Source organism: Lytechinus variegatus, chromosome 4, assembly GCF_018143015.1.
Source record: "Lytechinus variegatus isolate NC3 chromosome 4, Lvar_3.0, whole genome shotgun sequence".
NCBI classification, from domain to species: Eukaryota; Metazoa; Echinodermata; class Echinoidea; order Temnopleuroida; family Toxopneustidae; genus Lytechinus; species Lytechinus variegatus.
In genome coordinates, this window is record NC_054743.1 from 38,003,315 (window position 1) to 38,075,403 (window position 72,089).

The 72,089-nt window shown below is 36.5% G+C and overlaps 4 protein-coding genes and 1 pseudogene across 4 annotated transcripts; 3 read left to right on the forward strand and 2 right to left on the reverse strand.

Annotated features, from left to right (window-relative positions):
• The window catches only part of LOC121413997, a 7,133-nt pseudogene extending 5,518 nt beyond the window's left edge, over positions 1–1,615 (forward strand).
• A 10,625-nt stretch (positions 1,616–12,240) lies between these two features.
• LOC121413999 (creatinase-like) lies at positions 12,241–32,388 on the reverse strand. Its single transcript, XM_041607033.1, has 6 exons — positions 32,077–32,388; positions 18,393–18,608; positions 17,458–18,073; positions 16,695–16,809; positions 15,757–16,004; positions 12,241–13,060 (listed from the first exon to the last, which is right to left on the reverse strand). Exons 2-6 carry the CDS (start codon positions 18,606–18,608, stop codon positions 12,861–12,863), a joined length of 1,395 nt encoding a protein of 464 aa, XP_041462967.1. The 5' UTR covers positions 32,077–32,388; the 3' UTR covers positions 12,241–12,860.
• An 11,543-nt stretch (positions 32,389–43,931) lies between these two features.
• On the forward strand, positions 43,932–47,546 carry LOC121412967. The gene is made up of 3 exons (XM_041605729.1): positions 43,932–44,126; positions 45,416–46,670; positions 47,271–47,546. The coding sequence occupies exons 1-3, from the start codon at positions 43,932–43,934 to the stop codon at positions 47,504–47,506; spliced, it is 1,686 nt and encodes a 561-aa protein (XP_041461663.1). The 3' UTR covers positions 47,507–47,546.
• Positions 47,547–50,598: 3,052 nt separating this feature from the next.
• Positions 50,599–52,137, forward strand: LOC121412968 (phospholipase A and acyltransferase 2-like). The gene is made up of 2 exons (XM_041605730.1): positions 50,599–50,692; positions 51,427–52,137. The coding sequence occupies exon 2, from the start codon at positions 51,475–51,477 to the stop codon at positions 52,135–52,137; it is 663 nt and encodes a 220-aa protein (XP_041461664.1). The 5' UTR covers positions 50,599–50,692; positions 51,427–51,474.
• A 12,613-nt stretch (positions 52,138–64,750) lies between these two features.
• Positions 64,751–70,782, reverse strand: LOC121412969 (octopamine receptor beta-1R-like). Its single transcript, XM_041605732.1, has 5 exons — positions 70,685–70,782; positions 69,056–69,269; positions 67,775–68,281; positions 66,519–66,717; positions 64,751–65,008 (listed from the first exon to the last, which is right to left on the reverse strand). Exons 1-5 carry the CDS (start codon positions 70,780–70,782, stop codon positions 64,764–64,766), a joined length of 1,263 nt encoding a protein of 420 aa, XP_041461666.1. The 3' UTR covers positions 64,751–64,763.
• Between the last annotated feature and the right edge of the window lie 1,307 nt (positions 70,783–72,089).

Sequence of the window (72,089 nt, forward strand, 5' to 3'; positions counted from 1 at the left end):
CATGTGAATGAGTAAAATCTGATCTAAGTCAAAACACTTTCATTAGGCCTATCAGTTATTGCTGAAGTTTAAAATAATTTCTTGCATTAACCCATTAATCTCACACCACAGGTACCAAGTTGGTTCTACTGATTCATCATCTCTCCCCGAGTCAGATACCCCTTTCCAACAGTTCACCAACCTGAAAGCATTGAAAGAAACAACACTTAAGGTATTTACCATTAAAAGTTGCTCTATGAGAAGTTGGGAGGTCTTTAAAAAGAGTTTGATAAAAGTTTAGTAATAATTATACTTTTCATGCTTAGCTCAGAAAGGAATCAAAGATTTCATAATTGGGGGTACAGAAACATTTTCTTATTTGGCAAAAATAAGATTTTTTACAAAAAAGAAAGACCTAATTGCCATCAAGATAAGCAGACAAGCAAAAATAAAATATAATTCATTACTCCAAATTTTCCCCATGACAAATCTGACAAGCTAGACAAGGATATTCTTCACTCCAAAAGATAATTAATTTCCACACTCGACCTTGTCACATCAGGGTGTATGTACTAAATGTGTTTTCTAAATTAATGTACAAATTCCCTGTACAGGGAATGTATTGGCCCAAAGGTTGCACCCCCCCAAAAAAAAAAAAGATTAATAAATACAGGGAATAATATCGCTTTACAAATTTGAATAGTATTTTAGTCATAAGAGAAAAGCTCTCAACTAAGTAATGTACAGTCCTATGTAAAAATATGCTATACAAAAGACTTTATGCATAGCAGTCTTTCAAAAATGAGAAGCAAATTGCAATGCACTACCAGAAAAATTATTCCTTGAAATAAATAAATGAATAAATGTGTTTTTCATTTGATTGTGACAATATGCATAAAACCTGGAACTTTTTTCACTAACAACACGCCTCTTCATTGAACAGTTGCAGGTGCTGATGTGTGCCATGCATCAACGTATCCAGAACATTGAACAATCACTCGAGATCGAGGACACCAATCCTTCAGAGAACCCTCTTCAGTCCATGTCAGGAATTCTAGAAAACAACCCGGGGTTACTGTCTACAAAGTACCCTCACCAACCCAAAGAGGGGTTACAAAGTGGATCGGCCAAGAATCTTGCTTCTCGAAAGAATGAAGGAAGGAATCCAGCCTTGGTCCAGGATCGGAACGTGGCCAAGGACTTGGAAAGTATCTCGGGAAGGATGTGCAAAGGAATGGTGTCTTCGAAAAAGCAAATGGAAGCCAACAGACATTAACTGATAGTGATACCAGCAGAGCATCCATGGATGATTACAGTGGAAGCAAGAGAAGCAAGAGATCATCTTCAAAGACATCCAGAGCTGCTACCAAGGGTCAGGATAGCCGGGTTAGAGGAACCAAGCGTACCAAAGACTATAATGAGGTTTCTGGAAGTCAAGGGGACTTCCAGAATGAATTGGAGTTACTTTCACCAATCAGGAAAATTTCAGGTGGAAGATTAAACAAACCATTATGAAGCTTGAGATTTGAATTCCATAAATTTGCTTGAATGTTGATCTCATCTTTGATCACCGACAGCTTGGATCCCTGCATTTTGTATTTTCCTTGGAAAAGAGTAATATTGATTTCGGGGGGGGGGGGGGGGGGGCACTTCATAGACGAGTAGATACCATGCATGACCAAATAAACAAGTAAAAAAGATCTCTTTTTCAAGATAGGGCATGTTACATACGTAACGTAATAAGGGTGTCAAAAACGCTAAAATAATGAAAAAGGGTACATATTTTGATAGGAAAACTACATGTTTACGGTCCAATATGAGGAGGGTAAAAAAAGACTAGAATTTCTTTTTGCCCCAACACTATGTGTTTAGGATCCGATTTGAGCGAGTTGTGTAGGGTGGTACTAAACCCAACGAAAGTAAAGGTGAAACCGTGAAGCTGACGTCTGTGACTACACACCTACTTGTTTAGGGGGTCAAATCAAGGAATATGTGTTTGTTTCCAACAATTGTTAAGGGTAAGGTTTCACTGCCAATACTTGTTAAAGGGTGCATTTTCAGAACATGGAAAATACTTGTTTAGGGTGCTTTTCGAAAGCCCATTGTCACGCATGGTTACCACTCGTCAATGGAAGTGGCCCCCCATTGATTGATTTATAAGCTCATGCACATGTACTTGTGAGATTATACCTACATATGTCTTTGTTCCTTGTGAATATCAGTAATGCATTATTTGTGTTATTGCTGCTGTTTGGCATGTGTTTTTTTTTCTTCTAAATTCATATTAATGGGCTTCAATTATACCTTGAAAGAATTTGAATTTGATATAGCAGTGTACCAAAATTATTGTGTAGTCCGAGTATTCTCTTGTTCCTTCTTTCCATGGCCTATGTGAGTTGCAGACAGTAATTGAATACTAGGTCTATATTTGCAAAGAGATTAATGTAGCTGAAATTCAAATTGCTGTTTGGCATTTCTTTATTGTTTATTCCAACTCCCGACTTCAAAGGGGCACTATGGGCCCCAAAATAGATATCTTAATGAATTAAGAGAAAATTTCACAGAGCAAAATGCTAATAATTTTATTGATATCAAAGTGGATTTTGAAGTCTCCCAATATTTTGTGAAAACAGTTATGTGAATGGCGTCATAAATGTTATGACTTCTGTTAATCTCAGATGAATTCTGATTTCTCTGATAGAACTGATTAATCCCCTGACTGGCTCTTGACCAATGCCAATCCACGAGCAACATATTGTCAATAGATAATGGCAATGAGAGAGAGATGGAGAGAATGTTAAACATATTGTGATGTGTATCTCTGTTGCGAAGCATTGTGGCCCAGTGGATTAGTCTCCAGACTTTGAAACAGAGGGTTGTGGGTTCAAATCCCAGCCATGGAGTAGTTTCCTTCAGCAAGTAATTTATCCACATTGTGCTGCACTCAACCCAGGTGAGGTGGATGGGTACCTGGCAGGAATGTAATCCTTGAAATGCCGAGGGCGTAAAAGCTGCTTGAGCTACAGCCAGGGTAATAATATCCAAGTCCTTTGGAAGCACATAAAGACGTTATTCATAATGTGCTATGCGCTACTCAAGAACTGGCTATTATCATTATTGCATCTGTACTGGTATTCACTTTCAGCCACAGTGAGGAAAAACCTTAGTGCTGGAAACTACCTGTAGTATCTCCAAGGTATTGAAAATAAAGAAAATGAAAACCAGAATCATAAATCATTCGATTCTCAATCACAATTTGTATATTTTTTATGCTGTCATGTTATTAGATCTTTATCTCTAATTGAATTGTTTTGTGAGTTTGTGTCAGTGGCTGATGAACTTTGCTTCTGTCCACAAATGACTTCAGTCGCAATGCAATCTCCAAAGTATATGTTGAATTTTCAAATGAGATTCATAGAAAAGAATGAAGTAAGATGAATGGTGTAAAATCAAACATGTTATATTAAGCAGAAAATGAAATTAATGCCACTAGGAGAGGAATTGTTGCATAATCATTTTTTTTTGTGAATAAATAAAGGCAAAAATACTCCTCGGAGTTGAGATTTCTTTGTGAGAGAATCTATATCATGATAAGATAGCAGAAGAGTAGAGAGGTGCAACATGCAGGATTTGAAATCACCGTCATTGCCAGGGTGACCAGACGTCCCGTATTTCCCGGGATTGTCCCGTATTTTGCTCCTTTGTCCCGGCGTCCCGACAAACCCTCCCCGGGACGCCTAATTGTCCCGTATTTCAGAATATTGAACAAAAATACATTTAAAAGTGTCAAATTTTCATTAAATTATAAATAACCAACAGATGACGAAGCAGAGACAACAATTACATCGATAACTGTAAACCTTTGCAAGTTCTGCGGTGATTTTCTTGCTTCTGTAACCCTATACATTGCAAACGAACTGGCCTCCTGCCTATGTGTGTGTGGCAGGCGACTAGCTAGGCATGTATGATCGGAGCAAATTCTCAATGGTGCAAACAATCTCACATGATAAACAGTTTTTCCACCAAAATAGTCACAAAGTCGGCAGGTTATTCTTCCAATTATTCTCAGATTAGTGATTTGGAGATGTAATCGGTGCAAGAAGTTTTCAAGATTCAAGAGTTTATTTCATTTCCAAAACAAATATAAATCGAATGCAAATACAAATCAAAGTACGAATACAAAATAATTTTTAACTTAGCATAATTATATAACAAACGCTTGTATAAAAAAAAAGCGTATATGGAAATGAGGGGATCCACTAAAAAGCATTGCTTGTAGAGCGTGGATCCCCTATAGCTAGTTGAATAAATAATTTATATAAAGCAATTAAGACAAGACAAAGCAATAAAAATTAAGTAAATATGGAAATTCATTCGGCTGAACGAATATACAATATAAAAATGGGAAAGTAAAATGTGATAAATATAATAGGAAAAACTATTTTAGAGTAAGAAAGGAAATGATAGCAAAAAATGGAAATAAGGTGACAAAAATATGGGACAGGCATTATCAAAGACACACACACATACAGACACGCGAACAAAGAAAACAATATAGTGACTTATTAGAGGATGGAGGAGAGAGAGAGAAAAAAGAATTAGGCTGACCGATAGAGGGAGGGGGAGAGAGAGGGGAGAACAAAATTTGAACATGGATCAACGAGAGCGCTAGCATGAAAACACAGATTTGGGATTGATACCCGGTGATATGGAAAATTTAGTGTTAAATACAAGATGGATACAAGACAATCAATACCTACAAACAAATCAACTTCGTTTGTAGGATACTAACAAAAATACTTTTAATTTTCTCTTAAAGGAGTTAATGGAGGGGGCCTGTTGAATATCATTGTGGAGAGAGTTCCAAAATTTTGGGGCTGTAAAAATGAAAGTACTTTGAGCAAAAATAGTTATTGACTTTTCATAGATCTAGTTTTTTCAGCTTTCGTTTTGAGTCTTGGTGTGAAATTTTATTCATTTCTAGAACATTTTACTTTTAAAATACATTAAGAAAAACACCAAATAACATGATTCTTATTAGATGATTAATTTTTTTTGTTTACTTGAACTTTTTTCCTTTTTCTTTCTTTTCTACCCTATCCTTCCTGCATGCCCCTTTTCGTCCCATCCATCTTTATTTCCTATCTTTCTTTCCTGAACACCTTTTTCTCTCTCTTTCATTTTTCTTTCTTTACTTCTTTCTCTACTCTCTACTTTCCTTCTTATCAATCAAAGTTCCCTTTTCTATTTCCTTCATTCTTTCTTTCCTTAAATTTACCTTAACTTCTTCCTTCCTCTCCTGTTTCTTTTCGTTTCTTTCTTTCTCTCCTTCCCTTATTTTCCCTTTTTCATTCTCGCCTCCCTTCATTCTTCCCTCCCTCTCTTTCTTCCTTTCTTTATTTTATTTTTTTCTCGTATTTTTCCCATTTTTCTTTATTTCCCTTTGTTCCTTCCTTCCCTTCCCGTTTTCTTCTTTCTTTCAAAGAATGAAGGAAACATATTTCTTTCCTTCATTCTTTCTTCCCTCCTCATGTTTTTACCTTTTCCCTTCAATTCTCTCCTTTATTTTGTCTTTCACACGTTTATTCATCTTCACTTCCTTTCCTTTTCTTTTCTTTTCTTTTCTTTTCTTTCTTTCTTTCTATATTCATTTCAAAGAATGACAGAAACCCTTTTTTCTCTTATTCTTTCTTTCATCCTTCTGTTCTAACTTTCTGTTATTTTGTATTTTTCCTCAATTTTCTTTGCTTCTCAATTCATCTCTTTTCTTTCTCTCCATCATTCTTTCGTTCACCCTCCCTTTCAATTCTTTATATTTTTTCACAAGTCTAATACTGCGGGTGGGCTTCTTTGTTGATCTTTATCTGTCAATTTTTCCCGTATTTCATTTTGTAAAATCTGGTCACCCTGGTCATTGCTGTGTGGAATATAGTGTCAGAAAAAGAAGTAACAGAATGTGTGTAAAAAAAACGGGTGAAGTTATTTTAGTGTTGAGCTTAAGGTGGCGCTCTTCAAGCTTGGTAAAAATTGCATTAACTTTAAAACACGATTTGTGATATCGTGACATGTTTTGACAGAGCTATATCTATCTTGTAAATGCCGAATAGCAATGGGACCCCCCCCCCCCCCATACACACACGCACACTTCAAGACAAAAAAAGAACATTTTCCTTATCATATTTGGTGGATTTATGTTTAACATGTTTAATAAACGCCGTTAAAATGCATGAGTTAGCCCGTGCCCTCCCCCTTTGAAAACCAAAATTTGTGATGTAAATATACCGTTTTGACGCCAGTGTGCCTCCCCTTTGAAAGTGAGGAACTTTTTTTGCTTGTCAAACTTTCGCAGGCGAAATTACCTTCAAGTTTATGTGAAAGCCTTTTTTTTTTCCTTTTTTTTTGCTTGTCAAATTTACGTTTGGCTTTATTGCAAACATTATACGCACTGATCACAAGACAATTGCTATCACCGGTTATATGATTTCAAGTATGTTTACAACTGATCATAAACAAATGCATTGGCGTGAATGGCAGGGGCGGGAGAGGATCCTGTCTTGGTACCTTTAAATTAGGGAAGAGGGGGATAGTTTGTACAAATATTACACGTCTGCATCCATGCTCCAGAATGATTTTAAAGTATGACATTGATCAAATCAATGATGTCAATAAAATAGCAATATATTCCGTATCATATCGATTTCTTTCTTAATTCATTGGAGACTTAAAATAAATCCTTATTAACATATGTAAGGATTTGAAATATGGATGGGATTTTATTGAAAATTCTGAATTTTGCATTATCTTACACATTATTTGAAGTCTTTTTTTCCCCATTCATCAATGTGCTATTTACACGTTTTCGAAGTTAATACTTAGGTCTGTGGTGGAATACTATTCATTTTACAAAGCAACCTTTTTCCTAAAAATTATATGATCCAATTTTTCCCCATTCTGATCTCATTTCTAACTAGTGAGTAAACACATAGGCGGCGGAAGCGGGGGGGGGGACGTGTCCCCTCTAAATTTGAGGAGGGGGGACGGTTCCCCCCCCCCATTGGCGGCGGAAGCCAAAAATTTTAGGAGGGGACAATAAAAAAAAATTTACAAGCCAAAAAAAAAGGTTCTCACCCCCCCCCCCAAAAAAAAGGTCATCAACAACAAATTTAGGGGGGACCGTCCCCCCTCCTCAAATTTAGGGGGGATGACCTTTTTTTCTTTTTTTTTTGCTTGTCAATTTATTTTCCTACGTCCTCCCAAAAAAATTTTGGTTGAGAACTTTTTTTTTTTTGGTTGTCCCCTCCTAAAAATTTTGGCTTCCGCCGCCAATGAGTAAACAGGTTTCATTGGAAAAAAATCGACTGTTTAATCCCCCTTTGATATAACAACTTTCTATTTCTTTCGTGATTTTTTCTTCTAGATTTTATTTCGCTATTGATAATTAATAACCCTTAATTTCCTCTTTAAAAGTGTACACATTAAATGACTGAAGCATGCAACCTTTCAAATGCGCTTTCATACATCCTTTCGCAATATTAGAATCGATTTGAAGGCCTTCATTCAGTCTCTCACATACAACACTTGAAAACGTTACACTTGATATGGTGTTCATTGTAAATTTGTAATTTTTAGCTATAGCTATCCCTACCCTTCCCAGGCCTGTTCTGGCCGGATTTACGCCACTGTTATCCCCACCCTGATGATCTCTTTCTCTCTACCCAGGACCAAAATCCAGTTGAAACCAATTAGAGCAAAACCAATTGAAACCAGTTGGCCAACTGGTTTCAATAGGGAAATTGGAACAACTGGTTCCAATTGAAAACCAGTTGCCAACTGGTTCCAGTTAAAACCAATTGGGCAACTGAACCAGTTGGCTATTGGTTTCAATTGGTTCCAGTTGTTCCAATTTCCCTATTAAAACCAGTTGAATCCAATTGGAGGCAACTGGTTTCAATTGGTTCCAGTTGAAACCAATTGGAGGCAACTGGTTTTCAACTGGAACCAGTTGAAACCAATTGGTTTCCAACTGGATCCAATTGGAACTTCCAGTTGGAATGAACTTAATTAGTTACAAATTAATTAGCATTTGCACTAACTATTGCTCATGCCAACACAGAAGCAGTGTTATTTGTCTATTAATACCAATGTAAAGGGCATTGATAAAATACAGACTTTTCATAGGTACATATTCATATTGGAGTTCTTCAAATATATGTATTATTATTTGATGTAATTTGGTAACAGTTAGTGGTGTAGTAATTATCTTTGAATCTGTTTTAATTATAATCTATAATATTTATGAACATGGTTTTCACTGCTAAGTATTGGAAACACTTATCTGAAAAAAGTGTGGAACTTCAAATTGAAAAAAAATAAATAGATACATTGTAAATTGTGATGAATCTCATAAAACATTAATCTGTGCACACTGGCAGAAAATATGCAAATTAACTGGTTTCAATTGGATCCAGTTGGGTAACTGGAAAATTTCCAATTGGAAACCAATTGGAAATCATTTCCAGTTACCCAACTGGATCCAGTTAGGATTTCCAGTTACCCAACTGGTTCCAATTAGAATTCAGTTACCCATCTTTCCAGTTAGAAGTCATCTCCAGTTACCCAACTGGTTCCAGTTAGAAATCATTTCCAGTTGGAAGTCATTTCCAGTTACCCAACTGGTTCCAGTTAGGATTTCCAGTTGCCCAACTGGTTCCAGTTAGGATTTCCAGTTACCTAACTGGTTCCAGTTAGAAATCATTTCCAGTTACCCAACTGGTTCCAGTTAGGATTTCCAGTTGCCCAACTGGTTCCAGTTAGGATTTCCAGTTACCCAACTGGTTCCAGTTAGGATTTCCAGTTGCCCAACTGGTTCCAGTTAGGATTTCCAGTTGCCCAACTGGTTTCAATTGGTTTCAACTGGAAATTGTTAAATTCCAGTTAAAACCAATTGAAACCAGTTGAAACCAATTGAAACCAATTGAAACCAGTTGGAAATCCAACTGGTTTCAATTGGATTTTGGTCCTGGGTACCCCCACCCCCTCCTTCCTCCCCCCCCCTCCCCTCTCTCTCTCCCTCCCTCTTTCCCCTCCCTCTTTTCACTTCCTCCTATGTGTGTCTCATTCCACTGTTGCAATTTATTATTGACTCAATTAAGATTTTGTAGGCCTAACCTCCATGGTCTTAATCAAACTTTCAAATAAAAACTAAGAGAGAATGAGAAAAAGAATATATCATATCAACCCCTTTTCATAACACAAAGTAATTTCCATTAAGTGTACACAGAGCTCAGCAGCCAATCAAATTCAAGGTTATATAGCCCTGAAGGTTACTACAATGCAAAGCTACAATTAGTGGCCCGTATTCTGAACTCGGGTTAACCCTGGACTGGTTTAAAGTTGTGGTTTAACTATATGGAGAGCCATTTGGGGCACAAATCCCTAACAGTACACATCCAATTTATTAACTCATATTACACCCAAACTGTTCATACTTGTCTTGGAATGATAGCTGAACTATTTTTTCTCATTATGAAAGCAAAACGAAACAAAATAGTTAACAAAAAATATACAACATAAACAGAACTTTCGCATTTTTGGCTCCCCATACACTCTAAAAACAAATCAGAAACAAAAGACTACTTAATAATGTCAGCTGGGTGCAACTACACTCTAAAAAATGAAGTGCTAATTCAGCTCTTAAGGAGCGTGTATAGTGACTGCACTTCGGAGTGCTGATATTCCTCGTTCAAATTTGAACTAGACAAAACAGCACTCCGAAGTGCAGTCACTATACACGCTCTTTAAGAGCTCAATTAGCACTTCATTTTTTAGAGTGTATTATTCTGGTCATATTTGACTATTTTTGGTCGTATTTTACTAGAACAGAGTTATTTCTGACTGGATATAAATTATGTCAGAACTGTGTTTGTCATTAGTTAGAGACCGTGGTCTAAGTTAATTAAACCTGACTTCAGAATACGAGGCCAATGCGCGTTCAAGTCTGTGGGAAACGATTCCAGATCATGCAAATGAATACAGTACAAAACAATAAACCGTAAATACGTTTTTTTTTTTATATAGTTTCTTTGCTTTCTTTTCTATATGACATGATTTCCGATAGCAAAAATAAATGATTGATTGATTCCGCCTAAACGAAGAGCCTGGAAAACATATGTGAACAGTTACGACATTCAAAATAATCAGAATCGGATACAAATTACCAGATACATTATCGTTATTCATCATTTTTGCAGGGAACAAAAAATGGAACGTAATTCCAACAGCTTATCTGCATTTAATTCGAAGGGAAGGTGATACCAATCGTATACTTGCCCTTCTTAATATAATATTTTTTTTGCATTGATGGTGATCAATAATTTAGCTCTCATATAGGATAAATTATTGAAAGAGTTCATATTCATTGTCCTCACGAATTGCCATATTGTCTATGTGTATGCGATTCATTATTAATATTTCTTTTAAAAAATATTTAGTTTTATGTCGGTAAATTGCCAATTCGTCTACCGCCAACTCGTCCACTCGCCACATGGTCTACTTTCATTAAAGGGATGCTCCAGGCTGAAGATATTTATACCTTGATAAATAGAGTAGAATTCACAAAGCAGAATGTTGGATTTGCATTATCCCGGTGAAACAGTTCGAGGCATGTCTTCATGAATATTCATTAGGTGGGCTGATGATGTCATATCCCTATTTGTTCATTTGTATGAAATTAGGTTTATTCAATTTTTTCTACCAAGAACTAAAACAATTGGAATGTCGATTAAGTGCATTTTGCTGCAACTTATTTCATCACAATGGAGACACGTCATTTACACATGTATGAAAAAAGTGAAACAATTATGATTTCATGTAATAACATACGGGGTGACATCATCAGCCCACCTAATGAATATTCATGACACGTGCATATAACTGTTTTTCACAAAATATTGCCAACTTTCAAAATTCAATAAATTCGTTCTTTGTTATCGGATTTTGATTAAACTTTCAGCATTTTGATTTGTGAATTTTACTCTATTTATTTAGATATAAATATTTAGGCTTAGCCCGGAGCATCCCTCAAAGTCTAATGCCATTCCGTCCATCAACACTTTGTCTAACAACCAAGGTACAAAGCCATTTGGTCCAATCATCACTTCGTCTAATCACTATTTCGTAAATTACAATATCGTCTCATAACCAGTTGGTCTAATATCCAATTCATTTTCATTTATTTTGTACAATTAACGCTCAGTCCAATTAGACCAAATGGTGTATGGACTAAATGGCTTTTGGACCAACTGGTTATTAGACGAAATGATGAGTGGACGAATTGGAAATTAGACCTTGTGTACAGTGGAGGAACTGAGATATGGTAGACCAAATGATAATAGACGAATTGGAAATTAACCTTTATGCCGTATACTTTCTTTTCATATTTCTCAGCATTCAGAATTCATGACTGATATTTTCGTTCACGTCTTTTCTATACGTTCAACTTAATTAAGCAAACACAATTTTATCAATCATATTTCTCTATATTTCTCTACATGATTTTATACAGAATAATATTGCCATATAATTGCTGTTGAAATGTCATTAATAACTTCCCAGAAGCGGATATATTTGCACAAATAAGCTAGTTCATCTGAGGATATGCAGAATATGATAAATAGCCTATAATTCAATAGTTGTTATAGATCTCTACCAGCACTACCATGAATGCAATTATCATGATTATATGAACTTCCCGTCCGACGATCATGTACATCATTCGAAATAAATCCCCATTCTCTTCCCCTATATTTCAAATCAGTTATAGCTCCTCGACTGTCGTTATGCTTGTTTCGAAACATTATTAATGAACTCATTGATTTCTAAATGAAAGAGTGAAACTAAATGAGAGGGGAGATTTAAATAGAACATGTAGAATGGGGAATTTTAGCACCATATACCATCACCGTGTTTACCTCTTTAAATTACCAATCTTGGGCATGGCCGTACGCAACAGGTTCCAGGGGCAGAAGTTGCATGCAGCTGCCTACTCCCCCCCCCCCCCCCCCCGAAACTTTGAAAACATACATTTACTGAAAATTTTCGCAAAATCCTTCAATTTCATTAATGAAAATGTAAACAGTGCCCCAAATGACAAACTTGGCCACTTCGCTCCCTCGCTTTCGGGATTCTTCGAAAATTTTCACATGCCTATAGGCGTACGGCCTTGACCATGGGGCTACTTTGCCCCCACCCCCTCCTAAGTTGATCCAAAAGAGTACACTTAAAGCTTAATTGCATCCTAAATTTATATACAACAGGCCCCCTGAAATAAGTTTACAACCATGACAACAGTATAGGCCTACTCCCTGAATATATATATATTCACCCCTGATTGCCTCTAACTCGCTGAATATGTATATATGTTTTGCTGTAACGGTACACTTTCTCACCAAATCCCTTCATATATACTGGATACTGTAATCCACCTTGTTGCTAAATCATTATAATGCCAACACATATATCTCCATTCTATAGGTATATGTTTAAACATTCCCGACGGGTTCATAGACACAATGAAAACGTATAGGTTAATTGTTATACAACGCTGTTTACTTTATGAACATTACATACAGAAACTGTTTAAAATAACCATGCTTATTTCATTGAAGATTTATTAAAGATTAAACTTTAATTGTCTAAGATATCATTTTAACACAAGTTTAAATTTAACTGTTAAACAACTACTGTCAAGTTCAAATAGAAAGCAACGTTGTATAACATTTAAAACAGCGTTTTTACTGAGTCATATGGGACAGTCACGATCGTTCGAACTGCAAATAAAATAAGACATTACATTCATGATATTATTTTGTGCTGCATGATTGTCACTTTTTCACAACAAGGTGTTCGGGGCCGAACGGAAAATGAGTGATGTTTCGGGCACCATCTTGTGTGACTACCAGAATGTTGTGTTCCCTGTAACCTCCTGCGCCTGGCTGGCCTTCTGGTATGGTGACCATAGGCTCCATTGAGATCACCATGTTGGGTTCCAATACTGTCTTGATGTCTTCACGAATTTCAAGAGCTTTGGAATGGAAGTAACATAGGGAGTATTTATTAATCTTTTAATGAACGATTTTGAATCATGACATGGATTTGAAACAAATCTTGATCGGCTATTGTTAGGGTGTCCAGGGTGTCCCCCCCCCCCGTCGTTCCATAAATCTTTGCCATTATGATAACAACCACCACGGCATGGATCAGCAGTTGTGGCAAAGCTACCACGTTTAAAGGGTACTCCAGGTTGAAAATAATATGATTTGGACAGATGAAGGAAAAATCGGATAAACAACACACTGAAAATTGTATCAAAATCGGACAAGGAATAACGAAGTTATTGAATTATTCTGGTACGTGAAACAGTTCTAGGTATGTCTTCAAGAATATTCAATGAGCAAACTGATGATGTCATATCCCCACTTGTTTTTGTTGTTTCATTAAAAGAAATGAAGAAATTAGGTTTATTCATTTTTTTCCCTTCAAGAACCCAAATTATTGGAATAACAACTGATTAAATGCATTAGATATTAAAGGAGAATGAAACCATTGGAACAAGATAGCTTGTGTGAAGACAGAAAAATCAAAGAAACAGATCAACAAAAGTTTGAGAAAAATCGGACAAATAATGAGAAAGTTATGAGCATTTGAATATTGCGATCACTAATGCTATGGAGATAGCAAATTGGCAATGCGACAAAGATGTGTGATGTCACTTGTGAACAACTCTACCCATTACTTTAGTATATATTTCACTTGAATTGCCTCTTTTATCACATCTATCCATAGATCATGTGTTCTTTCTACATGAGGGCATGTAATACATATTTTTTAAGAATACATCAGAGAGTTTGTCTCATCATAAGAAAAAGCAAAAAGAGACATTTTGAGGGTATTTTATAGTCCACCAAAGGGAAAGTTGTTCATCAGTGACATCACACATCCTTGTCGCATTGCCAATGGGAGGATCTCCATAGCATTAGTGATTGCAATATTCAAATGCTCATAACTTTCTCGTTATTTGTCTGATTTTTCTCAAACTTTCTTTATTCTTATTCTTTGATTTTTCTGTTTCTACACAAGCCTATTTGTTCCAAAGGTTTCATTCCCCTTTAATTGCTGTAACTTATTCCATTGAGGGAGACATATCATTGACACGTGTATGAAAAATAAACCAATCATGATTTCATGAAGTAACATAAAAAATGGAAAGTGGGGGTGTGACATCAACCCACCTAATGAATATTCATGACTACGTGCATGCTTAATTTCACAATATATTGCTAAACTTTAAAATTCAATAACTTAACTATTTGTTATCAGATTTGACGAAATTTCCATCATTTTGCTTTGTGAATTTTACTCTATTTATTTAGATATAAATATTTTCAGCCCCGGAGCATCCCTTTAAGTCTTCATGAAACGGACCCCTAAAGAAATGTAGATTTAAATCCCATAGAAAGAATACTTCAGATCGCAAATAATAAATGACGAACAGATCTCATGGTTATCATTTTGATAAACTGTGAAGGAACAGTATCGATTGTATATAAATGGCGAAAGTTAAGAGCATATGAATATCACTCAAATGTACTTCAAAACAGTGGAGCTACTACACTGCGAGTGAAAAGGGGAAACCAGTGGGGTATACGCGCAGCACGATTTTTTTTTTTTACAATAATACGAAAAATTAGGTTTGGGACATATTTTGACAATATATTTAGAAAAATAATAATGTCTATTCCTATTTAAGCCTTAGTCCTTAAAATAGAGTATAGGGTTTCTTAGGATCATATTCTCCCCATTATCCCTTAAGCATACAATAGGGTTTCCTTAGGATTATATTCTCCTCATAATCCCTTAAAAATGCAGTAGGGTTTCCTTAAGATTATATTCTCCCCATTATCCCTTAGAAATACAGTAGGGTTTCCTTAGGAATATGTTTTGCCCACTAACCCTAAAAAAACAGAAGAGTTTCCTTATATAGGATTATGTTCTCATTATCCCTTAAAATACAGTAGGTCTTCCTTAGGATTATATTCTACCCATTACCCCTTTAAAATGCAATAGGGTTTCCTTAGGTTTATATTCTCCCCATTATCCCTTAAAATGCAGTAGGGTTTTCCTAGGATTATATTCTCCCCATTATTCCTTAACCCTAAATAGACTGGGCTATTTCGACGACTACGAAGAATTATGGTATCTTTCCAATCCAATGGTTACTTCCATAAGATCCTGGATTTTGATTGGCTGTTGATCAGCGTTACCATTGGATGCCAAAGTTACCACTTCAGTTTCGAAAACTGTTCTACCAGTGGGCCCTGCTATTACTATTACCCCGGCTTTAGCTGGGCTGCTTAGGCGCTCAAGCATTCAAGGAAATTCTTCCTACTGGGTACCCATTCACCTCTCCTGGGTTGAGTGCAGCACAATGTGGATGAGTTTCTTGCTGAAGGAAATTACGCCACGGCTGGGATTCGAACCCACGACCCTCTGTTTCAAAGTCAGAAGACTTATCCACTGGGCCACAACGCTCCACAATGGTATACCATATTTTACCATAATGGTAACTTTTGTGCGACGGGGCGACGGGGCCCGGGCCCTGATCAGTCACACCAACGAAAACCGACTCCAAGCCGACCGATGGTCTACCATTCGATATAACCTAATTGCTTTGGTCGGTCAGGAGTCGGTTTCGTTGGTGTGACGGTAGCATACCCTCACCTGCTTCTCTGCCATAATAATGACACAGCACGCCGAATGAATGACCGTACCCAAAGCTCCGGTACTTGAGGAGATCGTACTGCCGATAGACGTCATTGAGCTCGGCTGCGATGTCGCATACTCGAACACCTGGCTTGATGAGAGCCATACCGCGTCGGTGAATGTCGCAGTTCTTCTCCCATACCTCCATGTGTCGATCAGAGGGGACGTGGTCGCAGAACAGCGTTCGTTCTAAAGCAGTGTAATAGCTTTTGTAAAATATGGATATAACTAATGAGACGAGGATGTCAGTACCATAACAATGACGATAATCATATTTTCAAATCTTCTCTAGCTGTAAGCAAGTGAGATGCAAAAATCTTTCTATAGAGAAGTTAATTTGAAGATGATCTCTACCTTATTCGACAAAATTCTAGTCAAACGCAGACATGGAAGGGGGGGGGGTTATCGGGGGTAATGTGAAATATTTAGGGAAATATCCGAAGCAGCTGAGCAAGGGAGTGAATCTGACAAGGCCTACTCGATAATATTGTTTGGTTTGATTTGGCTTTTTGGCGGGGGATCAATTAATGGTGCACAATATATTTTGGGTGGAATTCATGGCAGTAAAATTGCAAAATAAATGTTGAATTCTAAAGCTATCTGGGTCAAGAGCTGATCGGCTGATCCCCCATCCCCGCTTCTTACAAAATGCAGAACATTATTAAATACTATTTATTTATTTATTTCATAAATTATTATTCGATAATGGAGAAAAATGTTCAGGGCTATAAAGTCTTGTTAGGAATTTCACCTATCTACCTCGAAATTAAGAAAATCACCATTTTAGTGATTTTTTTAACTTGCTAAGGAGATTTGCACCTTTTCACAGTTTTTTTAAGTTCATTCCTACCCTGCCTACGCTACAGATGTGTCAGTACCAAGAAATAATATCTTACCCAGCAATCATGGGGAATGTGTTCAGACTAAGAATATCACCTTTCTGAATTTTGCGCGATGTCACAGGATTATGTGCTCCATCCGTATTGATACCAGATTGAAACCAAATCCATGCTACAGAATGAACATGATGAAAAAGAACAGTATACTTTAGATAGGGCTAGTTAATGGCTGATACTACTATAATAATTCTAATAGCTCAATAAGCAACCAATTGTTTAAGACATTGAACTGATATAATGTGATGCATTGTCGTTTTTTAAATACAATATCGTTAAAAAGAAAATAAGAAATAAATTAATAAATAATAATAATAGTAATATATGATTTGTCTAGCGCACGTATCCACCTTGCTATAGGTGCTCAAGGCGCTCACGTAAATCTCAGGCTAATCCGATGCGCACAGCTTTTTGAGGGGTTACTTCCTGTCGGTACCCATGTACTTCCCTTGGGTTGAGTGCAGCACAATTTGGGTAAATTCCTTGCTGAAGGAAAACATGCCATGGCTTGGAATCGGACCCAGGTCCTTCAGATTGAAAGATGAGAGTCTTAACCACTAGACCACGACGCCTCCACAATAACTGCTGTGGATATACCACACCGACGCGTCGGTGTGGTATATCCAAGATTCGGTGGGATATTGACGGAGCAAAAGGGCTAAATATACAGGGAAATGAAATATACGTCCTCTTTGGCCTAACAACATGATTTGTGAAAACACCGACATGACTGATATCAGATGAAGTGATACTGGGAACTTACTATCTCTAAGTTCTGCATGAGGGAAGGACTTAGCTATCTCCATGACCATTGCTTCAGTTCCCCGGAGGGCCACCTCATGTTCACCAACACCCTCTGCGATGGCACGAACCACCGCATCTCCCCCGAGATCACATATCCTAGCCCCCTCGGTGATCAACGCAATCTCCTCATCGGACTTGATCAATCTCCGCATCATCATCGGCGTTCCGACGTCAACGATGTCCTTGCCAGAAACGGCTTTTTCCAGCTTCACCATGTTGTCCAGCGTCATGTGGTCGAATTCGCAACCGATCTTTCCCGAAGGCACATTGGCCAGTTCCTCCTGGACGGCGACCCAGAAGTTGTCCCGGTGCCAGTCGGTGTAGATGACGTTACCTCCAGTGCTTGTCCTTCTCCAGGGTTGTCCTGCGTCGATTCCTGCGGAGATGCTCGTTACCTTGTCCGCGGTGATGACCAAGCCGTAGGGACGACCGAAGGAACAGTAGAGAAAGTCTGAGAAGTAATTAACGTTATGCATTGAGGTGAAAAGGATTCCACTGAGGTGGTTTTCTTCCATGTATTTCCTTACCATCATTATACGGCTGTCCATCTCTTCTTTTGAAAAAGTCGGGGAGACCTTTCGAAAAATATAAGAATATAAGAAAAGAATATAAGTATAAGATAAACCAGGGGGGGAGTAAGTACGGAAATTTCCTCTTTCATGTTGAATCTTATTAATGAGGGTTAACATTACTTAAAAATAAAGATTTAAACTGCTTAACAATTTTGTTCAACCTTATTTTTATACATCTGATACACTATTGGCAGATCAATAAGGTTATTTATATCATAAACATTGCTGAATAGAGAGTCAATTGAAATATTGTTTCATGAATACATAAATAAACACATTCATAACTAGTTAATGCAGAGATTTGGTACGCCGGAAAAATTACCTTTTCTCCATTGTTCAAGGTATAAAGTCTTGGCATCTCCTGGTTCGCTGGGGATGTTGCTGCTTCAGACGAGAAGCGAACAAGGTTCCCATTGTAACAATTCGTTTCTTTCCGTCGATATCCACTCGATGCTATGGCCCTCCCTATTCGATTTTGTTGGGCTCTGGTTATGACATCGACTGCGGATGAAACTCGACGAATCAGGGAGCGATACATCTTGATAATGAAGACAAAATACAAACAAACATGAATAAATGCATGAATATTCTCATGTGGGCCAACAAAATATGTTGATTTAGGGGTGAATGGGCCACAGTGTCAGCTAATAAACATCAGTAGTTGTTATGTACCATGTCCTTTTGATTTTAGGAGAATTAAAATAATATTTTCTCGTCTTAAAGCTACCGAATCAAAACAAGTCTCGTCGGATGTGCTCACGAATTTGATTGTCAATAAGATCATCTGTTGATAAAGACTGCTACTGTTGTTATTACTTCGCCGTGAAAATAGTATTTATGGGAACTTTGTCAGAATCATAACAATCGATGGTTATCTATTGTGATAGCTGATCCTAAGATGTATGCTGTCAGGTCAAAGTCTGTCATCATCTATGAGCGCATTAACACGAAAACAATATGAAATGCCACCAAGTTGAGTTTGGTTTCAACAAATGAACTTTGAATAATAAATTTATAGGATGATGAATATCGAATTACTTGGCAACTTGGGGTAGTAATTTACTGTAAATCTCTTAATAATTTTTCCCCTTTAAAAAGGAATGGCAATAATATTATGTAAGTGAAATACATGTTTCTACATTTTCAGACCTTCCACTATAACAGTAGACACCCCGGTGTAGAAACAGGTGTTTCAATGTTGAAAAATGTATTCCTTTCATTTCGTTCATGGATATCTAGTGATCATCTTTTTTTTACAGGAGTTTCTGTACTTCAATCATGAATCAATGATAAATTAACATGTTCACATAATAACAAAAATGTAAATGAATTCATGTTAAATGTGATAATTGAAGAGATAAACAATAATGGCAAAGACTGATAATTAAATCATACATAAAGCATGTGATATAGAAAGATAAGTAAAATACAGGGGCCCAGCTATTAAGCACAATTTGATTAGTTAATCTGAGTTGATACAAACTTGAACACGGAATCACAAATTAATTTATGTAAATCGGGATGAAAATCAACATATTTACTTCTAACCTCTAAATATTCTGCAAATATAAATATTCTCCGAATAAATTCTGCAAAATTCCATCTGCAGAAACGTATCACATTGGTTTTAAATGCTGTGATTACAATGTTTGCTTAAAATTTCTGATGATTTGCAGGATTTGATGGCTAAGTTCCAACAAACCCGAAATGCATACAAGACTTGTCTGTCGTTAGTCAAAGTTCAGCCAAAGTTCGGATAAACTATACCTCTTCAGTTACCAGTGGGTCAAAGCACTTTATTCTTTGCTGTTGTTATTATTATCACTATTATTATTATGGAGCGTTGTGGCCCAGTGGATTAGTCTTCGGACTTTGAAACAGAGGGTCGTGGGTTCGAATCCCAGCCATAGCGTAATTTCCTTCAGCAAGAAACTGATCCACAATGTGCTGCACTCAACCCAGGTGAGGTAAATGGGTACCGGTAGGAAGTAATTCCTTAAAAAGCTGTGTGCGCTATGAACGCCTAGCTTAGCCGGGTAATATAGGAGCGCCTTGAGCACCTAATAAGGTGGATATGTGCGCAATATAAATACCCTATATTATTATTATTTATATCATTATTACTATTACCATTATTATCCTCATTATTATTATTATTATTATTATTATTATTAGTAGTAGTAGTAGTAGTAGTAGTAGTAGTAGTAGTAGTAGTAGTAGTAGTAGTATAGTAGTAGTAGTATAGTAGTAGTAGGAGTAGTAGTAGTAGTAGTAGTAGTAGTAGTAGTAGTAGTAGTAGTAGTAGTAGTAGTAGTAGTAGTAGTAGTATAGTAGTAGTAGTATAGTAGTAGTAGGAGTAGTAGTAGTAGTAGTAGTAGTAGTAGTAGTAGTAGTAGTAGTAGTAGTAGTAGTAGCAGTAGTAGTAGTAGCAGTAGTAGTAGTAGCAGTAGTAGTAGTAGTAGTAGTAGTAGTAGTAGTAGTAGTAGTAGTAGTAGTAGTAGTAGTAGTAGTATAGTAGTAGTAGTATAGTAGTAGTAGGAGTAGTAGTAGTAGTAGTAGTAGTAGTAGTAGTAGTAGTAGTAGTAGTAGCAGTAGTAGTAGTAGCAGTAGTAGTAGTAGCAGTAGTAGTAGTAGTAGTAGTAGTAGTAGTAGTAGTAGTAGTAGTAGTAGTAGTAGTAGTAGTATAGTAGTAGTAGTATAGTAGTAGTAGTATAGTAGTAGTAGGAGTAGTAGTAGTAGTAGTAGTAGTAGTAGTAGTAGTAGTAGTAGTAGTAGTAGTAGTAGTAGTATAGTAGTAGTAGTATAGTAGTAGTAGGAGTAGTAGTAGTAGTAGTATAGTAGTAGTAGTAGTAGTAGTAGTAGTAGTAGTAGTAGTAGTAGTAGTAGTAGTAGTAGTAGTAGTATAGTATAGTAGTAGTAGTAGTAGTAGTAGGAGTAGTAGTAGTAGTAGTAGTAGTAGTAGTAGTAGTAGTAGTAGTAGTAGTAGCAGTAGTAGTAGTAGCAGTAGTAGTAGTAGCAGTAGTAGTAGTAGTAGTAGTAGTAGTAGTAGTAGTAGTAGTAGTAGTAGTAGTAGTAGTAGTAGTAGTATATAGTAGTAGTAGTAGTAGTAGTAGGAGTAGTAGTAGTAGTAGTAGTAGTAGTAGTAGTAGTAGTAGTAGTAGTAGTAGTAGTAGTAGTAGTAGTATAGTAGTAGTAGTATAGTAGTAGTAGGAGTAGTAGTAGTAGCAGTAGTAGTAGTAGTAGTAGTAGTAGTAGTAGTAGTAGTAGTAGTAGTAGTAGTAGTAGTATAGTAGTAGTAGTATAGTAGTAGTAGGAGTAGTAGTAGTAGTAGTAGTAGTAGTAGTAGTAGTAGTAGTAGTAGTAGTAGTAGTAGTAGTAGTAGTAGTAGTAGTAGTAGTAGTATAGTAGTAGTAGTATAGTAGTAGTAGGAGTAGTAGTAGTAGCAGTAGTAGTAGTAGTAGTAGTAGTAGTAGTAGTAGTAGTAGTAGTAGTAGTAGTAGTAGTAGTATTAGTAGTAGTTGTAATATAATTGTCATAAATAATTTATTCATCAAGCTTCAAATTGTACTCAAACTTAAATCCCAATCATACAGTAGTCATGGTAATACAGTCGAATTCTGTGCAACTTCACAGATAAATTACTCTTCAAGATCCCCCTTTGAAATTAGCTGCCCCCAAACTAAGGAATGGTCTGTCGATTGATATAAAAAGCTCTCCATCGCTAAATGTCTTCAAAGCCATATTCAAATCCAAATTTGGTATATAATATCTGTTTATGAAAATTTATTTTCTTCACCTTCTTAATTACCAAAATGCATCATTTTTTTTCCCAGCACATCTGAATAATTATTTTGAATAAAAGCTACGAACTTTAAATTTCCTTTGACAAGAATGATGACTCACAAGTCACTGTGGAAGCATCATTTTGAATACAATGTGGATTATTTGTTTACCATCTGTCTCTTAACTTGTTTGATTTTAAGATAAGTGTCCTTACTAATATTTGTAAAGCATTGTACATTATCAAGTTCTTGACTATACGAGTACGATGCCTCTTTCAAATTAAAGGGATGCTCTGGGCTGAAAATATTTATATCTAAATAAATAGAGTAAAATTCACAGCTCAAAATGCAAAAATTTCATCAAAATCTGATAAAAATAGCGAATTTATTGAATTTTTATGTTTAGCAATATTTTGTGAAAACAGTTACATGCACGTAGTCATGAATATTCATTAGATGGGCTGACGATGTCACATCCCCATGAAATTACATGAAATCATAATTGTTTCATTTTTTCATACATGTGTGAATGATTTAGAGTGAAATAACTTGCAGTAAGGAATATTCAATGCACTTAATTAGTTGTTATTCCACTATTTTTTATCCTTGAAGGGAAAAAATGAATAAATTCTAATATTTTTGGTTCTTGAAGGAAAAACAATGAACAAACCTTACTTCAATAAAATACAAAGAACAAGTGAGGAAATGACATCATCAGTTTGTTCATTGAATATTCATGAAGACATGCCGAGAACCGTTTCACCGGAATAATGCAAATATATAAAATGCCATGTATAACTTTGCATAGGCGGATCCAGGGGGTGAGGGGCCTGCCCCCCCCCCCCTATTGGCGGAGCAAAAATAAAGGAAAAAAGGGGGAAGAAAAATAGAAAAGAATAGGTAATGAGAGGAGAAAAAAGAGGAGGAAGACGAGTGAATAAAATTAGGTAAGGGAAAGACTTGGAAAATAAAACGAAAATCTTTCATATCTTTATTAAAAAGTTTCGCTCGCGCTCGAATTGCTTGTTTGATGAGATACATGTCTTATCATTAGGCTGACATGGAGCTTAAAATATCAAGTTTTGAAGTCAATATAAAAAATCATATTTCAGCTCGGATAACTAGCTTTCATTATTTTGTTTGATTTTTAAAAGTGCTCTGTAAAATTTCCGTTTTATGGTCTGAATATCAACATTTTCATCTCGCGCTGCGCGCTCGCATTATTTGATTTGTCAACATGGTCAAGTACCTATTATTTTCGTGTATTCAATAAAGTTTTCAAAATGTCCCTTCACGGGTCCGTTGCAGAAAGAGTTGCGTTTAAACGCAAGTAAAAATGTCAATCGCAAGTCCCGAATGCGCGCTGTTGATTGGTTAAAAATCAAGTTGCGCATGATTTTTAGAGTTACGATTTATTGCAACTCTTTCTGCAAAGGGCTTGAGGTCTGATTGTCAAAACGTATCAGCTAGCGCTGCAAGACACAATTGTCTGATGGGTAGGGTTTGCGGTTCTCTTATCCTAACCCTAATCCCTCTCAATTTCCTTTTCTATTTCGTTTGCCTTTTCTTTGCCTGTCCCTTTTGCTGTTCCTCTTGGATCTATTATCTTTTTTTTTCCTTCTTCCCTTTTCTTCCTTTTCTTCTCCCCTCGCTTTCCTCTAATTCATTTCCTCCTCCTTCTTCCCCTTCTTTCTTTTTCTTCCCCTCCTCCTTCTTCATTAATATCTTCAAGAAAATGGAGTATTAGATTTGAATTGAACTGCCCTCCGACGGTCTGACCTACCTTTCCAAAGATACCGTCTTAATTGTTACGTCCCCAAACATAAATGTGAGATTTGTTACTCTATTTCATCATCAAAGAACTAACGTACCCTTTTAGCCGTCATGATTTTTCTCCTGGAAAATGCTTCAAAAAAATTGTTGACCCCTGTCACGCTTGTTTTTTTTCTCTCTCTCTCTCTTTGTAGTTGTCAGAAAATGTTTGCATCTATATATACTGGTTTTCCAGGTATTGGTTGCACTCTTAAAAAAAGGATTGGTTAAAATAAAAACTGCGTTGATGAAGGTTCGGTGTAAAAATGGCAGAGGTAAAAATAGTAATGGTAAAAGTAAACAAGTGGAATGCCTCTGGCCGTCTCACCTGCATCACGCGCTTCAATATAGCAGCAGTGCTGATTTTGAATACTACTCTAACTCGCACAAGATGTTCAGTGATACATGGTTACTCTTATGTCCACTTTTTATGAACTAGACCAATAAACTTACAGATATGATGGTTATTCAACAAAAAAACCCAACATGGCCAAAGTTCATTGACCTTACATGACCTTTGACCTTGATCATTTGAACTGAAACTCGCACAGGATGTTCAGTGATACTTGATTACTCTTATGTACAAGTTTCATGAATCAGATCCATAAACTTTCAAAGTTATGATGGTAATTCAACAGATACACCCAATTCGGCCAAAGTTCATTGACCTCTGACCTTGGTCATGTGACCTGAAACGTGCACAGGATGTTCAGTGATACTTGATTACTCTAATGTCCAAGTTTAATGAACTAGACCAATAAACTTTCAAAGTAATGATGGTAATTCAACAGATACCCCCGATTCGGCCAAAGTTCATTGACCCTAAATGACCTTTGACCTTAATTATGAGACCTAAAATTGCACAAAATTTTCAGTGATGCTTGATTACTATTATGTCCAAGTTTCATGAATCAGATCCATAAACTTTCAAAGTTATGATGGGAATTCAACAGATATCCCCAATTCGGCCAAAGTTCATTGACCCTAAATGACCTTTGACCTTGGTCATGTGACGTGAAACTCATGCAGGATGTTCAGTGATACTTGATTAACCTTATGTCCAAGTTTCATGAACTAGGTCCATATATTTTCTAAGTTATGATGACATTTCAAAAACTTAACCACAGGTTAAGATTTCGATGTTGATTCCTCCAACATGGTCTAAGTTCATTGACCCTAAATGACCTTTGACCTTGGTCATGTGACATGAAACTCTAATAGGATGTTTAGTAATACTTGATTAACCTTATGGCCAAGTTTCATGAACTAGGTCCATATACTTTCTAAGTTATGATGTCATTTCAAAAACTTAACCTCGGGTTAAGATTTGATGTTGACGCCGCCGCCGCCGTCGGAAAAGCGGCGCCTATAGTCTCACTTTGCTTCGCAGGTGAGAGAAAAATGGCAAATCTTAAACCCCCATGCAAAAAAAATTTCAAAATGCCCCCGCATGCACATAGATTAAATAAGAAAGGTTCTGAGAAGAAAATTAAAATCATAATGTTTGACTAATGGAAAGGGTAACATTTTTAAATCATAGATAGATCGTCTGCACCAAATTTATAAACCTTTTGTTGGTTTATTTTGTTTTCCTGGATTTACATGCGTGGCCCTTCTCATGTCAAATCGCTCTACTAATATTCACATTTTAAGCTCACTTTGGATCACTATACATAAAGTTTATTAGAAAAATAGTAGAAAAAATAAAAAATAATATTGGTGAGGGTTTTAGGAAATCTATCGAAGAATTCAAAAGCTATTAGAATATTATTTTAATGGTGACGTCATTTGCAAACAGCTTTCCCGTGAATGGTGTAATAAAAAACAATATCAGTAACGTAATTTTCTTTTTAAAAAATGAAAATTGTTTTTATTGTATCTTCAGTATATCAAGAGACGATTTATCGCACTTCCGCTCTTGAATTATTTTTTTTCAGCAATCACTAACCATCAAAAAATGGAAAAATATACATTTTGTAGTGCACAAATTATCATGGGGCAGCTGCTCGTATATATGACGTCATAGACTAAAAACTTAAAAGTTCTAATAACTTTCTCGATTTTTAATGGATTTTCCATCTTAACCTCTGCCATTTTCAATTTCGTCATTTTACCTCTGCCATTTTTCCCTCTGCCAATTTTACCATTGCCATTTTTACCTCTGCCATTTTACCTGGCACCGTTGATGAATAAGTGTCCGACCGACGAATATGGTCAAAATCAGTCAATTTATTGGTCAGAAAATATAATCTAGGAGAATATCGGTTGATATTGACCATTTTCTGGCACATATTTACTAACTGACCAAAAGATTGGTCACTTTTGACTAATCGATTTTTCAAGAGTCTAGGCGCTACTGAATAATCGTTTTCTATTATCCACTTCTATCAGTCCTATCATGCCTATATAGGGACGATTTCGAAAGCTCCAGAGGTCTTGCTTCTCACTGAATCCTATTTATTCATTATGATGCAACGAGGTTATGAAACATAATTATTATCATTCGTTTCAATACGAGCAGCAGTCACATGAACTCTTGTATAGAGATGACCTGGATTTTTCAAAACCATACCACATGGACAAGCAGCGTATAGATAACCCATTCATCCGATCGTCCATGAACTCGATTTTCTGTTATACAGAGAAAAAATATTATCCAGATTTTCATCAGCGTACAGTAGGGTTGTGTCGTCAGCAAACAAAACATATTGTAGTTTGGGAGAAACATGTGAGATATCATTTACATAAACTAGGAATAAGAAAGGCCCGAGTATAGACCCTTGGGGGACGCCGCATTTCAGATTTAGGATATCGGATTTATGATTGTCAAATTCGGTATATTGTTGCCGGTTGGAAATATAATCACTAAACCATGCAAGTGGCGTTCCCCTTACATCACTTTGTTCGAGCTTATGGAGTAGAATTTTATGATTTAGGGTGTCGAATGCCTTGGACAGGTCTAACATGACACCTACGACAAATTGCTTTTTGGCGATGGCAGATGTTATTTTATCATATGTCCAATATTGCCAAATCTGTAGAGTAATTCTTACGAAAACCATATTATGTAGGGAGCAGTATATCATGTTTAAATAAGAAAGAATATAATTGATTCTAAACTATCCGTTTGAGAATCTTAGACATACGAGGCAATATTGAAATTGGTCGATAATTGTTACATTGATTGCGGTCACCCTTTTTTGAATATTGGTATTACCTTTGCCAGTTTGAAGGATTGGGGGAAAGTTCCTGTCGTGAGCGACATGTTGAATATATGACATAAAGGATCAGCGATATTATGGATGATCTTTTTTAAAATAAAAGTATTCAATCCTTCGTGACCACATGATTTACTGTTTTTCAGAGTTTTGGCAATGGATATCTCGCTAGGAGTTACGTGTTGGAAAAATATAGATTAATGCATCTTGGAAATAATGACTCCTTTGGAGACGGCTCATTACCACCTGTAGAATCTGATAAATTTACACCGATGTTGACAAAGTAACTATTAAGCATATTAACTATTTTTGTGGTTCACTAGTTTTTAAGTTATTCATATTAAGTTCAGAAGGAAAATCTTTTCCTTTTCTTTTCCCTAGTATGTCGTTTAAAATTGTCCATATTGCTGAGGTTTGACCGGATGCAGCATGCAATTTGTTAAAATAATTTGTCTTCGAGAATGCTTAATCAAGGCGTTCAATTTGTTACGATACCTTTTAAACTTATTGTGTAGTGATAAGTCACTTGGATTACGTATGTAATTCTTGAATAAGACGTTTTTCCAGTTAATTGATTTAAGTAAACCTTTAGTGATCCACGGTTTACGATTTATATTCCATCTATTGCCTTTTACAAGTCGACGTGGGACGTGTTATTGAATTTTTTTCAATAAAATATCAAGAAACAGATCATAGGCCTTATCGACATCATTTTGCACTTCAAAAACTACTGACCACTTCTCTTTGCAAAGAGCATTATTCAATTCTTTAATTTCTTCTGGCGTATTTTTTTCTTAAATAACTAAGCCCTTGTTTAGGATTATTGATTATAGTTGGGTGACTGTGTGTTTTGTGAAAAGCGAAGACTGGCATGTGGTCGGGGACGTCCGAATATAGTATTCCACTTTGAAGATTTTCAGATAAAGAACTTGTATTGTAAAAACATTATCAAGCAGGGTTTGCGAGGAGCCAACAATGCGTGTCGGCTTATCTATTAATAGATACAATGCATACGAATGAAGAAAATTCGTAAATGTGCTACTAATTCGAGAATCTGAAGATGTTAAAATCTCCAAGGAGAAAGATTTCTTTACCCCCTCGAGAAAAAGAACTTAAAAGAGGATCAAGGTCAGCAGCGGACCGTAACCCGGAGGAGACAAAACATTGGAGGGGCACAGCATTGTTCACAAACAATGCAGTGCCCCTCCAACCGACTATGACGTTCTTTTTATTCCCGTTGTTCTTAATTTCAAGGAAAAGGGATTGGAAGTCGGGAGAAAGGGAGGCGTCGTTGAAAAAATGAAAAGAGATATCATCCTTTACGTACACAACAACTCCACCTCCACGGCCAGTCTTTCTATCTGCACGAAGCATTTTGTAGCCCTCGGGGTCTAACAATTGGCATGGGGATCGATCATGAAGCCATGATTCGCTTACACAGATAACAGAGAAACTATGTCTAAAAGAACACAAAAGACTTTGTATTTTATCTATATTACACGATAAGCTCCGGGCATTGAGATGAAGAAGGCTTAAGTCTGATGAACTAATTGGTACATCATTAAGTTTGCTCGGTAAGTAGTATCGGCATTCTTTGATATCGATTAAATCTGGAGGAGTATTAAGTAGTTCAGAATCGGTCATTAAACAATTGGGATGGATAAGTGAAGACTAAGGTCAAATTCTAACTTAAAGCTAACTTAAAATACAATGCTGTGGAAGAAAGGTTCCCTTGATAGGGGTACTAACTTTAGAAATATATACAGTGCGTATCAAAAAAAAGTTAACACTTAGAAAAAATCATGTAAAATCATACATTTGTAATATCCTGAAGATTTTTCCGCATTTTACCATTGGTACGTATCCATTTAAGCAAGTGACGATACAACTGTCGAAAAATATTTCCGCTTGAGTGAGCACCACTTACTTTTGAAAAGTTGGTGAAAAATGATTTGCGCAGAACTTTGAAATAGTTATGCAAATGAAAGTAGACCTTAATCATGAATAACACATGGAATTTAACTAGGAAACTTGATCAGAAGATATCTTTAACCCTTTTTAAACTTGTTTCCTTGCCTAAAACACTTCAAAGAGTGCATTGCGCCCCACCCCACTCCCCCACACACCGAGGCCATCGTGACGATTACACTGAGCCTTGATTTACATGAAATGGCTTAGGCCTGATTTTCATTTTGTTAATCATTGTCAAGCTTGGAAAAAGTGTTGAGAATCAAGTATTACACGAAAAATGAAATGTAAACCCACTTTGAATGATAAAAACTTAGTGAAAAAAGATGTCTGATATAAACTTTTGTTCAGATTCGGTTATGTCCTCAGATCCAGCTGGCACAAAAAGGGTAAAGGTTGTGATTATTAAGTGTTGAAATTTCAATTTGGGTAGTAAAATTGTTATAAAATGCTTGAATGTATCCGTTTTATTTCAATTGACTAAAAGTGCAAGGGAAATGTATGAGAAATGTTTCGCAGGGTAAGTTTGATTTCACCGTTTCCCCTTGACACAGCGTGAAAACGAGCATTTCTGCGCAAACAGATTTCTGTGAGCTTTACAAAAATGGACAGTGCTCACTCAAGTGCCACATTCTGTCAAAAATCTTACTTTCATTGGATAGATGAGACCCAAACCCATGATTATATGTGAAAAGAATACCCACATGTTGTATATTTTTTAATTCCCAGGGCTTTTTCAAAGTGTAAAATTTTTTTGATACGCACTGTAGTACAATACAATACGTATGGGCTACTGAAGCTTGAAATGCCAAACTTAAAGGTTACAAATGAGTAAAAATATATATATATATAAACCCCTCAAAAAAAGTTTTGCAACTCAGTTTTGGGATGATATCTTTTTGGTTAATGAAGTATAAAAGGTGAAACTGGTATCATTGGAAAGCTAAATTATTCTTCTTTACAATGACATGCCATTTGCTGTGATTATGTAATCATTGAATATGCAATCACCCTGAACATTGAGAAAAGTCAAAAGTGAAATGTTGCAAAATGCATTGATTTCTAACAAGAGTCTCCATTTCTATAGAATTTCCACCATGCAGGTGACAGTGAATGCACTCGGTCCATCCTCGAAACAATTGGAAATTCGCTATTGGAAACGACGCATTTTGCAACATTTCATTTCTATCATTGCTGCGTATTATCATGTCTGTGTATTTCATGATAACACTAGCATTACAAATGACACATGATTGTAAAGAAGAATCATCATGCTTTCTAAAGATATCAATTTTACACATGATGATGGCACATTAAGAAATTTATCGGCACTCAAACTTGCAGTTTGAGTTGCAGAACTCAAACATGACATGGCAACGAATTTTGCAACATTTCATTTTTTACATTGCTGCATATTTATCATGTCTGTGTATTTCATGATAACACTAGCATTACAAATGACACATGATTGTAAAGAGGAATAATCATGCTTTCCATTGATACCACTTTAACATATGATGATGGCACACTAAGAAATTTATTAGCACTCAAACTTGAGTTGCAGAACTTTTTTGAGGGGTTTATATAAGATGAAACAAGAATCGATTAAACAGATAGGTGAATCGATGGCATAAAAAGTATTACAATGGATATTGTAATATTAAACCTATTACAAAACAAAAAAATCTGAATTCATATAACTGTGATATGAAGTGTCCAAGGCCCGGCGAGGGTTGATATATAACTTTTGATAAGTCAACTTGGCAAGATAAAATATCTCACCATGTTGACATATAACTTTTTACAAGTCGACTTAGCGAGATAACGTATCTCGCCATGTCGATATGATAAGGTAATTATGTCGACATGGCAAGATAAAGTATCCCGCTAAGTCGTCAAGTCGATGGCACTCTAAAGGTTCCGTATTTCCCACATGGAGATATGCACAATTTCAATCTGTAGGGAATGATTTTGAACAAAAGCATAGCTAATAATGCACAGAGGATCGTCACCTATCTTTGTCCTGAAGACGCAGTTTATTCTGCTCTGTTGTATTCTTTACTGTCAGTCATGCGAGTGGCTCTCGTTGTTAAACGATGTTACTGTAATCCGATTTAATTTGAATCTCAACAGGCATGACACGCATGATATTGATATGTATAGTATAATGATTGACTTCTTTGAATAAAAACAATCTTTTTCACGATTAAGAATTAAAAGATTAAAAGTTGACCCACTTCGGATCGAAGCGGAATTTTAACCTTGATCAGAAGGGGTAAACTTTAACTTTTTTTTCTTGATTTGCCCTTTTTCTTTTTTTTCAGAAGTTTTCATATGGTGTTGATTCCCCTCCCAATACCACTTCAACACTCACACGTGCACCGATGTTTTTGCCAATCATTGGTATATTTTTAATTAACAAGAGAATGTCACACCTTATGACATCAATAGTGTAATAGTTCATATCATTACTGAATCAATCAACACTTTTTGTGAAATCGAGCCTCTGACTTTTGAAGAGGTGCATAGATGTATCCCACTTCCGAGAACTGGTATGGCGGGCATGACAGGAGCGGCTTCCAGAGAAGAACAAACGCACTGGCAAAACTTGGTGTGTTGTTACGTCCAGGCATAAATAGGGCATATTTTGAGACCACCCTTCTCCTTGGAAATTACCGTAAAAACATCACCCATTTTAACAAATTGATCGATAGATTTTTTTTGCATGTTGTTAAGCAGATTCTAAAAATGTATCGGAGATCTGTGAAGTATTACTGTTATGTTTGCCTTTATTCCTAGAAATCCGATCTGTCTAATTCATTTTCAACCACAAATTCCTTGTGAAAATAACGAAACTGTGCTGATGCGACGGGAAAATCATATTAGGCTATCTTATCATACCTAAATGATGATCACATGGATCCATCATAATCGATATATAAGCAGAACATTATTTAGAAACCCTAACATCACTTTGCCGTCAGTCACTACACGCCCATCATCACACTCAACAATCCCTATTTCCCGCGCGGGCACTGCATCCATGACAAAAGTTTGTCAGAGTCCGGTTATAGGGCTCGGCTGGCATATGATGCCCGCGACCACATGCCAAACAATATTAATGATCATGGATCAGTAGTAATGTTTGGAGCCAAACAATCATGGATCAGTCATGTTTGGAGTGTAGGCCACAGAACACTCCAAAATCAATGAATGAGCTACTTACCTTTTAAGTTTAATTTCCCTCCAGCTCTATTCACTAAATCCACAGTGCAAAAATTCGAATAATGTTTAATACCGTTACTTTTCGGCAAATTTAAAATGAATTTGTTTCAGCTACCAACTGTATTTCGTACTAAGCAGCAAACAACGTGTCCATGTGGTGTTTATATAGTCGAGTTGTATTCCACTCTTTCGGTACACGCCCACATTTTATCCAGGGTGGCTTGTTCATATAAACGAATCTTTTACGACTTGGTACATTGTTCCCATGAAATATCCTTCCGACTTCACGCGGAAGTATTTTAGGTATCGATTTCCACGACATGGTCTCCTAATCCGTTACAAACGAAAAAATCAGAGGCGGGTTCATGAATCCCGGTCATGATTCCAAGGTTCATCAATTATGTACAAAAAGGATTATTCTTCCTTTACGAAAGAGGACCGTGTTTATGATTTGTCACCGCACTATCCACCTCAGTGACCTCACCCCCCCCCCCCCCCCCTATAATCTCTGGGACTAATTTTCATTTCCGAAATTGTCAAAAGATTTGTATTCATTGAAAATTGAAAATATGAACCAAGATTTTGTAATATCATGAAAGCGTCTTGGTCTACTGGTTCTGACCCTCGGCTTGCAACCAGAATTGGTCGTGGGTTCGCATCACATTCACGTACGGCATCAACTCCATGAAGCAATATATTCATCCACTCGTACTGTAGGCCTACCTACCCAACCAAGAGTAAATGGGTACCAGTTAGATTTAAGTCTTCAAACAGCTGTGAGCACCGGAATTGGTAGCCTAGCTACTAGCCGAGGCAGGGGTGGATCCAGGATTTTCCATGGGGGGCACATTTTTGCTTGATAATTTGACAAGCGCAAAAAAATATTAATAATGATAATAATAATAATAAAAAGTGTCATCACTTTCGGGGGGGTACACTTGGGTAAAAACGGCACATTTACATTACAGATTCTGATTATGGCTCTCAAGTGGGGGGGGGGGCACGGGCCGGCTGTGCCCCCCCCCCCTTTATACCCTAGATTGACATAGATTTTCACCGAAAGTATATTTTGACGAATTTCATACCTGAAGGAATTAAGGTTAAGAATAGCATAATTAGGTAAGACCTAATGGGAGAACACTTTTTGAGAGAGTAGATTATTATTATATTTTTTTCTTCTCTGTATAATGCTTAAAATTTACCAATGGAACGTGATTTTACCCATTGTTGGTGAAAGTTTAAGTGAACCCCCTTTTCAGGGTGCACGGCGTATTGTAAACAACAATAAATCCAAACAAGTTAGATTTCTTTATCTGTGTATATGATTGTATATGATTTAAAAGGAAAGTAATATACCCAAATTTCTATATGCCATCATATATACTAGAAAGGACATTGTCCCACGGTGTGTGTAAGTTCACTATGTTGGAAAAACACTGGAAATAACGCACTAGAAAATCAAGGGGAAATCCCTGACAATTCAAAACACAATTTATATTTCCCAACCGTATTAAATACTCACAGAAATCACGGCATTTCTGTGCTTTTGTTTGGAATGCAACCCGTATTATTCGTTCCAAGTCGCTGATCTTTTGAAGGACGTGCGCATAACACTCGATTGCCTTCAGGCCAAATTTCATTGTCTGGAATAATTCTGCTTCTGTGAATACAACACCATAACGAAGCGATGATATTAACCATAGACACCTGATATTGAATGATTTTTCCGTTATTCTTTATTATTTTTTTGTTTGTTATTTTTTGTCCTTACGCATGACTGGGGTAGGACCAGGACAAAGATTAAATGGAATTTTATGATGTTTACAATTATTTCCCCCAGCCGGCAAGCAAAGCAATGCAATCAGAGAGAAACAATGGACGTATTATTAATTTTCCGCATGGCCAAAAGATAAGAAAAAAATAGACCGAAGGGGGGGGAAAGAACAGGCCGAAAGCTAAGAAAAACAATTTGCATGAATCAAAATGAGCTTGTATTTTCGGGTTAATGGAATGTACTTGGGCAGTGGCGTACCGTGGGTCACGGCATTGGGGGGGGGGGGGGCACCATCAAAAATTTTGAGTCACCTTGAGAGCGCGCAAAGCGCGCTCAGTTGCCAGGTATACTGACCTAACAGAGACGTTTTAAGGACAGTGCCATTAAACGGATATGTATCTCACTGATCAAATAATCCGAGCGCGAAGCGCGAGCTGAAAATTTTTGACATTCAGACCTAGAAAGGGACATTATAAGCAATTTTTTTAATCACGAGACATACCTGTCTCGCTAAACAAACAATACGAGCGCGAAGCACAAGCTATTTTTTTTGTATATATTGACCCCAAGCAGGGACATTTTAAGGACTATATTTTAGGAAATAAATTTAGAGTAAACATATCTCACCATATTCATCTAATGCGAGTGCCAAGCGCTTGCTGATTTTGTTAGAATTATATCTAAACACAGGAAGCACTTGTAGTCATTGTAATCATTATAAACATATACGCATCTCACTAATCAAATATTGCGAGTGCGAAGCGCGAGCTGAAATTTAGGAAATTCAGACCTGAAGAGAGGCATTCTAAGGCTTTTTGTAGGAATTCACTAAGACCATACCTATTTCACTAACCGAATGATGCGAGTGCGAAGCGCGAGCTGAAAACTTTTGATATTCAGATTAAAATAAGGGATATTTTGAGGACTATTCTTTAAGGAATCCATTAAGAGTATACATGTACATATCTCACCATAGTCATCTAATGCGAGTGCCAAGCGCTTGCTTATTTGGTTAGAATTACATCTTAACACATGAAGCACTTTTTGTAGTCATTGTAATCATGATTATCATACGCATCTCACTAATGATATATTGCAAGCGCGAAGCGCGAGCTGAAAATATAGGAAATTCAGACCTGAAGAGGTAAAAAAAAATAAAAAATGTTTGATCTATTATATCTAGTTAAACAGACAATGCGAGCACCAAGAACAATGAAGACATTTTCCCTGAGCAAATTATGTTTCATAAAGTTATGACCAAAAAGTGTTTATTTATCTAATATACAGCAACATATCATAATTATAATGTAATATAAAATTGATAATTTCTTCTTTCCCACTACCATTCTCTTCCTTTTTCCCTCTTTTTCTCCTTTTCCTCGGTTTTTTTTGCCAACCGATTGGGGGGGGGACACGTGCCCCCATGCCCCCCGTAGTTACGCCATCACTGTGCTTGGGTGATTTAAAAACATCGGAGCGTTTACGCACCCCCCCCCCCCAGTGTTGTATCTCCAAGGCTGGCATCGATGATAACTCTGTGGCCTAGCTATCGTCGTCAGTCTAGGCCTTGGTCTAGACCTCGGAAGTCTAGTCCTTTATCATGATTTCGGTTGTCCAGTTTGTCACGGTTGTCTTTGGGCTTGTCCTCGGACATCAGGGTAGGCCTTCGATTGAACAAAGCTTTGTAAAAGCCAGTCAAACCTAGTCTGCTCGGCAAACTCTTCACTCGAGTTAAGGGTCTGAATGTGCAGCCTACTCATGCCTTGTATACTGATGAAGGTACAGCAAGTTTTGTATGTGCTAGTATTTGCGCGGAGGCACACTTGTTGATCTAAGTTCCAATCAGGGTCTGTGCCTGCAGACTAAGTCATACCTGTGTTGTGGCCACCTGTGTGTGTGTGTGTATTTGAGTTTTGTCAGACGTGTATCAATCAGATATGGTTATTTACGTCTGGGACAGACCTTAATTAACGTCACCATCCGAAAGACGTGACCAGGGCTCGAACCTCTGCATCAATTTGTAACTTCCCCACAGCTTGGATTACACTTGCACGCCACAACGCCACCTCTCTATAACAGCCACCTACCACGGATAATTCCACACAATGGAAGCAAATCGTGTGTATATAAATTCCCTACTGGAAAGAACGCATTGTCTCGCAGTGTGTGCTGCAGTCTGTGTTTAAGGCACTGGCACTGTAATGTAAAAATGCCATTAAAACAGAGGTGTGCCCCTCTTTTGAAAGAGAAGACTTATTTTCTTTTTGCTTGTCAAGTTTTATCGGTACAAAATATCCTTATTTTTGGTTAAAAACATTTTTTGGCTTGTCAAATTTTCCCTCCGAAAAAATGTGCACCCCTTTTGGAAAACCTTGGATCCGCCCGTGGTTTAAGGTGTGGAAGATGAGCATGATATCCCCTTTTACACTGTTTAATTTGAACATTTCGGTGAATCCCATTATTGCTTGTCAAATTTATTACTTTTGCTTGACAAATTTTCCCTCCGAAAAAATGTGCACCTCTTTTGGAAAACACTGGATCCGCCCGTGGTTTAAGGTGCGCGGAACACGATGTGCATGAGATCCCCCTTTACACTGTTAAATTTGAACATTTCGGCGAATCACATGATCCACACAGTCCATACATACTGTGAACACACTGTGATCAAATGGTGTGGGTGTGACACTGTATTCTTCCCTGTCTGTAGCAGCCAACCTGTCTAAAGTCCACATTTTGTACTTCCCTTGGGTGGCCACGGGTTCCACTGTAGCTTCCTTCAATCAACGGCTAAACTGGACGGGTAAGGTTCCAGTCCCCTCCCCCCCCCAAAAAAAATAGCTCATTCACTCTCTCCCTCCGCATACCTTTATACGAGAATGTGTGATATAAATATATTACCTTGGCGATAGTAACCTTACTATTGTAAATCACTTCATTTTTTTTTATTATAAAGGGTTAATAGTGACCACATTTTCATATTCATCATGGGTTTCGAAACGTCATTTTCATAATGCATCGAAAATAACTGTCATGTCCCCGATCACTCGCGAGTTCATGGCCAATAAAACTTAAAGGTTTCATGACGTCTTTCGCTTTTGTTAACTGTAAAACTGTCATGTAAAAAATTGACGATCTTTTTCGGCTACATTGTAAAAAAAACAATGTGCTACTTTATAATAAGTCATTCCTTCATTTTTGTAATGTAGATCGAATTAAAAAAAACGCTTGATTATTCCCGTAACACATTCCAGTGAAGTCTTTCTACTCAAAATTGAAGCGTCTTTGAATTTACTAGATTTTTGTAGGTACAATGTACATAAAAGAAAATCAAAATAACTATGTTGCTTCCATTCATCAAATGAAATTCCAATTACGTAGATATATTTCATTTCCTGATGTAAAAAGAAATGTTTAATTTACTTATATTTTTTAATTAAGGTCCCATTTGCTTAATACCTGAATTTTCATTAACAACAAGTAAATCTTATCGCTGATGTGGTTTACACTACACACTACACACTATGTGGAGTGTTATAGGAACAGAGGATAGAAGGAGAGAAGAAATGGATAGGCGAGAAAGTGGAGATTTGAGAGTCGTGCATTCTTTCTTGAAAGTAGTCCTAAAAGGACTGTAAACCAGAAGAGATTGTCGAGTTGAGAACAACTTGAGTAGTAGAGCTGATGAGGAGATGCTGGCTTGAGTCAGCGAGTAGAGATGATGCGTAGTAGAGAGACTCGATGTTTCGGACAGGTTGACTGTCTGTCTTCAGGAGTGCAGATCTTAAGATTCCCAAGTAAATCTTAAGTATCTGTCATGGTTCATATTGTGTTTTGAAATGTATTTGATTATGTGTAAAATATGTCGAAACATGAAAACAAACATTTCCTCTATTGCAAATTCTGGTGGTGGTAGGTACGTGAAGCAGGGTTACACTTCGTAATTCCGAAGGTTCGAAATTCCGAAGCACGTAAATTGCCTATACCTCGATGTTCGTTAATCCGTAAACGTAAAAGGGTTCGTTAATCCGAACATTTGTGGCGTTATTCCGATAATCCGAAAACGAAATAAGGTTCGATGGTCCGAAGGTTCGTTAATCCGGAAACGAAATAAGATTCGTTGTTCCGAAGGTTCGTTAATCCGCAAACGAAATAAGGTTCGTTAAGCATTTAGTTTTCGGACTAACGAACCTTCGGAATTACGGACCTCATTTCGTTTTCGGATTAACGAACCGTCGGAATTACGAACCTCACTTCGTTTTCGGACTAACGAATCTTCGGAATTACGAACCTCATTTCGTTTTCGGACTTACGAACCTTCGGAACTTCGAATGTATGTGGTGAAGCAGTCTCCTGCTTTCAAATCATTTCAAGATGATTTTATTCCATTCTATATAAAACAGTTACATCAACAATTAAAAATATAGTTATCAAAATGCAATGATAAAATGATAGAGATAATATTATATGATCAACCTGAGAGGGTTTGTTTTGACAGCCACCACAACATTAAATAAATCAGTTTTGGAAAACAATTATTGAGAAGGGACTAAACATCGGGATAGTTTAACGGCATAACAAATAAAAAACAGCATAACGACAAAATAATCTAAAATATGCAAAGAATATAAGAAAATAAAAAAACCCGCACAATCCTAGAAAACACTGTGAATTTGTGAAATATAAATTTGCATCATTTTTAACACTTTGGCGTCACTGGAAATAAGATATTGTTTAAGCTTTTGTTGAAAGAAATTCATATTTGTATATGTTAAGTTATATGTGATGGGTGGGAGTTCCATGCTGACGGAGCTTTGTATCTAAAATTATTTATGTCATTATTTAATGATAGCATATGAATGGTAATTCATGTTATTTCTGGCATTACAACTATGTACAGAGCACTTTAATTTTAACATGTGGCTTACGTTATAAGGAAGTATTCCTACCCTATATGTTTCAAAAGAAATATATTATATTTGTTAGGATACACCGATCAAGTATAGATGTAAATATACCTTATGAAGTACACATAATGAATTGGTTTTAACATTATCTAAGTTCAAGTTTCAGTGACTTTCGTGCGTATAGAATGTCCCCTCGTCACCCTTGGGTTAGTACTTACAAGCGATTATGTCATTAAATTATCTTACAATTAATATAGACTTAAGACTGGTGTATAATAAAAAGAAAGTATGTACATGTATATTGTATTCTGATTGATTATACATCGAAACCAAGAACAATGAAGTCTAAACCTGACACGAAGACAATGACAAAACACTCTTTAATTTGATATCACCCTTATAAAATAATTAGAAACTGAAATATCATTTGCTCAAACGTCGGCCAGTATTATCTGCATGCGTTTGGCAGTTGGACTCTATTGAATGAATCGGGATAAGCATTAGTTTATTCGGATAGATACTGAATTGTTTGTGATTGTTTTTATTGCATTTTTGTCGGAAAAAATAACATGAATATGGAAGGCAATTCAACAAATTCAACGACTAGCATAATCGTGTACTCTTCCAGGTATGTATCTTTAACACTTAATACAACTTGGAATTTTATCTTTGGTGATGAGTAATTTGAAGGTGAAAAAGTGAATAGACTCACTCCAGTGATTACATGTATGAAGAGAAGAGTCGAAATCAATTTTAAAAAGTGTTATTTAAATGTAATAAGGCAGCTTTAACTCTTCGGGTGCATGAAGTTTTGTGGAGGAGGGCTGAGGACTATTCTAAATAACTTTGAAATACTAGCCTATATCTAATTTATTAATTGAAATATTATTTTTCACAGACGCGCTGTGAGATGATCCTGCAGACAATATAAAATCTTGTTCTACTCTATACTCTTTAAAAAGTCGCTCTTAAAAGAAATATCACTCAATCGTATTCATACCATACTCTAAATTAGCGTAGCCTCACAAATATCCACACTCGCCAGTTAAATTTTTACTCTAAACTGCTATCTACAGCACCCGCACCTGCACCTCCATTCGGTAACGAACCGTTTTATGAGGCCGCCATCAATTTCAAGCTTAACCGCTCACGATGGCGGTCTCCATCGTTCATTAAGTATTATTGTTATCAAAAAGTTATTTGAAATTTTTGCTCACATCGTTATTTTGTATTCATTATGCATTATGATTATCATGTTTATGTTATGGACTATTTTGTATATTGCATATAATTATGACGTTTAATTGAATGAAGTACATTCATTTCCAACTATAAAAGCATCAATACATTTCAAGAACTTGAACAAAACATGGGAGGTAGCAACTCAGAAAGTACAGCTTGTGAGGAGTTCACACTGTAAAAACTGTGGTGTTAAAACTGACACCAAATTGGTGTTAATAGAGGACCACACCCTGAGGTGTTAAGATAACACCCTAGAGATTGAACATAACACCAAAGAGTGTAAATGTAACAACCAAAGGTGTTGTAATAACACCTATAGGTGTAAAACTAACACCACCAATTTAACACCGGTGTAAAAAAAAACTGGTGTGGTCCTCTATGTACACCGGTTAACACCACAGTTTTTGCTGTTCACCGTGACAAAAATAATAAATACATAGTACATGAAAGAAAATATCCAAACGGAGTACAATACAAAACAAGGGGGAAATGGGGGGACAGGGCAACTTTACATACAAATACTAGTATATAATTTGAAACAGAAAATAAATTGTCAAACCAATCATCCTTCAACTAAAGCTATGAAGCAAATTCCAAAATTCAGGCACCAGACGTAAGTTTCTTCTTAAGTTTTGTCTTAAAATTATTCAAAGTTGGTGCATTTCTGATGTCTGTAGGTGAATTGTTCCACTTTCTCGGACCCGAATGAGACGAATATTATGTCGATAAGAATTACAGGTCCTGTGTCTTGGCAAATGAATTAATGAAGAGGAGCGTGTATTGTATTTATATAAATTCAGATTTGTATCAAACAACTGAGAAAAATTAACAGGCATAAGCCGATTGTTACACTGTTAAATAGAAATACATTGCTGGTAGGTTGTAATATTTTCTAAAGTAAGCAGTTTAAACTCATAGTAGAATGTGCTAACTTTAGATCTAGGGCTTACTCCAGCTATGATTCTAACTATTTTATTTTGTTTTGTAACAAGTTTCTTTTGGTTAGACGAAAATGTACTACCCCAAACTAAGTTACAATGAGAAAAATATGGCAATATACGTGTGGAATACAAAATTCGCAATATATGAGCTGGTGAAAAGTAATTATATCTGGATGTTATACGAATAATAATTATTCTTTAATATTTTCTTTCTATGTTTTGTATGTGAAATTTCCAAGTTAATTTTGAATCAATGGTTACAACATGAAAAATTGTTTTTCAACCTTAGGAATCTCAATGCTATTCAATTGTAATTTAGAACAATGAGTGTCGTATTGCTTGTTACGATTGCTAAAAACAATGAAGTAACATTTACGAGGGCTGACAGATAGCCTATTTGCCTGGAACCACATGCACAGTTTAAAGAGATCTTTAGTTACTTGTTCTTGCAAGGAAGTTAGATCTTTACCACTAAACAGCATATTTTTATCATCAGCATATAGTATGAATGATGGGATATTTGAGACATTTGCAATATCATTTATGTACCATATAAATAACAAAGGCCCTTACAAGGACCCATGCGGAACACCACACAATATTTTCTTAGGTTCTGACAAACAGGTATTATATTTAGTACATTGCAATCGAATGGAAAGGTAGTTACTAACCAACTAAATGCTATTCCTCGAATCCCGTATAGTGCTTTAAATGAGCTAACATGATATCATGATTATAGAGTATCAACAAATTCATTTAAATTATTATCAATATTACATTTCAATTAATCAAGATTGAAATCACCCATGATGTATATCATTTTGTTATCTTTCAACAGGGGTAAAATCATAGTAGTCAAATGCTGCATTAAAGTTATTCAAATTTGCACTGGGAGGCTTACATACCACACCAATAACAATCTTTTTACCTGCTTGCTGACTAATTTCAATAAAAACAGACTCATAAAAAGCTCCATCACTTACAGGATCACGTCTCTCAAAATAGGAATACGTGTTTCTTACATAAAGGCCAACTCCACCGCCTATTTCTCTACAATTATTTGAACATACAGAGTTAAAACCTGTCACAATTGAAATTGAATGATTTGAACGCAGAAATAAAAACAAACAATCAAACTTCATAAACTGACCACAGCTTTATTGTTACACCAACATCGACTGTGGTAGTAAGAATAGTCCGAGAAAAATATATTTTAGATATTAAAAAAAAAAGTTTTAAAATGATTGGTAATTTTTTTTTATAAATTGTATATGAAAAAAAAGAAAACATTGTACAATCGGGCAACATTATAGACCTGCGGATGTATAGATGATAGTAATTTCCTATTATTGTAGAATTCTAACTTGGGTTTTTTAATTATTATTTCCGTAATATATAGAGGTGATATCCTAGTTTCCCCCGGTCTACGGGCATTTCAATTTCAATTTCAATTCTTTTTTATTTCATTTCCATTCAAAACATAATACAAAGTAATATAAAACAATACAAATCAAATACAATTTTACAGAAGGGCATTCTTACTTCGTAAAAAAAAAAAAAACAGTATAATATAGAGCATAAATGGATATGGAAATGCACTTTTCTTGAAGGTTATCCTGGCTATCATCGATATTGTGTATGACAATTCTTTGAAAAGACTTAGTGAATAGATTTGTTTCACTCTTATAAATTACAAATGCGGTTCGAAACATGTACACATTATGAGGACCAGTGTGTGATAACATGTTATATTGCGTCCATCGTTGAGGGACAAATTTGAAAAGAATCACTGTCGCAATGACGGTTTATTAGGTCATAAAATGTTTTGAGTGCACTTTCGGCCAGCGGTGAAGGAACAAGTGCAAATTACAAATTCGCACTTGTTATTATTTACGAAGTATAATCACTGATCTAAGAAGAAAACAAACCTTACATACATATCGATCCTTTCATTTATTTTATAATGATAATGACAATAATAATGAAATTAAATGTTGTAATTTTGTGAATTATGTTACATGGTCCTATGTATTCAGGATTAACCAACAACTGATGGGTTTTATAACTATATCTCTTATTCATTGTGCAATATATATATTCTAAAGCTTAATCTTACTGTTTTCAAAGAGTGCAGATAGGGTTCATAATTAATTTTGGACAAATAATGCAATATATTCGTTTATAATCAATGTTAAAGGAAGCTTTTGTGGATCATCTTTTGATCTTTGTTTAATAGAATTTTGATAGTTTTAATAGTTATTGAATGGATGCTACAGTTTTTATTACATGCAGTATTGTATTATTATGATTTAATATAATGTATATTTTGAGTCATTTTTATGGTGCATTCTGGATGAATATATTAAGGTTCAGATACCCTCTCTTGGGTGCCTGGATATTCGAATGCACCACGGAAATGACGTTCTGATTTATGATATTACTTGTTTATTTAATAATATAATATATGATGTTTATTTTTATTTGTAATTCATGTTCGATTCGGTTTAGTCTTTCTATTTATCTATCTTTATCTCGTTAATATCATCATCATCATTATTATTATGATAATAATTATCACCATCATCGGCATCGGGGTTTTTTTCTCCTCGGATATGTAACTCATTTTGATAAGTGCTCCTTGTCGTAGAATTTCACATGCTTGCTCTAATGAAATACATGTATCATCATTCAAATTTTACCACGTCACCACTAGCGTACCTACGTCATACCTTCTGGTACGACCGAATAATTTTTTTTTATGGCATGATTGAAGACCTTTCTTTTTCTTTTTTTTTTTTGCTTTTCAATTTTTTTTTATGGTACGATTGAAGACCTTTGTGATTGAAGACTTTTTTTTGCTAGTCAAATTTTTCGACCGGTTTTGCCCCCCCCCCCCCCGTGGAAAATCCTAGGTACGCCACTGCAAATCACAATGCCTTCAAGAACAATTCATATTTCTGTGGTATTTTTCTTCCTCTGCAGTTTGGTGTTGATCATGCTGGTGGCCCTACTAACGAACCTAACAGCACTGATCACAATCCTGCGGGTTCGAAGCCTCAGACAGACTCCCCATAACCTACTCATCTTAAACCTGATTGTAGCTGATCTTGGAAGGGTTTTTCTGGTCATGCCCTTTTCTCTCAAATCAGTCTTTGATCATGGCGAAGGTTTGGAGGATACCTGCTGTAAGGTATATTCAATGAGCTGAGAGAAGGAGATGCATTGTAAATGCCAAAAGCAGTGGTGTCAAAATTACACCGGTCGTTGTTGTAATGGGACCGGCTCAAAACACTACACCGTGCTAGTACAACAATGATTGGTGTTATTTTCTTTGTTATATCGTAATCATTTGGTGTTATATTCAAACTGTGTTGTGTATTTTGACACTTGGCGTGCGGTTTCTTCATAACACCGACCAGTGGAGATTTTAACGCCATATATTTATAGTATAGACATTACATAAAAGCAATCATACTTCCAATGTAATTATTAGTAATAGATGGAAAGTCGCTAGAATTCAAATCAATGGATAGTATCATGATCAAGTAAGGTATGAGATTTAAAAAGAAAGGTATTACAATAAAAATGTGTACACTGTTAAAAAAACCCTGATTTTACAGAAAAATAAAAGAAGATTTTGCAGAAAGCAATACCAGAATCATTCTTTAAATTCATGAAACAGGAATTTTTCTGCAATTTAACAGAACAGGTCTGTTAGAAAAAGGGGAAAAGAGTGTTTTATTTAAGGAAATTTGTAAGATTACACACACCAAATACCAATTTCCTGTAAGATTACGAAATCTGGTAAGATTACAGGTGTTCTCGAGACTCTGCTGCAGGAACTTCTTTTAGTTTAAGGATAAATTTTCTAACAGTGTAGGTCTTTTATAAATCTTGACCAGATAATAATGATTCGAAATTGTTGTTTTCGCAAAGGTTAAGCCCATGATCATGATGCAATACATTCCCTCAGTCCTTTATACGACATTATTTTAGCTATCATCAGCTGCAAGCACGTACAAGTAATTATTTTTTTAAGTGCTAAAAAATTACAAAAGGGTGATAGAAAGGGAGAAACAAAAAGAAAGAACAGCATCGAATATAGGTGACTGCATCATGTATGTATGATACCCCTAGTTAAATGGGAAAAAAAGAAAATATGTGACATTATATACACTAATACCCCACCCCCCTGCCCTCCCCACCCTCTCTCACACACACTCAATTGTTGAATTACCTGATGACGCTATGCACCTGACGCTATGCACTGATCATGGTTGTGCTTAAAATCCGAGGAATCGTAGGAAAGTACTCGTAAGACGTAACAATTCACGTTTCAATCCGGGGATGGGGACATTTTCTCCATGCCCTGCTACGCTCGATATTGATGATTGTTTATTCTATATGATCACAGAGAAACGAGATTCCTGAGGAATTGAAATAAATGGTAGCATCTTCTTTTCAATCTTTTCATAACAGATTTTTGGTTTCTTTGCCCTCTCCTTTGGCTACACCCACTTCTTGACGATTGCATTCATCGCCGTAGATCGGGTTATTGTCGTCACGTCTTGCAACAAGTGTGGAATTTCCGATTGGGCAAGAGTTCGTGTCATGCTGACATTGACCTGGCTTATAGCTTCAACGATTTCTCTGCCTCCTGTCTTTGGAGCATTAAATTCCGAATTTGGGTACACAGATGCTTTGAAGATGTGCCTGCCGCTTAATGGGACGAGGCTTTCCCTGAACATCCTGACAATGGTCACCATTCTTGGGATTGTACTTCCAACAATGATTGTTTCCTACACCGTCATAGCGGTTTTACTCTGGAAAAGGGATCGCAAGCTTACGCGAAGACGGCGACGTGGACTTAAATCAACAGTGCGAGCTCGACCGGCAAGACCGATTCCCTCAAGTCCTGTTGGTCTACGAAAGGTGAAGTTTGATATCACATTTGCAGATACACAATCGGTTGATTTCGAGCAAAACACACCACAATGTCCTGGACAGCAGGTTTATAGCCCAGTGGCTACCACAGGACACATATCGCATGAAACTGAAAGATCAGTAGTACAACCAATGGGTGAAGTAGAGGATTGTGAAGTTTCACTCGCTTGGAAAGACAAGGAAGTAGTGAAACGCAGAAGGAAAGGTGTAGTACTCGATGATGGATCAACTCTTACACGTGAGGGCGCTTCACGAGGAAGGTACGGCCTCGGGTCTCGGCTGAGTGCATTGCTGAATATCAAGCGAGAATCTAGCGCCAAAGAAGACGCAGTAAATGATGGTGATGTCAACTGTGTCATCAAAGGATTTAAATCTGCACATGGAACTGGTTTCACTCCTGGTACCAGTCTATATACTGCGGCAACAGGAGAAGATGATATTGGTACGACTTACAGAACTGTCATTGAAACGCGAACAAGACGTTTGTCCAACCTCTTCGGCAGCCTCAAGGGTGTAGTCGGGCTTGGAAACCATGGCCGGGATTACAACGATGATGATGATGTCACTGAAAACTACAGCGAAGATGATGATCAGACCTGTGATTTCGATTCTGAACCATCTCAAACAATTACCACTTACTCCATGTCACCATCTGGGGTAGATTTCACCACCGGCAAGGATGACGAAAGCGGGGAGGACGTCAAACGACCGAAGCGAGTCCGTCGGAGAACTCGAAAGACGAAGCTTGAAAAGTTGCGAATAGTGAGGCAAAGGAGAGTCGCATGGACAGGTAAAAGTGACGTCTAGGAGAAGATAGGATTATCTCATATGATGGCAAAAAAGTAAAGGAAAGCACTTTCTTTCCGTAGGCTATACCACTGACCTTTTTTGTGTTTAAAGCATTCTTCTTTTTCAAAAATGAGAGTATTCATTTTTTTATGATTTATTTCATCATGATTTGCACAAATACTGTGAACTTAAAGCCTCGTATACAATTTTCGTAATCACTACTACCATATAAAATATTAATGCTTAATACGTGTGTGGTGTTACGAATACTCTTTGCGCATGTTAAGAAAGACTTCCTTTCAGAGCAACTATGTCTAATACACCTCCCCCCACTTGTAAAGACTTTTTGAAAGCATGGTAGAATATTCCTAGGCCCTCTATTAGTAAGAACCGCTGCTCTGCACAGAAGAACATCAATTTAGTAACACATTTTTGAATGGCCTGCAACAGATAATAGCCCCTGAGAATAGCTATTTTATTTCAGGTTCGGGTGGATACTCTTCCACAGCAAGGTAGTTTTAACCCTGGTCATAACATATTGATGTTTTAAATAATAATTCTTTCAGAATTCAAACACTATTCAATCTTATTTTCCCTAAAGGTGTGCTACTGGTCTGTTGTAGTATCTTCTTCACTATTCCACTTTTCATCTGGTACTGGTATTCATCCGATTCAACTTCGGAGCTGTTCGGGGTCCTGGCTGTCTGGTCGACGTACTGCATGACCATAGCGGATCCTATGGTATACGCCTTTATGAACAGACGTGTTAAGAAAGAACTGCGAATGTATAGGAAAACGATGGCCAATTGCTTATCATGCACATGCAAAGGAGAATAGACAAATTAGATCTGACATTACATTTTAGAGAGGTGATTTATTCATGATCACCTCGAGTCCGCCAAGTAGATGTATTTTAATATGGAATTTGCTCGACAAACGGCAATTTGGCAAAACAGTGACTTTGTATTGCTCTATGCTTTCCTACATTACACTGATTTTGATGTTGTTATAATTAACATCCATTGAATTGTATTGTACTAAAGGCAAAAAAGGTAGACCTTTGTAAATAACACGGACTGTTGCGTATTAGTATCAAGTTCCACAATTTCCTTCGGTCTGAACTTCCAAAATCCTTAAATCCCAATTTCCAAAGGAGGTCTTTTTCATGTATTGTATACATGTTATACATATATACATATTGGAAATTGCTCGTGATCTTAAGCATGCAAAGCTTTTTTTCTTCTTTTCTTTTGGCTGTGTAACAGATGCTTGATAACACTTTCACTGTTTGGTAGGGAAGTGAGAGAGATGAAATGAATTTAACCAGTCCCCAAACCGCCGAAGGGTAATTTATCTCTCTGCGATAGTTTTGAGTCAATTGGTCAATAGAGTGTGTATAATCAAAGTATCAACTCAACATCACAAAATGATGTGCTGCCATCTCTATCGAACGTTCATGGCTGTAGGAATTTGTGCTGCCGCTTCTAATGTTTGATATTCATGAGGTTGAGCTGGTGACCCGATTTCATACTTCTACATTGTTCTTACTGGGCCAAGTCCCAGAAACCCGATGGTTGAGGTAGGTCCAATACACCCCCCCCCACACACACTTTTTTTTGTTGATATTTTTGTGGTACACAAAGTATGTAAGTTTGAGTTTCAAAATTAAGAGATTGTTTAATGTATTAAACATTTTTCCACCACAGAACCAAATAGATGTTTTGCATTTTAGTTTAATTAAATGTAAAATTTCGCCCCCCCCCCCCACTCGAAAAAACTTTAGTTTTTCTTTTTTTTAAGAGTGGCTGAGAAAAAGGAAATTCAAACAGGTGTAATTTCATGAATCCATTGTGTTATGATGGTTTACAACTCACACTTTAATTTGCATGAATTTTCAGTCGGAATATTTCTTACTTTCTCGTCGACTCTGTCAAATCATTTGATTGGTAGCCCACGTTCAGATGGCTTATGATTTCTCTCCATGAATTACCCGGATACTTGTTTTCTGCTGGAGTTGTCGAATTTGTACATGATGTGAAGATGAGTTTTAATAAATACCTGCAACTAAAAGGTAATACTCCCACTAACCCTTCTTTCAAATCTCCATTGCTGAGAATTTAAGACAATATTTAGAGAGAAAGAAAGGCAGCGAGAAAGGAAGAGAAGAAGTGTAAGAGAACATGGGAAATCGAAGAGAAGTCTAAGGGGTTGATGCAAGAGAAATATTTTCACTCAATTCCAAATTTCAGTTGCAAATTCACAAGTGATATATAAACATATATTAACTAATGCAAATCAATACTTACTTGTTGATTTAAGAAACAGATCAATGACAAATTCTGGAATCAATTACAAGACTTAAGTTTGATTTAGGGACCCAAAATCAGCTAGCAATGATAGCAAGTTTCTTGCAACACTCCATAAGGGACTTTTTTTATTAAGTATACTTATAACAGACTGTTTACTGTTGTCGATTATGAACATAGTTGTTTAATGGTTTGAACAACCATTTATTGAAGATGAAAATAAAAACCAATCTGTTCATAAAACAGTGTTTTTACGGTGAAAACTGAAATGGATATGAGAACAAGAAATGGATCAAAGGTAAAGAGAGAGACAACGGCTAAGAAAAACAGAAACGGATATCAGAAAAGAAAAGGATTGATAGGAGAAAAGATAAAACTTAACAGGAGAAAAAAGAAAAACGGATAAGAGAAAATGACACGGACTAAATGGGAATTCACGTGTGTGGAGGCCAGGGGGGTTAACTTCCTGAATCATCTTCCTCACGCACTCTTGCTCAACCCACAACCGCGCAACCCAGACTCCAGTTTAACCAGCTCATGACACGTATTTAAGTACCATGCCCATATCGAAACTTTAAAATAACACAAATATGATAAAAGTATCAGTCTTAAAAATATCATGATAAATATCATGCCTATTTTTAAGAGTGAACAAAATATTTGACAGTCTTAACGTTCTTATCATCTTCAAGCACAGGGGACGCGGAGCCGGGGGCCGGGGAGGGTTCAGCCTATTCCCCCTTCTTTCCAAAAACCATATACAAATACGTAAAGATGCCCATCTGGTTATGACTTAATGGTCAGCCCCCATCCCCCCCCATTCGAAACCGTTCCGCCCGAGTCCCAGGCCTGAAATATGTCACGTTTACCAGAATACTGCGGACATTGGCACGAAATCAATACCTCGTTATAGGTTAATAAACATACCCCCCCCCCCCCCCACATCGGAAAACGTTCCGCCCGAGTCCCAGGCCTGAAATATGTAATGTTTACGAGAGTACTGCGGACACTAGCACGAAATCTTTACGGGTCGTTAACATAGATACCTCGTTATAGGTTAATAAACATACCCCCCCCCCCCACGGAAAACGTTCCGCCCGAGTCCCAGGCCTGAAATATGTTATGTTTACCAGGGTACTGCAGACATTGCACGAAACCATTACGCGTCGTTATTAACATCAATACCTCGTTACAAGTTAATAAACATACTTTCGACTCTGAACCTATTAATATTAACTTGAACTTTTGACGTGGGAATTCCCAACGTTCTCTGAGTGCAAGATAACATCATTCAGTAGGGTATGTATTGCAATCCAGGAAAGGGGGACCAATCAGAATTACTCCCCCTTTATTATTCAAACCTAATAATTATGACGATACATGTTTTTATAAAGAGTTTGGCATAAGGCGGATAATATATGTAATTTCTTCTACGTTTCTGGAAACGAACCAGGAAAATTGAGGAGCTAAGATCGAAAGATGGGTTCGTTTGCTCCACCCCCCCCCCCCCCCTCCCCACTGCACGTTGTCTTGCCCTAAACGACGCCTGGGATTTTCCAGGAACTCCATTCCATATCGCCTATATGTCTGTGTCAATTATATATATATTTCCAGTCCATCTTGTACTGCGACTAAATTGGTTTGCACCTCTTATCGTTTGATGTCACATCAGGTATTATTTGGTCGCATCCTTTATACAGCTGCACAGATCAGACAGGTGAGATTGTATATCAATCAGTTACTTATTCACTCTATAAAAACATGGCAATTTATGGAATTTAACTTACACGACTATGATGGCTTTGAATTACGGTCGATCACGCTTAATGACACACGACTTCCGTCGTGATGTTCACGATTCTCGTTCCAAACTTTGCAATTTCAGTCGGAATTTAAAATCGCAAGATTTGCAACGACAGTCGCGAACTTCGCGAAGGAAGTCGTGTGTGATCATGGACCTATTGTGATCGACTGTACTTCAGAGCCACCATGCATATGGGAGCTGCCAGTATGTGATCTCACATTATATCATTTTTGGGGGTCTATACTTTTTACAATGTTCCCTCATGTTTCTCTAAAGTTTTTGTCATATTTATGAAATTATGATGCCAGGGTTCCACAGTGTCCAAAAATGTTGAACACAATGTAAAAACACCTACCATGCCTACACACAACTGTCAGTTTTGAGCATTTCAACCGTTTGAATCAGTCACGCTTACATAGTGGTCCATGTGAACACGCTGTGAACATTGAAACTGTCGAGTTCTCCACAGTGTGAAAATATTTTCACACTGTAAAATTTTAGCATTTTAACAGTGTGAATAATATTTCACATAGTCCACTGTGTGACATGGCATTCTTTCTAGCACGGAATAAAAAAAGTAATCAATTGAAAACTAGCATAAGTCTCGCTTATTCGAAGTAATCTGTTCCATTTTCTGTACCCTTCAGTGACAACAACTGACGCACTCTAGCTAGCTTGGACTGTCTCAAACCAAAATGGGAAGCAGTTCATCCAAAAGTAGTCGTAGCAGTGGACCCTCCTATTCCACTGATGTTGTGCTGTACGATCAAGCTGCTGCAAGGCAAGCGAGGTACCACAGCAAGTCAGATTTCACCTCTGCTACAGCCCTGAAGGATCACCTGAATCCAGGAGATCTGATTCAACAAAAAGGCGACACCATCAAAGAATGGTTTTACAGTCACTGGGCTGTTTACATAGGAAATGGTGAGATCGTGCACGTGACGGGGGTTGATGGAAGCTCTTCCAAAGCTGATATAATACGAGAAAACATGATTCTTGCTTTTTGGGATAAGAATGTGAGAAAGAACAATCACATGGATGACTCCTTTCTTCCTAGAGGTACGAGAGAAATCGTACAAACAGCGAGGAGAAAGGTCGGCACCCCTTGGCGATACAACCTAATTTTCAAGAATTGTGAGCATTTCGCCTCTCTCTGCCGGTACGGTAGAGAAATCAGCCTCCAGTCTTTCGGACTTTCCGATGTCAAATCGGGGAATATCACATTTAAGGAATATCTTTGGTACCATGGGAAGGCCTTGAAAGAAAAGTGTTCAACGTTCTGTAGTTGGATCAAAAGAAAAGTTTCCAGGTTCTTGCCGGCTATTGGTATTGGCTCCTATGATGCAATTGCCTATTAAGTGTAGTTTCAGTTGAATGTTCCCATGACGCATGCTAAACATGCTGAGGTAAAATATCTGCTACTTCAAATGTGTATGCAAAAATAAAACGAGTGTGTTGCACAGTTCCTGGAAAGCAAAAAAAAATTCCATAAAATTAAAAGGTTTTCTTAGCTGTTAGACATTACTATAATTACACTCTATATCAATATATTTATGTTAAATTAATTCGCACAAAGAAAGCGGAAGATGGATGAAAAATACTAAAACCAGACTCAAATATTTACATGAAAGGTTTTCAAGTTCCTACGTATAACGTTAAGCTTCAGTTGACTATTCCTATTATTTCAATCTTTAAAAAAGGTGACTGCTAAATCCCTTTCGCTTGATGTATCTTTGTTTGAATCAGTCTGATTTTAGGTTCATCTGTACTTGTTTCTTTTTTCTTTTAAAAATGTACGTGTCCTTTACTAATGTAGTGAATGCATTATAAAAGCTACAAGCATATGTTAGATTATAACCTGTTATTTTTAGTGTTAAATCCCTTTTCACTTGATGAATCTTTGTTAGAATCAGTCTGATGTTAGAGTCCTCTGTCTGCATTTGTTTCGCTTTCTTTAAAAATGTGAATGTACTTTACAAATATAGTGAAAACATTATAAAAGCTACAAGCATATGACATGTATGATGGAGCGGTTTAGTGACTCTTGCCTTGTAATCAGATGTTCGAGTGTCCGAATCCGACCATGACCAAGCGTCCTTTGGCAAGGCGTCAATCCACGATTTACCACTCTCACCCAGGCGCTAACAACGGTCAATGTATTTGTTAATTCTTAGTTTCCTTCATAATTTTTTTATTTGTACTTACTTTGCCAATGATACCATGCATCTTAATTTATATTTCACAATTATTGTATTGTCTACTGGATAGTTTTCCCATTTCATCAATTAAAAAGTGAATACAGTACTAGTCACCATTCTTGGGAATCACTATTGCCTTTTTCGGCCGGATTCTATTGTTCTCTGGCTGAGGCAGGTATAGTGGTGAGTCTAGGAATTGTGACTGGTAGTGCATGTTATCTTTGAACAATTTTGTATTAGTAATAATTCTGATTTTAAATGTTATTGAACTCACTCATTACAGAACCAAATGTTACTTTTTTATCTATTATGTATATATTGTTATTTTTATAATGATAAAAGATATTTTAATAAATAAATAAATAAATAAAATCATTCTAAGCATGTCTTCATGAATTTCCAATGAGCAAACTGAAGATGTCATATTCCCGTTTGTTCTTTTTTTATTTCATTAAATTGAAGTTTTGTCCGCCTAGAATTAAAAAAATATGAATTTTGAAATTAATGATTTAATGCATAAGATATTTATTGCTACAACTTATTTTATTACAAGGGAGACATACATGTAAGAGAATATAGAATAATTATGATTTTATGTAAAAACATCAACCCACCGATTATATTCATGACCAACCGATTGGGTAGATATGCGTTGTGGCCCAGTGGATTAGACTTCGGACTTTGAAACAGAGGATCGTGGGTTCGAATCTCAGCCATGGCGTAATTTCCTTCAGCAAGAAACTGATCCACAGTGTGCTGCATTCAACCCAGATGAGGTAAATGGGTACCGGTAGGAAGTAATTCCTTAAAAAGCTGTGTGCGCTATGAACGCCTACCTTAGTCGGGTAATATAAGAGCGCCTTGAGCACCTAACAAGGTGGATATGTGCGCAATATAAATACCCTATATTATCATTATTATATACCGAAACTTGAAAGAGGCTCAAAAATGATAATTTGTTTGAATTAATGAAAAAAACCATTTCGTTTGGGGTTTTTGATGGTGAAGACAAACCAACTCAAAATATATGCAATTTAAATGGCAGCATCAATTCAGGAAGTAAGAAATAATTGAGGTGATACTAGAATCGCAATTCGTACAAATACAATTGCGTGACTATACGTACACCGTATTTATCTTATCAGTCATTAATATTTATTTTACTGTTCACTGCTTAAATGTGGACCAAGGTACAGTCATAGGCACAAACAGTAGGTTGCTTGTATCATGTTTATCTTCTTCTTTTTTCAAAAATGCGGTTTGAATCATTATTACGTTGACGAACTTTCTATAATATTATCTAAGAGATGGTGTAGTTCTTCTGTGGTCAACTATCCATTCTACATACATGTAAATGAACATAGCATTGTTTTAAACCTATCATCCACTGTTTCTAGTCTAATTGCTTAATATTTCATTGTGTTCAATCTTGTGCATACATAAAATGTGATGCATCTTTGGAAAGTTGTCTCTTCAAATGAATAAATGCAAGTAAATTTACATATTAGTTGATTGTGTCTCCCGTTCGTATGCACAAAATAATTTCTAATGTGTGGAAGACAGGTTTTTGGTGTGCATATGTGTGTGAGAGGTTTGTTTGTGAGGACGTTTGAGGTATATGTGTGTGTGTGGATGTGTTGGACGTGAGGGTGTGTTTGTGTATGCGTGCATGTGTATGTGCTGGATGTTTTAGGCTAAGGGTGTGGGTGATATGATGCGTGTGTGAAGGTGCGGCTGTCTATATGGGGTGAGAGAAGGGGTGAATAGGTATTTATGAGGGGGTGGGTGAGGGTGTGTATGTGTTAACAATTTTACCTCTTTTCCCTCCATGAAATGTCGTACACAGTCGTTAAAATAAGGGTCTTGGGATCGAACAACGAAATGACTCTTCTGCTCATCTCAACTGTTTTTATCGATAGAATAGTTTTGAAATATTTAATTTCTGATTGTTAAAGATAAATGACAGTTGTGATAACGATTTAATGACAAATGAGTTTGTTTATAGAATCCAATAAAATGGCCACCAAGGTGTGTGTTTGGATGAAAAAAAAAGTATGTGCCCAAAGGATTCTGGAAGTAATTGTGTAATTGCTAGGAAATTATGACATTTCACGCAATGGTCGGGTCTTTTTCCCCAGCAATAATATAACGCTGTCTCACGTGTCCTTGTTTGGACTTATGTTTTGGCGATCTTCAGTGTGATTGTTTTTCAGCTTAGATTTCATAATTTTACAAAGTTCAGTTAATGTAACTACCAGAATGATATAGCCTAGGATGGCCTGGTAACACTGACAAACGACCTTGGTTTTACACACTTTCTCAAGAAATCAGCCTGTACTGCAATTCCCGGACTGCAACTATTTTCATTAAAGTGATTGGTTAACATTGGTATGACTTTTAAAAAATCTGAGCTGGAAGGTCACACTTGTCACCTGTGTCTGTGATATATTACAAAAATGAAGCCCAGAAAAAATTGCGTTCGAAAATAATTATTTAGTGCTTCAAAAATTGAAATATAAAGTGACCGGAAACACCATCTTAATTTCATCCCATACACTTATGTGTACTATTTAGGTGTCTATAAGACGCCTATTTACAAAATGGGGGTTTGCCTTGTAGTTTTAGCTTTTCATTCTCAATAATGGTTGTTTTCAGGGTTTATTAGTTCTAATACATGCACTTGTACACATGTTTCATCTTGGTTTGAGAATTTTTTAAATCAGCTGCTCACAAAGTTAAACGATACCTTTAATCTTTAATAAACTATAAACTTTTAGAAGCCTTAAACTTCAGTTATTTACATTCCACATTCATTGTGATGAGATTTTGAATTAATCCTCGATGGTTTTAATAATTACACGTTAAAAAGAAATAGATGCTGCATTCAGGAGATGCCAGTGGTGTTATTTAATGTTCGAAAGTCGACAAAGCTTCCATTTCTTATTCCGTTCCTAAAAATTTTTTTTTTCAAGGGTTTTTCAGCTGTTTGAACCGATTGATACAACTTACATAGTAGCAGCTATTTTTGTTTTATTTTACAACATGTAGTTCTTGTTTAGCTCATAGACACCTTTCGCGTCAACATATAAAAAACACTTGTAAGCATTAGTAACATGAATAAAGTAACACTGTATATTTAGATTAAATGCATATGAGAATGCACACCACTCTATTAGAAACTTCTGTCGTAATTGTTACATTCTGAAAATACGCAAATCATCACAGATAAAGGAAAGGGCCCTGACACAAGTACCCTAAGTGAAAACTGTAATTCTGCTCATATTCTCTCTCCCCGTTTCTCTTCTTTTAAATCAATAGTAAAAACATATATAACAACTATCTCAAACCTAAAAATTCAAATGTATTCTAATTACATGACAATAATAAATTCCGATAATTGAGAAATCATGGGGTCAAAGTAAGTGCAATCGATGAGTTTCATAATTATTCTATATACAGTATATATACACTGTTAAAAATAAGTTGTAAAAAACAGTAATTATTACTGGCAACTAGGACCCACAAACAGTATGAATTATTAGATAACGATGGGCTGTAAAAAATGGAGGGGGTGGATAACTGTAAAAAAAATAAAAGAAAAAGAAAACAACACAATTATAACATTCCTTTAACTTGAAAATCGCCATTAATTTACCCAAACTATTTATAAGATAAATGCACTGTAATCAACGAAAAAAACTCGATAGTTCGTTGGTATTTTTACAAAGATTATTGTATTTATTTTGTTTTACAGTTACCTTGTAATTAGACATTATATATCACTGCACAAATACGTTTGGTTTATTAAATCACTGTGTCGTCTGTTTTTTAAACAGTAAACATCCTGTAAATTTACGATTTTTCTTTGTAAGCTTACTAGTATTTTTAACAGGGAAGTAAAATGTGTGAACACTGCTCCCAATTCACAATGCGTGTATCGACATAAGGCTAAGATTTCATAATATGTCTGTCATATCCAGACAAACTTTAATTTCAGTCAGATATCAAAGTTCATTATTATTACTGATACCCACATACAATGCGTCGTGGATGAGACGGTTTGAAACCATACGCCGAGACATTACAAAATATACATTTATTATACCAGTTATCATATTCATAAGTATTGAGCGTGTTGAAAGTATATTGTCCCAGTGATTACGGTGTTCATTGTTTATATCCATAGTTTGTAATTTCCCCCTACTTTTGTATGAATCTGGAGCGGAGTGGCAGAGTTTCATTATGGTGTATAGATATCTAAATGACATTTATTTAAAAAGGGGGAGTCAAGCCTTGGTCATAAAACGTTGTATTGGAAAGGGGAAAAATACAACAGAATGGTGAAAGTTTGAAAGAAATCGGACAAGCAATACGAAGCTTGTGGCTCCTTTTAAATTGAAATGCCTAAGAGTATGTAGATTTCAAATTGGCAACTGGGTAGTTAAGTCACTATGACATCACATATGCAGCCAATTTGAAGTCTCCATAGGTATAGTGATTACCAATATTTACAACTTTAAAAAAATCATAACTTTCTTATTGTTTGTCCGATATTGTTCAAGTTTTCACCTATCAATTTGTCTGATTTTCCATTTTAGTCTAAAAGCAATTTTTTTTAATTTGGGTTGGATTCCCCTGAACGTGCTAAATTCCATCCATTCATATTTTCTTTTCTTTTTTCTTGTTTCATTATTAAACGAGGTCAATGAAATCTCTGAACATTTTCTACATTATTCCAAAATTTAATACTGTCTTAAACAGCGAACAAAGAGTACAAAAGCTTAATGATTTTATCAAGACAGCGGTAAGCAAATCATGAACATATTTGCCTGAGTGAATGCATGAGCAAAAAAATCAAAGTTTAAACTGAATTTCGAAAAGTTTCAGTCCAATGTTAAACGCCAAAAGATACCCTTCTATGTCCTCACTTATGACTATTTGGTTCGAGTTCAACCATAGAAATGTTGGGTAAGTCAAAGATCTCTTCCGAAAACTCAGTATTCTCTGTGCGACTAGCTCCCCAGAACACGAAAACACATCCACCGTAAAGTCATCTTGATACCGATCCCTGTACAAAACGAATATAGAGTCATCGAACCAATTGACCGATGTTCCATACACATCCTTGTCATGGAGATGTACCCTACGAACGAGTGACCCTGATGCATCTAGGATGCACATATCTTTGTCCCCTGGACTGCACTTTGTTCGGACCAGGATGTTTCCGTTCTTCATGGCATGTATGTCGTAAACTACAACATCCCCTGTGTTCAGCTCGCCATCAAGTGTCCATACCTCATTGTTTATTAGGTAAATTGCAGAAGAACCATAAACGGCTGCCATAAGCCTTCCATCTGCGGCGATGGTCAACAAGACACTAGCCGCTGAGGGTGTTCCTATTGAAATTATCTTGATTATTCGCCAGTGTGACGTGACATCTTCCCAGTTGTTGGTGATTACCACCGTTCCATTTCGGGTTCCACAAGCTATGTGTCCTTGTTTCCCAGTAGATTCAAGTAACACACAGCGGTACAGATCCACATTGTCTGTTTTGTTAAATACTTGCCGTGTGTGACCATTTTCTAAGTTCGTAACGAAAATATGACCGCGGAACGTATCCTTAAGAACCACATATTGTCCTCTTATCGAACCTATTAAATAAGATGGGAAAATTCGAGGTTCTATGACAGTTACAAGTTTCCAGTAGTTTTCACCATCAGATGGCATCATCTAATCTACATGACCACGTTGTGCAACATTAAATTGATCAACTTGATCAAGCCACAAATATATGTTTACATTTAAAATTTCTGATATGAAATATCGTACGTTCATATAACAAACAGACCTTTGTCATGTTTGTACACGCACTTGCCTGTTGACATTGTTTTTCACCTATCGATTTACCGTAACATTGGACCTTTGCCAAGACTGTCTATTTCATTGAAGAATACTAATATAAATCATGATAGGACTGTCTGCTCCTTAATATACAAAGTTTCGATCAGGAAAGTTTGTGTTACTCGTTTATAATTAGTAATTATTTAGATAAAACTTTAATGGCATGGCTTCGTAATTCCGAAGGTTCTTTATTCCGAAGGTTCGTAATTCCGAAACACGTAAATTGCCTATACCTCGATGTTCGTTAATCCGAAAACGAAAAAAGGTTCGTTAATCCGAACATTTGTGGCGTAATTCCGACGATTCGTTATTCCGAAGGTTCGATAATCCGAAAACGAAATAAGGTTCGTTGTTCCGAAGGTTCGTTAATCCGAAAACGAAATAAGGTTCGTTGTTCCGAAGGTTTGTTAATCCGAAAACGAAATAAGGTTCGTTGTTCCGAAGGTTCGTTAATCCGAAAACGAAAAAAGGTTCGTTGTTCCGAAGGTTCGTTGATCCGAAAACGAAATAAGGTTCGTTTTTCCGAAGGTTCGTTAATCCGAAAACGAAATAAGGTTCGTTTTTCCGAAGGTTCGTTAATCCGAAAACAAAATAAGGTTCGTTAATCCGAAAACAAAATAAGGTTCGTTAATCCGAAAACAAAATAAGGTTCGTTAATCCGAAAAATGAAAACCGGGAAAGCAGAGGCAGAGGCAAGGGGAGGGGGGCGGGGGACACTGTTGCCGTTCAATTATTATGAGGATGGGAAGGCAAGGGCGGCCGAACGAACGAATTTTCGTTTGGGGTAAGGCCAAAAAATGAAACTCATACGTCAAAATGGGCACTTTGGTGATATTTTCACCTTAATATTATCATCTGCTTGAAGTCATTGTGTGTTTGATAGTGATTAAGTAGAGAAAAACTTTTTTGAAGTGACTTCTTATTATGGCAAAATGTATATTTAGGCTTTATTTTTCGGGAGATAGTATAATTAGCGAGCGGCTTGGTAAAACAAATTCAAAGGTGAAGTTGTATAACGTTTTTTGTGGTCAATTATTCTTAAAATGGCATTATTGCGAGGTGTTGCGAGCGTGAATCACAAGCTAAAACTTTAGGTTATTTCAATAAAAAATGAAAATTAGTTTTTAAAAATCCGAGCAGATTTCTGCTGTCATTAAAAAGATGTGCATCGAAATAAAGAATTAACTCGAGCGCAAAAGGCGAGCTTAAACATACTGACCAGAAAAGGAACCTGTTAAAGAAACCATTTAGTGACTTCTTTATAGGATGCATATTTCACCAATCGAATGAGAGTGCGAAGCGCAAGCTGAAAATTTTAAATATTCCAGCCTGAAAACTTAACTTAACTTGTATACTTTAAAAAGAGTTTTATTTCGAAAAAAAACATGAAAAACGGCATATTTATTTTTGAAAAAGGAACTTTCCCATTTTGGAAAATATTAATTCCCCTGTTTTTTATTTCATTTTTGATGCCCCCTGCCTCCCTCCCGGCGGATCCAACTTTCGTCAAATAGAAGGGGGGGGGGGCAATTTTTTTAAGCCATATTTTCCTTGATCGGCAGTTTAAAGTTGATTTTTGTTTGTTTCTTTGAAAGAGTAGTCCTAACAGTCAATAATTAGCTTTATCCTTATAAAATAAAGTAAATATGTAATAACATGATAAACCCTTTTTCAATAATGCGAGCGCAAGCTATATATTTTTTTTAATATGATGGGCAATGTGTTTGTGATCTTCAAAGCGAGATGCCTATGTAACTAAAATTATATAATAACTGCTAGCAAGAAGCGCGAACAGAATTTTTAAATATATAAGCTCTGACCTGATCTAAGGGGACATTTTAAGAACTTTTTGCAGTTAGCCATGAAGACGATGCGTGTTTTAACCAATGGCGGCGGAACTTTTTTTTTGGGGGGGGGGGCAAAGCAAAAAAAGGGGCCAATAGGGGCAATTTGGTGCAAACGGATATTTTCACCATTAGATTATCATCTGTGTGAAGAGGTTGTCTTGTAGTAACTAAATTGAGCACAATTTTTAAGTGATCACTAAAGTTATATATTTACGTTTCATTTCTGCGAGCGTAGAGAGCAAGCGGTTTGGGGGAAAAAGTCAAATCTGAAGATGTAAAATTCACCTTTTTGGTCAATTACTGTTAAAAGGGCATCCTTGTGAGATGTTGCGAGCGAATCACGTGCTCAAACTTTTGGAAATTTCATGTGGGCCCAGAATGATAATATTGATATAGATATTATTTGCCCAGGGAAGCCACTTCAGTTCTGAAAACTATTCTCCCAGCTATTATTATTTTTTTTTACAAGAACGCTTAGAATGTCCAGTTTTGAGGTTGGAAAATCGGAAAAATTTGGCTCACGTTTCTCGCTCGCATCAAGTATTGTTTATTGAGGAACTCATTCTATTCCTGGTTACAAAAAGAAGTATGAAATGTCCAGTTTTCAGGTTTGAATATCACAAATTTTAAGCCTGCGGTTCGCGCTCTCATTATTTAGTTCGTGAGACATATATTCTATTCATGAGTCACTAAATGCAGTCCTTAAAAGATTACTTTCTGAAGCCTGTTGCATAAAACTTTTTACCTGAGAAAACTCTGGTAAAAACTGAAAACTAAGGTTAGTCTGATTTCCGCCATTGACTTTAGCACAGGGCAAAAACTCCTGTAAAACAACCTGAGTTTTTCAGGTAAAAAGTTTCATGCAGCGGGCCCCAGGTCAGTATATAAACAAATTACAGCTCGCCCTCGCATTAATTCTTTTAGAAAGATACACATCTTTCTCACGATTACAAAAAAAAAATGCTCCGAATGCTCACTTCGCATCTTGTTTCATGAAATGTCTACTAGTTTGAGCTTGCGATTCGCGCTTTCAACATCTCACAAGGATCATTTCTCGTATTATTTTTATTTTTATTACCAGCAGAAGCTGTTATTAAAAATGACATCCCCTCCAATACAAATCCTATTATCTAGAGGTTGCTCGCACGCTTCCAACACACTTGATCCCCTGCATCTTTAATTAAACCATTTGCCTAGGCAGCAATTGCTCAGATAAAATCGAAATTAGCCTATGCTTGATCAGGGCGCCTATATTCTTAATGAAATACATGCTTTGGCCCCAACACACGCATGTATCATCGATCGTTATTACTATCATTGCATAATATCGTTTAATCTTGTAATGACAACATCGTTTTTGTTACCAAAATGAATTATTTTCATTTTCGGAAATACGAACCTTATTTAATTTTCGGATTAACGAACCTTATTTCGTTTTCGGATTAACGAACCTTATTTCGTTTTCGGATTAACGAACCTTATTTCGTTTTCGGATTAACGAACCTTATTTCGTTTTCGGATTAATGAACCTTCGGAATTACGAACCTTATTTCGTTTTCGGATTAACGAACCTTCGGAATTACGAACCTTATTTTGTTTTCGGATTAACGAACCTTCGGAATTACGAACCTTATTTCGTTTTCGGATAAACGAACCTTCGGAATTACGAACCTTATTTCGTTTTCGGATGTACGAACCTTCGGAATTACGAACCTTCGGAATTACGAACCTTCGGAAATACGAACCTTCGGAATAACCGAACCTTCGGAATTAAGAAGCTTCGGAATTACGAATGTATGCGGACATAATCATTAATGAAACATGTTTTACATTGAATACTTACATGACAGATATAAATGGTGAATATCCTTGAAAATTATCTTTTTTATTTCCTCTTTTTTTCTGGGGGGCTTACATTAAATATGCAAACGTTTGTAAATTTTTACATTTCCAAATGAAAATGGTTTTTGCGAAAAAAAAATTTTGAGGGCTGTTTTACAGCACTTTACAAGCTACACGTATGAAGAATTTGAAAAGCGCGTATCCACTACAAAATATCTGAATAACATCTCCATACACATATGATCCCTATCCCATGCTGTTTTATGCACAGATACCTTGCAGGGGGGCAATTGGACGACACCCATAAGATCTTCTAACGTCATCTGCCATGTCTGTTATCTGCGCAGTCTTGGTTCCGTACCGACATCGTAAGGAACACGCAGATAATCTGAATAAATAGTCATAGCATTGACAGCAGCAATATTCGACGCTCCCAAAATCAAGACCAAAAATAGTAAAGTTCCCGTACAACCAAAGCACAAGAAACGATTCCAAGGTTTTCATATTTATTTTACTCATTCTCCTTTTATTAAAACAAAATAATCGAAAAGAACATAATTGGACATAATATAGATTATAGAGATATACGATTACAACCAATTATAATTGAAAAATTGAAAATGAAAGACCGGTCAGTGAATGAGTAAGAATTGATATCCTATTAAAATAATTAGCATGATCGTACAGAACAATTCAGGTGTATAATTATATAATATTGACTGGCCTTGAGGGGAACATCAAATATATTGCCAGCAAAAGAATCATATTGGCCCGAGTCTTTAGACGAGGGCAATATGGGTCTTTTAAGGGCAATATATTTGATGTTCCCCGAAAGAAGAGCCAGTCAATATTTTTATTATCATCCAAATCAGATATCTAGAGCAAAAATCGTGATAATGGTGATATTTCTTTTTAAAATAGTTATATTGTGTCTTGTTAATATAAGGGTCTAGGCTCTGCACTTTACCATTATGACGTACTTGCAAGCGCTTGGATCCAGTGATGTCTAACATTATGACGTATATTGTTGGCGCGCAGATCCTTATGAAGCGTATCTCTTTATACGCATCCTCAAATGCCCGGATGTGAAACCAGGGAAAATACAAAGGTATATTTTGCGTCGTCTCTGCATGCAAAGTAATATGCGCATTGAGACCGAGGAAAATACAAATAATATACCTATCCCTTCCCGATATTTATCAATCTAGGGCAATATGGTTTTGTAAATGACCAGCTCAGATGTCTGATACGGGTGATAATAGAACTTATCTGCCAATTAATCAAATAAAAAACATCGAAGTCATACTCTCATTTTAAATGGTCTTATTCTTGCTGAATGAATAATAGTAATAATCAATAGAAAATTGTTATAGAGCGCTTAAAAAAAATATACATTTCTCTATGCACTTTGAAAAATCATGAGGCAAAATATGGATATAATTCTTAGTAAGCAGAAAAAATCCATGTAGTAATTTACGGGAATTCTTGAACATATTTCCTTTCATTTCGTTAATTTCCATTTCCAACCTATACAATATATTTTTTTCATACATCATGATATATACACTATATAAATGAACAATAAGACAAAGAAAATTTCTATGTACAGTGTATCATAATCAAGATAATAATGCAAGCAAGTTGGAAATGGAGGAGACTACTAAAAAGCGAAGCTCGTAGAGTGCAGCCTCCGGGCTAGAATATTCATATAAATAGTGTAAACAAACAAAAAACAACACAAGTACAACAGGAGGACATCTTCATCATAAATCCAGTTGAATGCATATTTCTAATAAAATAATAATATTAGTTACAAATGAAAAGAGAAATAACAAAGATCGACATGAAAAGTTTCTACATTCCTGCCAGCGGATCTCATGATCAGCTGGAAATCGAAAATCGTACGCATGTGTTCTATCCATATATATATAAGTTTTCAACATTTATCTCAATGAAAGCGAGCTATAATTACAACATGATAAATGAATGAAGTTTAAAAAAAAGGAAGAAGCATTTTTGTATGCCTCATGCATTGACACCGTCGTGCCCTTATCTTAGAACCTGAAGCCATTTCATTTCATGTTTAGTGATCTGCAGCTGGCGCATCTCCGACAACTCCGTTTGCGCGTATTCTTATATCCTCTGAGGGAGGGCGCTACGGGGTTATGACGTGATATGCATCATGTCTGTATACAATTACAAAGGCTGTCTTGTTCCAAGTGACGTCACAGTACGCCACAAACTCCTGAAAGCTCGCTGCATCTCCGCCCTGAAGCTCCTGTTCACGAAGGCGTAGATGAGAGGGTCGATGAGGGAGTTACAATATCCCATCCACATGGTAAACACTCCCAGGCGAATGCTGTCGTGAGCAGCGATGAGTCTTGAGTGGTAGAGGAGGTATGGAGTCCAGCAAATCACCACCGCCATGACCAACAAAATGGCTTTCGATATAACAAAGAAAGAAAATATTTTTATTTAAAGTTTATGCTTTTTTTGTGGATTTGTTGTTTACTTTAGTCAGCCTACCTGTGCGCTTAACACCCGAATAAAGCGCCTTATAAATGTTTGGATTATTATTATTATTTTAATTCATAGAATATAAATCATTTTTAAACCTTCCTCTCCCATTCTTACTTTTATTGTTCTACCTTGTGTTTGCGAGGGTGTGTGTGTGTGTGTGTGCGTAAGGGTGAATGTGCGCGTGTGTGGAAGTGTAATTGTATTGTCGGTTTCTTTATTCCTCTCTCTCTTTCTCTCCACTCCGCTTCTCTCTCTGTTTTCGCCTCTGTACAAAGATATCATTTTTTTTTCTTTTAATCCGTATTTCTCCCCTTTCTCCCACTCTCTCTCTCTCTCTTACACACACACACACACACATCCTCACCCGGACCATCCCTTTAAGGTATCCTAAATTGGCAAATATTGCGTATTGTTAAGAATAAATCTTGTCACGGCATCGTACGAATATAATGTAAGGGACCATTTTAACGAGGAAGAATTTAGTCATTTATTGCTAATTTAAATGTGTCAACTTTTGTATTATTATCAGAATAACAGTCACATTTGAGTCTTTTATTCATGGAGTACTCCAGGCTCGAAATAATGTGATTTGAATAAATAAAGTAAAATCAGACAAACTAAACACTGCAAATGTCACCAAATTTCGGACAAGGAATAGCAAAGTTACGACATTCTAAATTTTTGCATTATTTCTGTGGTTCTGTTCTACGCATGTCTTCATGAGTATGCAATCAGCAAACTAATAGTGTCATAACCCCACTTCTCTTTTTGTTATTTATCATGTGAAATTACGTTTATTCAAATTTTGTCTTCCAAAACTAAAAAACATGGATTGACAACTGATTTAATGCGCACGACAATCATTGCCGCATTTTTTTTACAAGTGAGTTAATGACTCGATATGGCGCAATAGCTCAGAGGAGGCGCGATAGCTCAGCGGTAGAGCGGGGATGTTTATTCCCGTGACCCGGGATCGATTCCCACTTGGTGCGCTAGTGCCCTTCGGTAAGGCATTCATCCTCAGTACCAGGTCCTTCGGAGAGGACCTTAAGCCGTCGGTCCTCTGGTTGCTTGCTTACAAGCATTCATGCTTTCTTAGCAATCAGGTAAAAAATCACAATCAATCAATCAATTCACATGTATGAAAATATGAAATATATATTCATGATTCATGTAATATAAACAACAGAGAAAGAGAGGACATGGCATCATCACCCTATTGTAATATTCATGATGTCATTGCATATAAATGTTTTATACAAAATAATGCTTTAACTTTAACATTCAATAACTATGTTATTTATTCTAAAATTTTGGTAAAATTTTCAGCATTTTTGCTGGTTGAAATCAAATAACTCTATTTATTTAGATTTAATTATTTTCATCCCGGGTTACCCCATTTAAATCAAGAAAATGTAATTACTTTCTCACCCAATATTGCAACTCTCTTGTGTGCGATATGCTTACGCTTCTCAATCTTCAGTCTATTCTTCCTTGCTGACGTCATGTTATTTGTCACGCTAGTATTGTCGCTAACTGGTTCGCTCATTACTTGATGATTTACATGGGGGTCAATGACCTCCACAACTCTCTCTTGGTTCGATGCGGCATGGTGTCTGAATATCCAGTCCTAGGAGAAGAGAAAAAAATTCACTTTACTTGCAAAAGCTTCTTTACTATTTCCTGTCCACGCAACCATATTCCCTTTTTTTTTTTTTAAAGTGTCAAAGTTAACATGATGAACAGTGTTCCTCATAGAACATCACTTGGCGCCGGAAAATATTACACTAAAGTCTTTCTCGGGCCAATCAATGATCCAATGCATCATCGAGAAAGAAATGAGACTTTAGTGTTTGGATGGGGAATTATAACTTCTACCATATTTACCCAAATCTGACCAAGTTTTGTCTAATTTGGCAAATATTTTCAAGTAGTGATAATTCATGTGGTAATATGAGCGTATTTTAGAGAAAATTTCACATCCAAGCATAATTATGTATGCCCATTTGGAAAACGGATTTTCAAGTAAGTGGTTACTTCAACGCCTTATTCGCATCCCTTTTGTTCCAATTACTCACTATTTGAATAGTTTTATCGCCGTCTATAGAATGCATTCGACAACACCTTTAAGCTAGACATTGTCAGATGGCGAAATTCAGATTTTGTCAATACCTGTCGTTTAGATTTACAAGCGCTCGTCTAGATCCTCGTTTACAATATCAACCGAACACAGGCGTTTATGGCAAACGGTCTACCGTATCTCAAACGGTAGACCGTTGGTTAGACCAGGGGCCCGTTGCATAAAACTTTTTACCTGAAAAAACTCGGGTTGTTTTTACCGGAGTTTTTGCCATGTGTTAAAGTCAATGGCAGAAATCAGAATAACCTTAGTTTTCAGTTTTTACCGGAGTTTTCTCAGGTAAAAGTTTTATGCAACAGGCTCCAGGGAGCTGAGAGGAAGACCGTGTGGCAGGACCATAGACCCGTGTCCTGGGAACGATTCTTTTATTCGAGGAAAATTTTGACAAGCAAAAAAAAATTTGGTTATTTAACATACCTATCAGATTTCCAGGGGGTGCTGCCTATGGTAAATAATAGACGCAGCCCCAGTAGCCCCGCTTCCCAGGGCCATGTCATATACCCGGATGTTAGCAAGACGAAATTGTAATGAATTTCATATTTCTAACCTCATTGCTTTCTTGTCGAGCGTTTCGTAATCCATCTTCTGTTGGTTTAGATGCAACGCCCTCTGTTGGACCCGATGACACCGTCACAGTAGATGGTCCAGTCCATTTGGACGCTGCGTTCGACCTCGACAGGCAATGACGACTTAGTCGTTTTTCTTCCTTCCATAAGCGGTAAGTGATGACGACATAGCAACCAAGCAGGGATGGTACGAAAAATCCATAGTTCACTATAATCGCGTTGATGCGGAATGACGCATCATCCCACCACTTGATCGAGCAATGGAGAGTTCCCGGATGGTAGCCGATGTACGATTCGTTCCCTCGTTTTGCCGCAACGGACGCGACGGTTGTTCCGACTAGCCAAGACGTGACGATCATGACGAGAACACGCACCCGGCTTGGTTGGAAATGGCGGGAAAAGACAAGGATAAGCAGACGATCCACTGCGATCGACAAGATGATGGGGAGATTAGTGAAGCTTAACATGATTGCCAAAAATCCTTGAACCTGTTTTATTAGAAAGATGGTAAAGGAGAATTGCTGCATATCTATTTCGCTCCGGTTTGTGTTTGTTTGAACCCCCCCCCCCTACTACAAATAGATCACAATAACAATGACTGCCATATTGCCATGATTTAAGCATATGTCCTTGATATTATGATATTTGTGCTATTGAAATATTAATTTTTAACACTCCTGACCTACACCTTTTATCAGGTTAATGATAAAAAAGATTAAGGAACGTTTCTCACTTCCATCTTTGAGCGAATAAAAGCTGTTTTAATAACTGAAGGGGCTTTCACAATTGCTTGTGCGATTGTTTGCGATCATTTGGTCACAATATATGTTGCACAGAATCGTAATTGGTGTTAGCAGTAGCACCACCAATTGTGAAAGGGGCTTCACCTAAACGACCTTAGGCTTAAATAATTCATAAAGTTCACCTGAAATTCAGAACCAAAATTATCGATGTAAAGTGTATAAGAAATTTTAATTTCCCGTATCGTGAGCAATGGACACGAGGAAAAAGTAAATTTACGTCACAGCATCTCTCAATGACAGCCAGACTAATAACCTTTCCCATTGTTTTCGTATTTTCAAGCATTGGGTGATTTCGCGTTTCAAATATTCATAACTTTTTAGTACTTGTCCATTTTCGATCAAACTTTTAATGCATGATACGAAGATTTCCCTTCGTAGGGAAGACTATCAACGTTTCCAATGGTCTTCTCTTTTAAACGATTATATATGGCAAATACACAAACCCCTGTTGACTCTTACCATGCAAACACTTCGGTGAGAGCTCAGAAAGAACCCTTTATCAAAGACAGAGACGAGGGAAAATACCATACTGCAGAGGACCACTCCCAGGTCTGCAATTGCCAGGCTTACGATGAGAAGGTTGTGAGGAATGATCCTCAGAGACCTCACTCGAAGAATTATGACGATAGTGAAGGTATTGAAGAGTAAGGATCCCGTCATGATCAACATTAGACTGTGTAAAAAAAAGGAAATAATAACACGCAACTTCGATCTATACTCTTAAAACAAATCAGTCAAACTGACTAGACCAGTAGTCAGCTGGGAGCAACTGATATGGCAATCACTGATATTCACATTTCTGACATATATTCTAGTCAGAAATAACTCTGTTCTAGTAAAATATGACTAGAAAATAGTCAAATATGACTAGAATAACAGTTGCACCCAGCTGACCCCATTAACTAGTCGTTTTTGACTGATTTGTTTTTAGAGTGTATATAGTGCAAATTACAATTGAGTCCCATAGCGCTCTGAACTGGTACAGTAAGGAGTTTTGTCTCTAGACGCATGACGGAATTTAAGAAATAACGAATATATTTCTAAATGCCTTCATGAGAAAGAGCAACCAAATAGTGTTTTTTTCGGAAATTGGTGAATCAAAACAGGAGTTTCGCCCTGGACTCTTGACGTATTTGCAAAACGTAGGACGACACTACTGCTCCGGTTCACCGTTTTTCGACAAAGCCTTCCAGCTGTTATTTGACGGAAGGTCCTTTTCAATACATTTGCTGCGTGCTTGAATCCATTTCTGCGTCGGGGTGCAAACACTCATTGGTTAGAACGAGAAAAAATACTAATTAAAGCCATACCCTTATAAAAATCTGAGACATAGAACTTCCTACACTGCATCATGGATGGGGGTTGTTGTTTTTGGGAAAGGTAAGACTTTGACTAGGATACGTAAAGGGCAGAATATATTTTGATATTATCAATTTAATTCATTAATGAAATCCACCCCGGATCTGCCCTTGCAATACCAATCGAAATCAGAAGGGGAGAGGGTATTTACCTGAGACTGGGAACTTCCTGTATTGCATCATGGATCGGGGGGGGGGTTGTTTTCTTTGGAAAAGGTAAGACTTTGACTAGGATTAATATATACGTAAAGAACAGAATATTCTTTGCAAAGGCGGAAATCTCTTCCCAAAGGTAGGGTGACCAGGGGCCGGAAAAAAACCCAAAACAAAACAAATGTAAGGTCATTTCAACCAAAATAAATTTGACAAGCAAAACAAAAGAAAAAAAGTTATCACCGAAAAAGTTAGCTCATTTCGTCTGAAATGACATGTTTTATTTCGATTTTGAATGATGTATTTCTTTCCATCATAAATACCAAAAATAGTAGGGGACATTTGGTATTGTGTCCCCCCTGTGATTTCTTCTCATGATTCTTTGAAATCCACCCCGGATCTGCCCTGGCTATACCCATTGAAATCAGGGGAGCGTTTCATCAACATTTCTGTCCGACAAGTTGTCAGATCTGACAACTTTCCTTGATTTTGATTGGCTGACAAGCACTGTTACTATGGTAACTGTCGGATAAAACGTCCGACAAGTGCTCTCATGAAACGAGGGAGGTGTATTTACCTGATGGACTGGAGAACCTCATCTGCTATCCCCAAATCTTCACTCGATTTGTAACCATGGTAACTGTCCTCATCTGTTGGATCGGTCTCCAATGTCATGGTAGTAAGATAAATTGTCGATTCCATGGCGGATGAAGAAATCACTCCTATATATATTTTCCAGTATATCTTTTAACATGAATACATATTTAATTACGTTTGCTGATGCGAAACAAGGCTGGGTCTATTAAGCGCAAGCTGTTTATATCAATATCTGTCCAATGCCATTCAGCTAAAAACTTATCGTGCCAAATCTCTCTCTTGATTAAATACTCATGACATGTGACGTACAGTATCGCTTCTTGTTTCGGTGTATAATAATGTCACCTTAAAGTCAGTTTCTTTGCGATCATCTAATCAGTCTTGGTGATTATGATATGGTATTTAGAAAGTCATTTCTTTAAATAGGCTGATAGTTCAATTTAATAAATGAGAGAATTTATAAATTATGCCTACCCTGGGTAAAGTCATGATAATTATTATTTTTGCTAGAACCAGGGTTAGATATGACATTAGTGTCAGTGTTTTATTGGTGTTTATATTCAAACCTTAAAATAGGCAATCATTTTAAGTAGTTATGAAAAGGAAGCATTATGTCACTACTTAAAATAATAAAAACTTGAAGTGTGAGGAAATATATTTTGGTGTATATTGACTTGAAAACGGGATGGTTTAGTACCATTCAAACCCCTCGAGCAAGATTATTTATCTTATTTAACAGACAAATGCGAGCACCAGGAGTGATGACCCCACAGGCCCTACACAAATTCTGTTCCATAAAAAAATATTTCTTATGTACATTTATAATCTATTTACAATAGTTTCTTCTTCCCTTACTACTTTTTCTCATTCCCTCTTTTTCTCCCTTCGACCTTTTTTGCAAGCTGATGGGGGACACGTGTCCCCCCCCCCCAGTAGTTACGCCACTGAACACTTCTATTGATATTATCTTCATCATCATTATCATAATTTCCTTTTTTTCAACATTATTATCACTACAATCGTTATTGTTAGTATTCAATCAAATATAACCGGCAAGTATTCATCACAAGCAACTGTGTATCATAGTAAGACCCATTACTTACTTATTACTAGTTTTTCACGCAACCTTCGCATAATTCGAAAGCACAAGTTTTGTTCTAGTGCAGTTTTGCGTACATTAGAAGACAAATTTGGGGAAACTGTTTTTAATGTTTTTTTATAAGAGATTACTATGACCATATTTATGATTATGGAATGTGTTGTTTAATGCTTGTTGATTTTTGCTGATACATTTCAAAGAAATGCTTCTGAAACTGAAAGAATGTACTATGTAGTGAAAAGTAGGAATTGAAGATTCATCATTGCGTCCCATTTCACTCTTACTG

Coding starts and splice junctions, on each gene's coding strand:
- LOC121413999 (XM_041607033.1), bottom strand. CDS start 18,608: ATGTATCGCTCCCTGATTCGTCGAGTTTCATCCGCAGTCGATGTCATA. Junction 18,074..18,392: donor CCTTGAACAATGGAGAAAAG/GTAATTTTTCCG, acceptor ATTTTTCGAAAG/GTCTCCCCGACTTTTTCAAA. Junction 13,061..15,756: donor TTATTATGGCAGAGAAGCAG/GTGAGGGTATGC, acceptor TCCATTCCAAAG/CTCTTGAAATTCGTGAAGAC.
- LOC121412967 (XM_041605729.1), top strand. CDS start 43,932: ATGCTGGTGGCCCTACTAACGAACCTAACAGCACTGATCACAATCCTG. Junction 44,127..45,415: donor TGGAGGATACCTGCTGTAAG/GTATATTCAATG, acceptor TTTTCATAACAG/ATTTTTGGTTTCTTTGCCCT. Junction 46,671..47,270: donor AAGGAGAGTCGCATGGACAG/GTAAAAGTGACG, acceptor TTTTCCCTAAAG/GTGTGCTACTGGTCTGTTGT.
- LOC121412968 (XM_041605730.1), top strand. CDS start 51,475: ATGGGAAGCAGTTCATCCAAAAGTAGTCGTAGCAGTGGACCCTCCTAT.
- LOC121412969 (XM_041605732.1), bottom strand. CDS start 70,782: ATGACATTGGAGACCGATCCAACAGATGAGGACAGTTACCATGGTTAC. Junction 69,270..70,684: donor GAGGTTCTCCAGTCCATCAG/GTAAATACACCT, acceptor TTTTTTACACAG/TCTAATGTTGATCATGACGG. Junction 68,282..69,055: donor CTCACCGAAGTGTTTGCATG/GTAAGAGTCAAC, acceptor CTAATAAAACAG/GTTCAAGGATTTTTGGCAAT.